Below are 72,089 nucleotides of genomic sequence, written 5' to 3'. Positions count from 1 at the left end.
TTATATAAATTGTAAGTTTATATTATATATATATTATATTGCCAAGCTTTAAATGTAAATTTACTGAACCTGAACCATCAAAACAGTGTTAGCAACAGTATTACAGTAAGACAGTAGAATATATCCAGTCTACTTTGGGTCAGTTGAGGTGTGTGTTTCTTCTCAGGCGTCTGAGAACTGGTCTGACCTCTTTTTTTCACTTCAACCAGCTCCTTTTAAAACGGACTCTCGCCTTTCTATTTATCTTGCTATTTATGTCCAAATGTGGGGAAGGAGAGGGTGTTTTCACTGTATGTGTGTCTGTATGTTTAGTGCATGTGTACATCTCTCAGTCTGCGTGTGCAGGCTGTGTGTGTCTACACATGTACATCTATGTCTCTGGCATGTATTTGCTCCTGTGCCTCTGTTGTTGTCAGCGTATTGCTGTTCGAGTGGGTCGACATCTTCACTTGTTTGTATGTGTATTTGTTTTGTGTAAACCAGTAAAAGGGAAAGGAAACTGGTGGTGGAGGGAAAAGTGAATGAATGGTTGGTGTTATTTATTTGGTTTGGCGGACTGCACCTTTAGCAGAGAAAAATCACCCGCCGTATCTCTAATTCCGTCCTGTCTGCCGCTGCCTGAAACAGAATGATCCTGTGTGTGTGTGTGTGTGTGTGCATATGTGCATATATGTGTATTATCTTTTATGGTATGTACTGTATGTGTGAGAGGTTGTGTGTATGTGTGTGTGTGTGAAGCAGAATTTCATCAGCCACGTGTAAAATCTCCAGTTTGAGAACGGAGCTGCTGAACTGTAAAATGATAAACAAGCAGCTCAGAAATTATAAATGTTTTCATTTGTTACATTCTGCAGCTCACATGTCCCTGTTTGGATTGACAGAAATCTGATCCATCAAAGTAAATTTCGGTAACACTTTACTTGAAGGTATCTACATATCATGACACATGAACCCAACTCTAACCCTATAACCATAACTTGTCATGACAAAAACCGAATGACACTAAAAGAAGCGTTATGTCATAAACGTTTATGACTTGTTTATAATGTTTAGGACACGTTCATGACAGTGTCATGTCACTCTTATGTAGATACCTTCAAGTACAGTGTAACCTTTTTTTTCTCTTTAACTTTAACGTTTTTATTGGCTCAGAGCTCAGCAGAGCTGCATTGAGACAGCTGGTGTCAGAATATCAATCTACATTCAGTTATTTATGACAAAATATCTGTTATTTATATACTATTACCTAACATGCAGAAGGACAAAGACTCACAATTGCTGTTAATTGTAGCAGTGATACAGATTTAGATTGCTAGATTAATAGTTAAACGGATTGCACACTGATTCAAGATATCCTGTAAAACCTGCAGGTGACTGTTGCCAAGAAAAAAACAAAACAATAACACTGTTAGTCAGGTCATGGGAATTAACTACATTATGGTACTATTTCTACAGGTGCAACTTCCCTGTTGGCAAGTCACAGTTAGATGAACAAAAGTAAATCAGTCGTTAAAGTTTTGGTTTTACATGTGATTATTTTGTGTGTGCATGCGAACGACAACAGTTGAACATCATTTAATGGGATTTTGCATACATTGGCCAGAAAGATATTATTATATATATATATATATATATATATATATATATATATATATATATATATATATTAATATATTATTAAGATAAAGGTGCTCTAAGCGATGTGGGGTGACGTGGTTACATGCTGCCACTCCGACATGCTTTAATTCAGACATGCTACTATTCCCTAACCCTAACCCTAATGGAAACAAAAACTGTAGGAGTAGTGGGACGTTTGAAAACAATGGAAGTGCAGAATGGATGGTGGAACCAGGGTGACGTTACTTCTTTTTGACGTTCGAAGTATTGTCAAACAAAACCGAGGCTAGCTCGCCCCTCCCTCCTCCTCATCCCGTCCCCACCCCCAAATCCTTCTTGTCAGTTATTGGCTGGACCGCTGGAACACTGTTTGCTATGTTTCGTGGTGCAGGTTGACCAGTTTGTTTTTGTTGGCGTTTGTGGACCCTGGGCTATCTACAGAGACCGCGTTTTTTACAGTGTGTTCAGGGGACAGGCAGCTCGGGATAGTGAGGAGATGTTTGCTGTATGTGAAAAAAATGTTGTAGCTTAAAAACACGTGACATCGCTTAGAGCACCTTTAATAAGCCTCATATTATATTTCATAAAAATCTAATGATTTCTTTTGACGTTAGCAGAGGCGCTCTTTATTTAGGCGATGTGGGGCGCCTCCACTATAATGAGGAAAACCCTGAGTAGGAAAGTATAGAGCTCGTACTCAGAAAGCCTAAATTGCTTGACGCAACTTCGCCTGGCAGTAAGACTCATGGCAGACTTGGTAAAAATGGATCAACCTGTTTCATGGGCTGCCTCAAGCCGGCCCAAAAAGCCCAAAAAGTCAGTTCTACTGTAAGTCCATATCAGTCCCCTCCCAAAAGAAAGCCAAATCTGGCAGCCATATAAGGGCCAGGGCTTTCTCAATACAGCTGCACTGTATAGCTCTGAAGTTGAAACAGCTCAGTAGTATGAACCACGAGAAAATATGCTATACTGTGGACATGTGTTCTACCTCTTTCAGACAGCACACACACCGATCTGATGCCGGTCTGCCAGACCAGTGCACCAGACCCATTCATATGAAACAGCTGTAACTCTAATTAGATTTTATTTACAAGTTCAATTCATTTAAAATCATTCAATTAATTTAAAGTTAAATGCTCCCCTCCCTTGTGTTTTCCCTCACGAGTGTGCTCTCTCTTTTTTCTGCGAGTTGGTTAATAATGTTTAAACGTCAGCATCATTGAATTCATTTCCAGCCTCTGACCCGCGTCCAAACCTGGTCGAGAGGAGGGTCGTGACCTATTCAGACAGACCGTCTACATCACTTAAAGCGGGTATAACTGTGTTCAAAAACAGGATCAGCAACCATAATACGAACGGGACGGTGCAAAACAAACCAGAGGAGCTGAAATGAAGTAGTAAAGTTAGTTCGGTTTTTCGTCATCAACCCAAACACATGGATGCTTAAATGTATTCAGAGGCACTCATAATGTGTTTGATTTTCCCTGAAAAAAAAAAAATTGGCTAGTAGAAAATCTGATTCTGATGATCTGAATCTGATGATCTGATTGGCTGGTAACTTTAAAAATCTACTAGCCATGTTGGCTGGTGATTGCAAAAGTTAATTTGAAGCCCTGTCTATATATATACATATATATATATATATATATCTCCACCTGCCATGTTATCATTTCAAATTCTCCTCCTGTCATTTTAACAACCTACTGCTATGACTTAGTGTTCATTTAATCTGTCCTTTCACCTTGTCATAAGCCATGTATTTTTTTTTAAATGGATGGCAAGTTTTAATTAACTGTCTTTGCAAGCAAACAAGCCCTGAGGCGTTTTATTTGGCTTCTGTTAGCCTCATTCAACTTCAAACAAAGCCCAGATGGAGGAGAAGGAAGGCAGGTGCTTGTCAGGTGATAAAATGGTTCGTTTCAAAAGGTAATGTACATCTTTTTTGTTGTCTTCCCATGTCAAGGGCAGAGGATGATGATGATATACTTCACCTTTCAGTGCCTCCAACAAAGTGTGTGAATGTGTTAATGGATAAAGACGGACTTTAATGGTCCTTTAAAATAGTGTATGCTATTCATTTGGATGTCTAAAATAATTTCTGAACATATTTTGCTTTCTCATAGGTGTTCAGGTAGGGGTTGCCTTTGACACTTGACACAAAACAAAACCCCAGAAAACAACAACTTGGTATTATTGTTTAAGGGCATTTATGTAGCAGCTTTCGACTTTGGTCATTTCAGTTAACCAAACTTAATGTTTCTGGGCGTTTTCATCCTCTTGAGTGTTGATTTCTAAGAATATTCAGTATCATTTCTAGATGATACCAGAGGGGAAAAACACTTGGATGGAAAGTTTTTGATCGCAGGGAAGGACTATATATATCCCTTAACCTTCCCTTAACCATCATTAGAGTCTACAATAAACCAGTCGGACCAGATCTATCCCAGTGCGGCTCTGTTTGCTTTGAACCAGCATCTCACTCGCTGCTCTGCACGATTGTTAGACAACTGATTTTATTCAACCTTTGAACAGTCCCTTTTCATCTTTCATGGTTTCATGGCTGGTCTTCAATTGAAGACGTTGTAAATGTGAAGTGGGACCACTGTTTGATGCTTCGAGATATGAGAGTTGTTCTGTTTTTCTTGAAGTTGAAATAGGCAGGACATTTCTCATCAGCTGGTCACACTGACTGATAAAGTGTAAAATACAAAAGTCACTTTCACAATTACGGGGACTGCAGATGGAAACTAGCATTAGCTAACTCTGGTACAAAACATCTTTTCGTAAGATTAATGTATTTTGTACATTGTCCCTGACAAATAAACTAATAAAATAAATTAATTAATTAAAGCCGGGGTAGGCAGTTTTCTTTTAGAGTCATTGGGCACTAATTCCATGAAAACCTTTCAGCATAATGTAGATGAAATGGTCTTAGAGAAAACTTCTGCACCTCCTCTTGGCTCTGTTTTCAGGCTTTAGAAAATCTAGCCTGTTACGGGAGACTTATTCCAATCACCGGTGATTTCAGAGAGCAATCCTATTGGCTGTTGATGCATGCACATCCCTTAAGACGATGAAGGTCTGATTCAATGGTAGAAAATGTTAATATTTCAGCATTGACAACAACTGCCTGCACTGCTAAGCAGCCCAAAAAAAAGGAAGACAGACTTCTTAAAAAGAGTTCAGAAGAGAGACTGACAATAAACGCAATAAAAGATATGTCAATATCGGCAAAGCATTTCAGAGATGGAATGAAAAAGTTGCTAAATGTTGAATGTGTAGGCAAAATCTAACCACACAGGAGTCACAGAATTTGTGAGAAACAGTTTGTGCGGAAAAAACCCATTTATCTTTCTCTTTGTTTAATTCAAAGTGTCTTTCTGAAGTTGTGGTTCTATTAACAAGCATCAGTGCATATATTGTATCATTTCCTGTAAGTATTACAACTACACTGTTCATTTCTTGTAGACTAACTGCAAAAACAGTTTAAAGAGCGGTAGATAATATATACTGCATATAATTAGTATATAGTATGGTATTGGCATCTCAAATAAATCCTCATACCGTGACTGAAACAGCATACTTTTCTTCATCCCTGAAAAGCTCACATTTTCTGCAGAAGCCTGGTTTTAGCGTGGCGACAGCGATACACGCTCAGTGACTGCGTGCCCTGTCCTGAATGAGCCTATAGATACAGGGGCTTCTGGCCAAACTGAGGTTGAGGAGAAATTACGATGAGGCGCAATGCAGCCTTTATGAAAGAAACATTGACTGCACTTGATTGCCTGAGATGATGGAGTTTGGACAGAGAGCAGAGTCACTGCAGCTCAGTGTGCAAGGAAACGACAGGACGGGGAATGGATTTGCAACAGGTCGTGTTAAAGAAATGTGGGAAACTTACATCTCGTTCAGGTACACATACACTCATGCAGGCATGCATGTGAAAATCCACACAAAAGCAAGCACACAACCACTCACGCAGGTAAGGTAAAAGAGAGGGGAATGGGGAGAAAGAGTGATGTGCTGCGAGATTGTGTGTGACTCATGCATGAGTACACATTGTTAGCATGGTGAAAATCCTCACAGGTTCCTGGAAGGAATTAAGAAGGCTGACGTGACACCAGGATGCAAGACTGCTCTACAGGGCTGGTCCCACCCCTCTGCTGATCCATGTCAGTTTGTGTGTGTGTGTGTGTGTGTGTGTGTGTGTGTGTGTGTGTGTTTTCATCCTGTGGCTCTTTAAATCTTTTTATTTTATAGCTCCACCTGAAACAAAGTCTGCACATTTGAACAGTGGTGGAAGAAGTACTCAAAACCTTTATGTACCTCCATTTACAATTTGAAGTCTTGCTTTCAATAGATAAACTTCAAGAATGACTTAACAGTAAATCTTTTTTTGTTTAAACACCGATCAAATAGTCATCCCCTTTAGTCACGTGAAAGAAAAGGCGTAAAAAAGACACTTTTCAGTGATAAACTGGCATACTGAGCACATGGATAAACAGCAGAGAGGTGGATTATGCTGCAGGAAAGGTCTGAGAAGTGTCATTTTTGACTTCTTTTTTTGCTGTGACTCTTGGACGCCATTGGAATCAAAATGAAATGTACCTGTTATAACCAAATGTATTTAGAGGAGAAAAGGATGGCTATCTTTCAGTTGTTAGATTTTGCAGACTGGCTTAGCATTATCGCTGTCGCTTGTTGATGTTAGCATTTAGCTCAATGCACCGCTGAGCACAATTACTACAGCCCCACAGAGCCGCTAGCATGGCTGTAGACCAGGGGTCTTCAACGTTTTTAGGCCAAGGACCCCTTAGCTGGAAAAGAGACAGAGCTGGGACCCCCACTTGTATTGGATGGATATTCATACATCATTTATACATCATATTTTAATGTTAAATATACATGGGGAAGCACAGTGTTTCATGTTAATGTATGTTTTCAGACATTTTAATAAAATAAATAAAAATAACTTTCATTAAATTAGCAAACAATCATTTGGTGGCCCCCCTGGAGTAACTGTGAGGACCCACCAAGGGCCGCGGACTCTACTGGTCTCTCCAGGTCTCTGTATTTCAGCATCACACACACACACACACACACACACACACACACACACACACACACACACACACACACACACACACACACACACACAATTTTATGATTTATCCTAATTGTGTTTATTTATTCTGTAACCCCATTACATTCATTTAGCTTTGTTTTACAAAGTGACTAACTCTGTGATGAGTTTCTGATGATGGCACATTATTTCACTGCATTTATTGCATCCATTAATACTGGGAGCTTTTCACTTCTTTGCTCCTCATAATTATGTTTTTTATTGCGTTTTCCATGTCCCAGGTTGCCCCCACCACTGCACAGAAACCCTACCCTCCCTGTGAGCTTCCTCCATGTTGATTTGATCTTTTTTTGGCCTTTTTACCCGCAGCTCTTTGAATAAAGCTACTCAGCGCGTTTACGGGAAGCGCACAGCTCAACATCACAACCGGCCCCCCTCATGCTTCCAAAACGGAGTCTTTCCAAATTAGTTTTCACAAAACCTGCCAATTTACAGGGACGAGTTTAGCAATCTTTCTCTCTCTATCACCCCCTCTCTCCCCCATCTGTCTCTCTCTCTCTGTCTCTCTCCCTTACTCTTCAGGGCAACCTCCAGTAGCAGTTGTGGCCCAAAAGAAGGCGATTCTAAATTTAAACCTGCAAAAAGGTAGCTTTGTAAAACCCAAAGGTGGCTTTAGAGAGAGAAAGACAGCTAGGGGGAGATGGGGGAGGAAAGTTGCAGAGAGAAATGAAGGGAGAAAAACAGGGTGGAGAGGGACTGTGAGAAGGCACAACAGGCTGAAGAAGACATTATTATTTTTTGATTTTGGTAGAACCTTTATTTCTTGAGATCACCTCACAATTATGCATAAACAGTACAGTACAAATATGATAATTTTAGTTATTTAGTGATAAGACCCTGAATGACCTCTCCTACTTTGTGTATGACTGAGACGTTGACAAAAAGAGAGCTTAAAAGGATAAATAAAATAAATATCAGTAAAGTTTTGGAAGTAAATCCACCCTGAATTTACTCACATTTTTTCACATGAGTTAGGGATTTGAAAAGATTCAGTTTCAATAAGTAGAACATGCTGGAATCAGATTCAATAAAATGCTATCTTAAATCCTATTCAAACTAGATTCATGTCTTTTGGGGGATTATAACATGACCTATTCTGGTCAGTGATTTTAATCCTATATGAGGATGTATGTGGGTTAGGGTTAGTGAAAAAAGGCATTACAGCCACAAGAACCTATCTAACCTACAGTTTTTCTGTGAAGTTGCTGGTCTTACTGTAATTTAAATCCCATCAGGAGCGACGTCTTTGTATTCCAAAGTGGTTCTACCGTATTTATTTTTTAAATCATTTCAGTGTGAAATTACACTTTTGTGTGAAAACAGAGGAAGTGTTTTTGCTTATCTGATACATGCAAACATGCTAACAGCATAACATCTACTTGCACTGTCCCTGGTTTGAATCCAGGTGTGGACCTTTCTTTTCATGGCTCCTCCCTCTCGGTTGTTTGCTCGGTTAAAAGCCCAAAAAAAAGCCACACATCCTTTAAAAACGCCTAATTACCCTGGAGGTGATATGAAACCGTTTCAGCCCCAAGAGCAACAACATACAGAAGTTTGGATAGGAGAGAAATGAACAAATGGCACTCAAGTTAGAGACAGCAACAGAAAAGGAGAGAGAGAGAGAGAGAGAGAGAGGGTCCAAGGAGGGAGAGAAATTCCCTGTGCCGTGGCCTAGGAGCCGCTGGATGGGCGGCGGCGTTCTCTCCGGCCCATGAAAGGTGTGATTGTCCCACAGCTTCCCCGAGCCAGGAAAGTTCCCCCAGCGGCGGTTGGCGGCCCCTCTATCTGCCAGGAACACAGGGCCGCGGAGAGAAACCCAGGGCCCGTTATGTCAGATACCACGCCGGGGCAGAACCAGAGTGGGACGAGGAGGGATTATGGTGTAAAAAAATCCCTGCTTTTTAATGTGTGTTATAAATACTTTAGACATAAACACACATACACATTGAGGGGACGCAGGACACACACACACACACACACACAGACAGCGGGGCCCAAAATGAGGCTGTCGGCTCGGAGCGTCTGAATGAAAAAAAAGGGGCAGCTCTCAATGTGTTTATTTTGACAGGAGGGAGCGAGAGTGGAGGGGGAGGAGGGGAGGAGGGAGGGGATACAGAGGGAGACAGAAATGGAGAGATGAGAGAAAGAAAGACACAGAGAGGAGAAGGTAGAAGTATATCAGGCTCGGACATTCCTTCGCTTCCAAAAACAAAGTTCCAGTGAGGCAAGAGAGACAATTTGTTAAGAAAGCCTCAGCCATGTTTACTAGGCACTTTCTCTTTTTTTTTTTCTTTTGGGGGGATATTTCATTGCAAATATGCTAATATTTTTGACCCGGAGGGATGAGGAACATGTATTCTGAGGCCGATAGTTTACTCTGCGTCTCGCTCAATGACTAAGGTGACTTATGGGTGGGGTGGAGGGGAGACAGGACGATAAAGATGGCTCCAGGCTATGGTAACTATTCAAATACACTGTAGGATGGCCCAAGGGCTAACTGACCCTGCTCGGCTGTCAAAGTATGCACAAGTGCAAATGCTGCATGAGTACACCAGCTACTTATCAATTTAACAGGTTTTTGGATTTTCTAGGCATTTGGCGAGCGGATCATCTTGTCACTTCAGGGCATTGTCTTGATTTAAGATGTTGAGTCAAATGTGGAGCAGTTGTGCGTTCGCTATGGCTGTTTAAATATTCTTCATCACACCGCCTTTATCAGTTCAGATAGAGTGTAATTTGTTAAGATACTGCTCAATGTCTGTGTCAATCAAATTGTGTGCTTATTGGCTCAAAGTTAGAAAATGTGCATGTGTAGCTCACCTGGTAGAGCATGTGCCCATATATAGAGGTTTGCTCCTCGACGATGCTGTGGCCCCGGGTTCGACTCTGACCTGCGGCCCTTTGCTGTATGTCATTCCCCCCCCCTTTCATGTCTTCATCTGTCTTATAAAAATAAAGGCCTAAAATGCCCAAAACATAATCTTAAAAAAAAAAAAAAAATGAACAATGAAAATGTGTGACTGTAAAGAAAGCCTTCTGCATTGTGGAACCAGTGTAACTTTGTGTCTTTTTTTCTTTTGTTTGTTGGGGTCGATGCATAAAACAATTTCTTCAAGAAATCAGAGCTGTGTAAAACAAAATCACTTTCCATTTGCCTAGAAGTGCACTATAATAAATTTCTGACATTTAATGTTGAGTTGTGTTCAAATTCTAATAAGGTTTTCATATATCGATTGCTAATATTTGGCTATAAATTCAAACTTGTTTTATTCACGACTAAATAAGCAACGATCAAATTTAAAGTTGGGAAAAAAACTTCAATAGGCAATATTTAGTAAAAGTTTAACACAATAACTTAGCTAATGTGCTTCATCACTGTGTGGGTTTCATTAGATTGTATGGACAGTGTCAGCAACATTAGCAAACAACCACACAACTGTCACCACATTCTGAATCAATTGATGCTAAATCCTGATTGGTGCGAGAAGGGCGAGATGTCACATTTTTCCACTGTCCACTACAAACCTGTGAGAAGGACACAGACAAAAACACGCAAAAAGAGAAATGTCTCATGTGATCTAACAAACTTAATAGAACTTTCGCAGAAGATAACGTCTTCATTAAGATCGCATCTTTGATACTAACAAGCTGATGACATAATAGGTTTTCAGAGCCCTTATGAAAATGTTACCAGGTCCGGCCTGGTAAGATTGCTGTTAGTCTCGCTTTGCTGGACCTTCCTCCACCACAGCGCCGCGGAGGAGGGTCTGGCTAGTCCACACAGCATTCCGGGATTGGAGAAAAACGTGTGCTGGTTTATCGGCATTTCTTTAAACCAATCACAATTGTCTTGGGCGGCGATAGACACAGAGAAAAGCCACGGTGCTGCTGCAAAAAAAGGAAAGAACTTGTTTTGGTGGAACGTGTACGCTCAAAAGTTGTTTTAGTCGTGCAACAGAAAACTCAGATTGGACAGATAGTCTAGCTAGCTGTCTGGATTTACCCTGCAGAGATCTGAGAAAAGGTTAACCTAATCCTCAGAAATCCAACACAAAGGAAGCTCAAGGTAACTGATATCCGGCCTAAATGAGTGAAATCTGGCGGAATGTCCGTCGGCAATGGAGCAATCCCGGGAGTGGAACGTCGAGGGTTGGACTACTTTTTAGGTAGAAGTGACTCAGCAGCTTTTTCAGACACGAGACCTGTTTAAGTGGTTCAACTTTGACAGATGAAAATTACGTCATGTCACTATGTTTTCCACACAGCACCTGTCAAAATGATGACGATGATTGTTCATAGACGTGCAAAATCGCAAATTAGTGCTCATTCTAAACTACTGATTATTAAGAATAGTAAAAAAGTGAGTGAGGGGGCAGCTTTAGGCACAGCATAGGGATATTTTTATTATTATATTATTATATTTATTGTCAGTGATTCAGCAAGTTTGATAACTTATACCAGTGGTTCCTAACCTTTTTGGTCTAATGTACGCCCACAGCCCTGCCAGATTAACTCACATACCGCTTCATTATATAAAAGTGGATATTGTTTTTTCATACAATTGAACTGTCAATATTAGGGTTGGTTTGGTCAGCAATCATACTACTACTATTAGTCGACTACTACTTGAGTGAAGCTAAATGTTTCAACCATTTACCCATTAACCTTACTTTTAGCACATCATTTGAACGGTTTATTCATTACTTTTAGCCATTTATTTCTACCATTTATTCATTTTCAATATTAGCTACCTGTTTTAACAACGACAACATGTAGTGTTCAGGTGTTACAGTAACAACATGTGTGGATATATTCTTTAAATCACATCATAATTTATATTTTTTTTCTAATTAGTTGAGCTACTCTACAATGTTTCCAAATACCCCCTGGCAACTGTAGTAATATCCCCTGAGGTACAATACTCCTGGTTGAGAATCACTGAAAACAGCAAACTAGTTTCATTTTCATGCTGCACTGACCAAAAAGTGCATTCTTTATATGCAAACTACTGAGGTGAAAACTCAGTTTCTAATGGTTATTGCAGCTGTTAATCTTTGTCAGTGGCCATCGATCAGATATCAAACAATCCTTATAGCTCTGATTCATTTCTACGGTGTCTGCAGCAGCCCAAACTGTGCGGCTGCGTGTTTTTAGCCTGGGCTCTGAAAATAAGTGGAGCTTGTCTACCTGAGCGTGAGAGGCTGTCAGGCTCTTCTCAAGGAGCCCTGTTCAGCCACACACACACACACACACACACACACACACACACACACACACACACACACACACACACACACACAGTCCGGAGCCAGCAGACATAGTAGCGCTCATTCATCCTCTGGCAGCAGCCGTCTCCCCCCTCCCTCCCCCACCACCGGCCTTCAATACTTCCCCCTGCTTTTTTCGTCCTTCCACCCTCCTCCTCCTCCTCTTCATCATCCCCCTACTCAGACCACGTCCATTTTGGGGTTTGGGAAGGTAGAAAAACAGTCTGACGGATGAACAGGCAGGATGGATGCATCCATAACACAACCTGGTCCATTAAAGACTCCAACATGCGCCAAACCATTTAGCCTGTGTGCAACGGCGATCTGTCTGCACAGTCCTGCCTTGTTTTTCTCAGTTTTCAGTGGAAAGGACACACAACAGTACTGAAAGACAAGACGTATTTGTATTGGTGATTCAGGGCATCATCTCTCCGGATCTTGAGGACTGGTTCAACTTTATGTTCTCGAACAAGACACTGAATGCCATCCAGCTCATGCAGTGGTGTTCTGTAGCTGGGACTGACCACTGAGCTCACAAAAGGTGTCTGTGAGCCGAGTACTGGACTCTGTGAGGTGACGGCCGTGGGAGCGATGGTTAAGTTTAGTTGACAAAAGTTGACTGTCATGCATTAACCTTAAGTTTAGACACCAAAACGGCTGCTTAAGATTAGTGATCACAAAAGTTTGTAATTTGGATCACCTGTCCCCTTAAGTAATACTCCCGAAACATGAACTTTCGGGACACAAACTCCACTCCCCCCCTTAAAAAGCCCTGTTATTTAGGACCCGACCCTCCATCTTCACGCTCTTATTCAGTTATGCAGTTAAAGTGGGGCATAGGGTAATAAATACGTGGAATAAAAACCAATTACAGTGCATTACTTTTTCCCAGATGAGCAATATTAAACCAGGTCACGAATGGTTCATGAGAACTGCTAAATTCCAAAACCCCTGTCATTGATATAGACTATAATTGGTCCTAGCCAGGGGGCCTCTGATTGGAGGCAACAGGTCGGACTGATATAATTTGGTTATATCAGTCCGGCCTGAATGCCTTTTAAAAATGTCTTCAAACACAAAGATCATTGCAGTTATTTATTTTTTGACACATATATAAATTGAGTGATTCATTAGTTGTTTTTTTGCGTCTTTTGTTCTTTCACATTTCAACCAAGTTTGCCATTACCTTGGATTTGAGCCCAAAAAATGTCGATCAATAGATAAAATGATATAGTCATTAACCCTCTGAGGACGAAAGATGCATTGGTGCACATTAACGATGTTCGACAACAGTAATCATATATCATATATAGATATAGATATGTGAAAATGCCCTTAGACCTCAGAGGGTTAATTATATTGATTTTGTTAATAACTCCACAGCACTTAAATGTGTTTTCTTAACAAGTTCAAGAACAAAGCTTGTGCATTTCCTGTGTTTCACCTTTATGAGGCAAAACAAATTGGCTGGGACAAAGCCTGTGTGGCAGGTGGATATTAAAATCCACCTGCCACAGTAGCAGGTGGCTAAACAAGTTAACTTCAGGCCCTGCATATGTGCAGCATATTAATCTGAAACACTTTACAGGTCTGTAGTTTCCGCTAATAGAAGTGTCTTGGAAAAGAACTTGATACTAATTATAGGGGAAGTACTGTAGATCAGTATGTGCACCTCCACTTGATTAATCAAATTGTTTGGTATTCGTCAGTACACAACAGATCAGCTGAACAAAAATGTGAAATGTGTCTACGTGCAAGCAATTAAAATCAATATTTAAATAAAATACATGATTCCAATAATACATGATTAATGAATGAATATGTACTTGGGTTTAAATGGAACAAGCTCTTTCAAGGAAATATCTCTGGCAATTGAAAACTTGAAAGCTTATGAATGTATCTAAATCCAAACAAAACAAATGGTTTTCCCTTTAATTTGTACCAAATCACATTGTTCTTTCCAGGAAACGTTCCAGGAATTTATTAAGAAATAACCCGATCCGTAAATAAAGAGTTACCTATATATCTCGTCATGTGAAAACAAAAACTATTTTCTTCTTTCTTGAAAAGTCAGTTTTCATTTCCTGACGGAGCAATCGGTCAGGCTGCAATAGACGAAAAACCATGTGCATACTGTACAGAAGAGGCAAAATAAAAAATGTACAATCATTTTCATACAGCTATTATTGTACTTGAATTCACTACATGAACTGCTTGTCCGACAGTTCCTGTCCTCTCAGCCTGAATCAACAACAGAGGTGTTTCTGTTTATTTTGGCGCATCGTCAGTTTTATGTTGGCAAAGCCGTGCAGTAAATTTCCTCATGACATCAATATGCATTGACTCCAAAGAGCCATAAAGGAGTCAGTTGTCATGCCCCATGCAGGTAAAAGTAAAAACTGTCAATCAAGCGTTGTCTGTTTTTCCCTCAGACAGTCCTGAGAGGAGCGCTCAGCACAAACTTCCTGCACACCTGTGTCCTCCTGTAGAATGGTGCAAAGACCCTGCACACCTGTGTAGATGTACTTTAAAATCAATTCACCACTTTTTGTTTGCGTTGATTTCATGTTTTGAGTGTGCTGCAAACTGGATTAGCACCGATATTAATGTGGATATTAATGTCGTGTTCTCGCACAGGTGCTTTTTCTTTACAACAACAGTCCTATATTTTTTTCAGTAGTTGTTCTGGCATTTTATCTTTTGCTATTTGCTTATTTCTAGTATATTTCTTATATTGTCTGTATTTGTGTGAGTGAGTATGTCCTTGTAATGTGCTGCTGTAAGAGTCATTTCCCCATCTATCTATCCTCTGTTGTTGAACACTGGACATTTTGTGTTTGAAGCACCTTGCTCAAAGGCACATCAACAGCAGTAGTTGAGGGATAGAAGAGAATCATTCACTTTCCAAGCCCACATTTTCTAAAGCTGCTCTGTGGATTCAAACCTGCTTCTCTAACTTCTCGGCTACTTTTGCCTTCACAGCACTGCAGGCCACAGCCCCAGCTGTTACATTGTCCCTACTTGTGTGTGTGTGTGTGTGTGTGTGTGTGTGTGTGTGTGTGTTTGTGTGTCCAGCTGTACACACACACAGCTAATGAACTCTAAGTGCCTGGCTGCAGTTGTCACGGTGGTGCGACTGTCTCAGTGCCTTTATTCAAAGGCCACGGAAAAGCTCGATTGGAGTTTATTCTGGTCTGAGGCAGAGCAGATTCAAAGACGAAGCGTTAGAAAGTGCTAAAAATTAGAAAGTGCATTGTAGCTCTACTTCCATTTTAGACCTGGTTTCAGGTTTTATTAGCAAAGACCAATGCGTAGGCCTACAACGTTCATGGATCATCGCTTTTGCTGGTTGAAATGACAATGTTGTCGGCAGCACATCAGTTGCAGCTTAGTAACTTAACCAAAAGCCAAAGAGAAACTTGGCTATTAAATACATAGTTAATGAGCTCTCTTCAAGCTGACGTCCATACTCGGCCAAATAATGATTGTTAGAGAAAGAAACTCCATTTCACTCCAACTCTCGTCATGTTGCGTTTTCTCTGGTGAAATAATTGATGGAATCTTTCAGTTAAACTCTCATGCATTTCATAATAATAATTTAATTTGATTTAATTTCAATTTATACCAGATATGGTAATGCTCCAGGAACAGATTTAACCCTGATTTTCTTTTTGAACATAAATAAGTTAACATTGTTTTACAGTATTAGCTGAATACTTTGTGAATTGCTGACAGGCATGATTTTGAACTGATGACATACATGATGCATCATCTCTATGTCTGTAGGTTTTAGCTGTGAAACGTGGTTAAATAAAATAAATTACTATCTGCTCCGGATCTGTAATTGATGACAGTACTTTTTACGCATCACTTCCCTCCCAAATCCCAAAATAGTCTATTTAGATTTTTTGTTATTCCCATTCTATCGCAGTTTGTTCATGGGAGGTTTAACATTGAGTTCAACCTCTTGGGAGTGTAAACACCATTTTGGGGTAAATCGTGAAACACTCTGTTTGCTAATTACTGCTGTTTTGTCTTTTGTCAGAAATGTACTTTGTTCACCTGTAATATTTAGTGCTGTTCTGAGCCTGAAAATGAACATCAGCTGCTCTGCTGAAACACAGTCGATAAACGACAGACAGACAAGGGACAGTATATACACACAATAAAGTCTACATAGGTAGGTACTAATGTGTGCAGTCACATGTGCAGGACACACAAATGTGCACACACACACACACACACACACACACACACACACACACACACACACACACACCGAAACACGCACCAGCAGCATCCATTTCTAGCAAGAAACCGGTAATGGGCGGGGTTCCTTTAACATGCACACCTGTGATGACTGATAAGATAACTGCAGTGCATAATGAGTGTGCGTGTGCGTGTGTGTGTGTGTGTGTGTGTGTGTGTGTGCGTGTGTGTGTGTGTGTGTGTGTGTGTGTGTGTGTGTGTGTGTGTGTGTGTGTGTGTGTGTGACAGAGAGCGAGAGAGAGCTAGAGTGTGTGTACTCACTAAGGAAGTATAATGTCTAAGGTGACAGTTCGAACCCCGGCTCCTCCTGCCCGCATGTCGTAGTGTGTTTGAGCAAGAACCTGAACCCTAAGTTGCTCCTGATGGGCAGACCAGCGCGTTGCGTGTCAGCTCCACTACCATTGGTGTATGAATGTGTGGGTGAAAGAGTGAGTGAATGGGTGAAAGAGAGGCAACTTGTAAAGCGCTTTGTCTGGTAAGGTAGAAAACACAGTCCATTTACCATATAAGTGTATGTGTTTTTTTATGTATGTGTGTGTGTGTGTGTGTGTGTGTGTGTTGTATCTGTGGGTTGTTCCTGCCTGTGAACACAAACTGCGCTATCAGCCTCGGGGCCATAGGAGCTTCATCTCTCCTCGACGGTATGATACAAAGATACAAAGTCACTCATAGCAAATACGGTTTTAAATATTAAACAATCAGAGATTGTCTGTGCTGTAAACAAAGATTAATTCTTTGATTCGTAGCAAATATTTGCAGCAAATAATCAGTGTCATGAGGATATTTGCCAAGTCATGGCTGCCCCTATCGCTATTCTGCTGCTTCCTCGCACACAGATCAAGTCTAGGCTAAGTTTTATTTGTATTTGGTTTACTTGAGTAGATAAAATTAAGTGTTTTTCTCTGTAAATACTGTGTGTCAATTTTGGGAATCATCAGGGGTTAAATGTTGCCCTAAAGCCACATCAGAGGAGCACCGGAGCTGCTTATGGACCCATGTCTTCCAAATCGAATCTGTTCATTTATTTATTTATTCATTCATTCATTCATTTGTTAAAGCTTTAGTGCGTAACTTTTTGATATTAATAAACTTCCGTTACATTCAAGACTTTGCCAAATGAGTTGCTACAAAGCTAATTAAGACCATCAGCTCCACACAGCTCTCTCTGGATTTCTCAGTATGGCTACGTTCAGAAGATTGTGGCGTCCGACGACTTTCCCGTACAGAAACTCGAGTGAAGATAATTACCTCTTCTGAAGAGTGCGTCATGTTTTTGTAATCCTCCGTGTCCTCCTTGGCTACTAGCAACTGCGTGGAGGAGGGGGTGTTTGTGGAGGGGCGTTCACGGAAGGCTTGTATCACTTCATTGCTGTGGTACTTTGTACTAATATGCATATGACAATAAACTTGAACTTGAACTTGAACTTGAACTTGTGGACGCGCCAACAGTTTTATTGTTATTACTACGAATTCATCATGGGGGCGACAGAAGCTACGCACTATAGCTTTAAAGACTCTGAATGTTCTGTACATTGTTGTATTGTATTCACTGATTACTTAATTTGCGTATTTTACTAACTTGGAGCAGGCTTTAAAAGGAGGAAGTTGTTTCTTATAGCTTGTGGAGTTCCATGGGAGTTCACATTGCTGCAGTTTGGGCAGTTTTAGCTCTGAAGGAACAAGAGACAATATAAACACTTTTTGCTTTATTGTTTTAAAATGTTACTTTCATCCTTAATAATCATCATGGCATTTTGTTTTTTTTGCATTTTGCTTTTATTTGATATTTTGACAGTGTAGAGCTACACATAAATGCTGGGAGAGAATGTGATATGACAACAATGGTCCTGGTCTGGAATTGAATCCAAGATGCTGCAGTTATTGACTTGCGCATAAGGCTGCACCAGTAATTCAGCCCTTTTTTAAACTGTACATTTTAAATACTTTTTCACCACATCAAAAACCAAGGCAACATTTGCAGTAACTACATTGTTATACTATGGTTAATATCAAAATGGAAGAGTAAAACCATCCCATTAAAAACACTGTTAAACATCCGTCATGCATACGTCATGGACTGGTTTTCAAAGTAACGCAATGCACTTTAAAGGATGCACATTTTCCAGATGCAAAGCAGTCAGAAATGGTGGCTGTAAATGTAAAGAATGGTCACTGTAAATAGAGCTTAAAGAATTGCTGATACATCTCAGCCCTGAGTCTGAGACAACCGAACCTGAGCTTACTGAAAGAATTCAAATCCGATTGGACCTCACTGTACGCTGTCAGTGGTTTCGGAAAAAAAACTGTCAAATGCAGCAATATGCAAAGCACTACAGTCAGCAAAGATTTTGCATAATTCAAGCGAGTAAGAGAGCAAAAGAATGGATATTGATTATCCATATGTGCCACATGTTGCCATAAAAACAATCACTTTGAATGGTTGCCATGGTCTGTCTGACTGACTTTATCTCTCTAATTGTTTCTATTTATCTTTCCACTGAACCCTTATTTCTTATTATATATATATATATATATATATATATATATATATATATAAAAAAAAGCTGTTGAAGTTGTTCGAGACCTCAGACTTGCCCTCCTGATGCTTGTTTCTTCTTCCCTTCATCTGAATCCGTTTTTATAAACCAGGAAAAATGGCAAGCTCCTAAATGTGACAGGAAAAGCTGGAAGGGCCCTGTACGGAAGAAATGCAATTTTCACCCAACTTTGTGCTTCATGTGCTCTAGCGGGGATGAAGAAACAAGCAGGAAAACTGAACAAATAAATTGAAATCTAACTCGAGGGAGAAATTTGACTCCGACTAAATACCAAATTGGTTTCAAGCTGAGAATCAAAGCCCTGGTTCTCACCCAAACCTTCATTGCAAAGTCCGGTTTGGATACGGGAGCAGAGCCAGATTCAACACAGCCGTCAGACGCAGCGCTCCATCAGATCCTGTCATTTGGCAAAGGATGGACACCCTGTCTTCATACATCTTTGAGACGGAGGCAAACACAGCCCCTGACATGCTCTTTGTGTCTTTATGTGTGTGTGCAGACATTTGTGTGTATGTCTCAGTGTCTGTGATTTACACGGCAGCGGACAGTAGTGGCTGTCAATTCAAGTAGTGTTGTCTTAAAGTCTAGCCAGTAGCTTTCTCTCTCTCTCTCTCTCTCTCTCTCTCTATCTCTCTGTCACACACACACACACACACACACACACAGACTTTCACAGTGTGTTTGACCCGACACATGCTCTCCAGATGTTGCCGAACATTCCTGAAGGTCTCATCACACTTGTGGACATTTTATGTCTCCTCACACCGTCCTGACACTGTCACAGTCCAGTTCTTGGTTTGTTCAAATTGAAAGCAGCTATGAAGAAACAGGACATCCCCTCTGCTTCTGGACTAAAACGCAGGCCAATAACCTTTAGTTTCTTCGTCTAAAAGCAATGAAATTGTGTCTGGATGCTGCCAACTGTCACAAATGCCCCTATGTGACAGTGATTCAGCAGGTAACGCACAAGGTAAAAACAAATTACTGTTTTGAACAGACATCAGACAAATGTTACAGTCTGACTGGATGGCCTTCTGATAAGATGCAATACTGACCCTTAAAGATGCACTTTGTAGAAAAATAGTGAACTTGGAGGACGTTTGGTGATTTATGGACACTATTAAAGACAATGAATGTAATGTATCTTTAAACGGATTGCTCTGTGTGATATTGGGTGGTGATGGCGCAGTGGATATGGGTTGCATTTCCACTGTGATACATCAACCAATGTTTCCCTGAGCAAGACACTTAACCCATAGTGGCTCCAGAGGCGTGCAGCCTCTGACATATGTAGCAATTGTAAGTCGCTTTGGATAAAAGCGTCAGTTAAATTACATGTAATGTGATATTGCATCTGATGGTTGGACTCGTGGTTAATATAATTATTAGGTGCGCTCCAAAACAAACTGTATTAGCTTAGCTCAGCCTAAGACTGAACTCACTAGAAACTCTTCTTTCTGTCATGCCACTTCTTCCTCTCTCCTACTCATGTATGGGATAAGTCTCAATTGTTTGCTCAAGGTGAAACATTTTCAACTTGTGCGGACGCCCAGGGCGAAGTTGCATCTAATGCGTAGAGACTTTGCATGCAATTGCCTCTTAAATTCACCTCATGTTCTGTCCTAACACACAGGTAGAGATTAAGACAGCATGTCCACTACCTGCTGCTGTTTGATCATCAGATGGCAGATAGCCACCTCATATGCATTCCATTTGAGTGTGTTTCCCCGGCCTTGGCGCCATGTAACCATTTAATTTGGCATGGCCAAATGACACCAAGCCATTGATACCAGACACCTGGTCAACACTGAGAAAGGAAACAGCTGAAACTGTATGTTTCATGGAACTCTTGCTGTTAATGGAATTAAAGAAAAATGCAAGAAGACATTTTGTAAGTGCTCACCCAACCTTTTTTTTTACTAATCCTTTGATTAAAAATAACAACCACTGGTCCCCAACATGTCCACCAAAACCATTCATTATCATAGAGTCATTAGTGCAGCACAGTACAGGTGTGTAAGTCACTGCAGACAAAGACCCCGATGAAGACAAAGTGAGTCGAAACGCGTTGGTCGTTTTAAAATGCATTGCGATTGCCTTGGGTTGCTTTTAAATTGAGACCAGTTTCCACCCGTGCAATGAGCCCTTCACAGGATGAAATAAAACCAGTACACCCAGAATATCCAAACACCGAACACCTGCAAGTTAGTACAATACAACAAAAGTGTGTACTTTTACTGATGTTACACGCAGTCTGTCGGTACCAAGGGGTTTCCAGCAGTATTAGCATCGCCCGGGGGGGAAATAACACAGTGATTTACAGTAAGTTTGCATGTTGGTAGGCTATCGGAAGTGTAAGGGAAGTGAAGGTGACTTTCTGGCTCAAAGTTTATTTAAGTGATACAAACAAGCCGCGCAAGGGGGTTTCCCCTGAGATGCTGCTCGTCGTGCTCAGCACCCGATACCATAAAATCCAACCTGAGACTCTCACACGGGAAGGAGAGAGCAGTACAAAGTCCTGAGGATATTGTTCTTCACACCCACCCCTCCACAGCATATCCAAACATCCTGAAACTATAGGAGGAGAAACAGGAGTCTAGCCTGTAACACAGCCAGCATTTTCACCTCTGATATGACAGATTCCTATTACCGTTGGATCCACCGGAGGCTCGTTATAAGCGGACACCACCCCAAACAGTGTAATACAGTACATGACTTTTATTTTGAAATGTTTTCGTGTATCATGTTACAAAGCAGACTTGACAAACCCAGCAGGTGCTCTTTGTGTAATCATAACAGTGACAATGCTACTCACGGAAATTAAGATAAGATAAGTTGAAACTTTTATGACACTTGAAGGGGAACTGGGTCAGTGCAAACAGACACAGGATGCAGCAAAGGAAAGGAATCATGAAAAATATAACAGAGAGAGGACTAAGCAGAGCAGGAAAAACAAAGAAAGAAATACATCAAGAAATTTAGCAAACGGAGATATCATAAAAACATCGCTTAATTATTCAAACTAGATTGGGAATTTCTGGATCGAAGAAAAAAGCCAGTCAGGGATTGGAACCAGCAGCAACCTTTTTAGAAACTTTAAGAAACCTGCTCCCCTGACCTTTAACCTGCTGTCTTTTTTTTCTGCCATGCATCTGTGTCCCTGAGTCGATGGTCCAGTTTTGATCGATAATATCCTCCCTGTCTGTTCCTCCCTCCCTCCCTCTCTCCCCACACACACACACACACACACACACACACACACACACACACACACACACACACACACACACATCAGGTTAAATGTAATCAGCCGCCTCCTCTGTGTTCGTCTCTCAGGCCGGCGTTTTTTTATCTGGGGCCTCTTTGCAACACTCACGGCCGACAGAGCAAAGTCCAACAGCTTATCTGTGCCTCTGCTGGCCAGTGGCTCTCCATCTGTCTGTCTGAATACTTACTGACTGTCTCATGGACCGACTGTCTCTCTGTCTTCTTTATTAGCTGCAGCTCTGCTCGTCTGAATAACTCTCTCTGTCCTTTAGATTTATCCACGGCTTTTTGTCCATGTGACTGTCCGTCTGTCTCCATGTTTAGATTGATTTTTGTTTATTTCAAACATGCAACGAATACGTAAAACAAAACTAAACAAAAAAAAAAAGAATACAGAATAACACGAGCAACATATAACAAACTCAATATACAAATTCTCATAAACATCATAAATGAACAGCAGCAGCTTTACCCGCAAAATGTCATTCTGTCTTACTGAACTTCTGAACGTCTGACTGCCTCTTTACAGCTTTTTGTCCACCTGTCTGTCTCGTAACTTGTTTACCAGCTAAAGCTATTAAACATCTGACTGATTAATGCATGTCCTACTGACTTTCTATCTGACTGTCTCACTCACTGAATTACAACATTTTCAAAATTATTTTTTTGAATAAATGACTTTTTGAACATTTTTTTTAATGTTCTTATGATTTCATTCTAAGACCTTTTGATCTAACCCCATTGTTTGTTCAAAATGCAAATTTGCTGTTTGATCAGGCTCAGGACCTCGGCCGACTGTCTTATTGCCATAACTGACCTGTCTGTCTGTCTGTCTGTCTGTCTGTCTGTCTGTCTAACATCTAACACATTTAATTTTCAGAAAAGGGAGTATAGCCTGAGGCCTGAACTGTATGTGCTCTCTCTCTCTCTCTCTCTCTCTCTCTCTCTCTCCCTTCATTCCCGCCCTCTCCTCAGGCAATAACAAGTGTAAACAGTACATCCACCTAACAGGATCCAGGATGCACAGCCTCATTTGCATGAACATCTTGGAAACACGCACCACCCTTTACTCTCCTCTCCTTTCCTCTCAATTTCTTTCTTTCTTTCTTTCTTTCTTTCTTTCAGTGCATGCTTGTGCCAGTCAGTTTTTCCAATCATACACCTGCTAAATGGAAGAATCCTCTACACTGCTGCAGTGAAACACATGAATGTCACTTTGTCAGTTAGTTAACTCTCTTGTTATTTTTCAGTCTAAGTGCATACTCAGTTTCTGTAATATTTGTTTGCTAAAACACAGTTTGGCCCACAGAGCATGCAGCATTTCAAAGTATCACAGAATGGCTATAATTAGACATAAACTACAGCAGCAGCAGAAAATACATCTTATTTTGTTGCATCAAACTCTTTCATTTAAGCACAGACGCTCTTTGTGCAGGTGTGCATGCTCGCGGGCTCCACGCTGGCTTTGCTGTCACTCAGCAGTACAGCCTGAGGGCAGCTGTCATCAAGTGCTCAACACCTCAGGAAACAAATATCCATTATACTGAAAAGGACAACAGTGTCACCTTCACATGGATCTAAGGGCCACATTGACGCTCCTTTGGACCTCCAAAGCCTGCCACTAATTATGCAAAACATGACACAATCTGATTCAGTCTTTGGAGATCTTAGCTATGGAAAGCCTTTCCCACAAAAACTGATTTCATTCACTTTCACAAGCTATGTGTCCTGTCATTGGAAAAGTGCTTTGTTTCAACTCGTTGCAAAATTAGACCTAATTTTGAGTGTTTACAAAAGCTAAATCCCCTTAAGGACTTCTTCTATGTAAATCATTCAGGAGAGTTACGTGAGTAATTGACATGTTCAGTGAATTACTGGTCACTTTGGCTTCCTATTTAGTTTAACCATTCGGTAACACTTTAAGTGAAGGTATCTACATAAGAGTGACATGACACTGTCATGAACACATGAACCCGAACCCTAACCCTATCTTGTTATGACAAAAACTGAATGACACTAAAAAAAGCGTTATGTCATAAATGTTAATGACTTGTTTATAATGCTTATGACATGTTCATGACAGTGTCATGCCACTCTTATGTAGATACCTTCAAGTAAAGTGTAACCAACCATTCATTACAGCTTACAGAACCAGTGCCAGTACTACAGCCCAGTATCCACAAGAATGACATCCATTTTGAATGACACCTCGCAATTTACATCCAACGCCAATGTTCAGACAATGTCGCAGACCCTCAGTTAACGTTTTCGTTCCCTAATCAAGTCATCTCGCTGAATGAGGCGTACCAACCCAGCAGTGGTTGGTACGCCAAAGGCACTAACGCGACAGACTAGCTTAACTGCCAACTGTCTGCCGTCACACACTGTTGTTCTCATTAACCATTCGTACATATAGCTACGAAAAGTAATGCACTGTATTTCGTTTGCATTCCACAGATGTATTTATGTATGCACCACATTGACTGCCGCTGTCAATATTGGGTTGGGGTTGGGGTGGCTGGATGGGTCCTAAAACATAGGGTTTCGAAGCAGGGGAGCGGAATTCTTGTCCTGAAAGACGTTAAGGGGAAAACACAAGACTTTCACCAAGGAAACAGGTGTTCGTGTCCCAGGAGTACTACTTAAGGGCACCGGTGTTTTAACCCAAACCACAATCTTTTTTGCAATCGTTGTTTTGGTGCCTAAATTTAACGATTATGGTTATTACAGAGAACGATAGTGATGCTGATGTAGAAAAGCAGCATCCTTACGCTGTGTTTTCTCAAAACAAGTGCATTTTCCCTTCCCATGCTGGCTAAGACCTTGTTACACCTGCTAAAACATGTTGATTTTAGGATTTAAGAACTTACATTTTTGAAATAACCCATTCCTGCACAGAACGCAAATCCCAGAAACTTTAAACGGAATCGTATTTTCAGCTGAGGCTACTATGGCCATTTATGAAATCCAGACTGTTATCAGCAGCTGGTATTTATTTTCTAAGAGTCTTGCATGTGGAACTGGGTCAGCTGAGGGTTACAGATTACAACCAAAAGGTTACAAATGTAAGGGTGAAACTTAAGTTTTTTCCCCCTTTGTTGCTGAAATTGTTCCAATCTAACTGCTGCATTTTTGCTCCTTCAAAACCTCAAGCCCCAGTATGTTATTTGTGGATAGACTCTAATCTGTTTCCCTTCATGAGAAGCCTGAACTGAATGTGACCACTATCAGCGCGGTCACCTGATTACTGCGAGAGGACGTATCAGAGTGACATTTTAGAGTCAGCCAGGTTAGTCATACCTGTAGCTGCATGGTGTGTGTGTATGTGTGTGTGTGTGTGTGTGTGTGTGTGTCATTGTAGCTTTGGAGACATTATCAGGCGGGTGCTTGCCTATCTTATCAAGCCAACTGCTCTGAAGGAACTATTGTGTGTGACGAACTCCCTTAGATTTCCCACTCAGACCATAGACCAGTGACCATTTCTTTAAGGTGTGTGTGTTGTTCTCATTTAGAGACTCACATATTGATGATGTTTCATAAAAAGGGTGAAAGCTAATATCAGAAATAATGCTTTGATATTCTGCAGCAACCGGTACCATTATGTGTTCTTTAGCATCGTGACTCACTGCTCTGATCGAAACTGAAGTTAAACAGTGTTGTATTCATGTGTGTTTGTGTGTGTGTGTGTGTTGTGTGTGTGTGTGTGTGTGTGTGTGTGTGTGTGTGTGTGTGTGTGTGTGTGTCAATCTATATTTTTCAAGTCTCTGGGCTCACAGATTCTGGGCTTGACGTGACAGAGAAGAAAAGGCAGCAAGAAATACGTGACAACTCTGACAACACAGAGCTGGGTTATGCAAGCCAGCGGAGAGACAGACAGGCAGACAGGTAGACAGGCAGCCAGGCAGCCAGGTAGACAGGCAGACAGGTAGACGGGAGGCCTGGCGACAGGGCAGGGAAGCATGAGGCCAGGGAAGGGCGGCTGCAGGAACCAAGATCAATAAATTAACTGTTTAATTCTCCTGCAGATGTAAAGAGAAGGAACCATCACAACGTCACATTATACATTAGTATGTGAGCTGCGCAGAACTTTGCTCATCAAGTCATAATTTGCTACATTTTCATTTGCATCAAAGCTCCCCCTTATTCTCTTGATATCATTCTGTAGTGATTCTGCAGGTTTCCATGCTTTAAGCTGCAGTTTAGAAAACTGTGTTTATCCCAAGTTTGCTTGGTCAGGATCTGATTGGTCAGAGGGAGCCGCCGAGGCCAAGCAGACACCGTAAAGATTCAAAAGCAAAATATTCTGCTTCTACTTTCTCCCCTGTTTTTGTTTTGATGATTTGCTGATAGTTTGTCTAGTGCCGGGTCAGAGGCAGGTCAGTGGTTTTTGGAGTGGGGTCCGGCCGTGTCTGGCTGTGTGTGTGCCGCCCGGGGCCGACGGCCTGTGCAGAGGTCTGCTTTGAGGCTCTCAGTGTGATGCAGCCATGTTTAGTCTACCAGTCCTACATGTCACACACCACAGTCATTTGGTCAGGAGCTGTTTCAACAAGACGCTGCTATTCCTGCAGACACCGCCTCGCCAGACAGGTGAAAAAAAAAAAAATTGTGATTGATTGATTGACCCGGGCGAGTCATGGAGGTCCTGTCAGCAACGCTATGTGATCTAGAAACCAACTTTTTTTTTTTTTTTTTTTTTTTTTTTTGACTTTGAAAATGTTGTGCAGAGGTGAAGAATAATTTGCTGCAAAATGTCTTGAAAATGAAGAAACATTGCATTCAGGGAGATTTTTTTTTTTTCTATTTCAAATATAATAAAAGCCAGTTGGATGACATTATGTAGATGTTTAATATTCTCAAAGCTTAATTTTTTACATGGGAAATCCAGAAAGAGGAAGTCTCTTTTTATGATTTTGTGGAATGTTAAGAAGTTACTCGGAACAAAGTGATTAGAAAAGAATACAGTGTTGAACACTGAACGTACGGTGAAGCAGCTTTCAGTGTTTAGGTTACTTTTGACCGCTTTGTGTCCTCGCTGACAGCAAACACGTCCTGCATTATTATTTATGGAAAAGAAAAACAAAAGCGCCATTTCTCCCCACATTTTTTGCCTTTTTAATAAGAAAAAAAATGAAACATGAATCATTCAAATCACATTTAAACCAACAGAAACGACAAAAAAACAATATATTATATCAGCACACTTTCAAAGTTTGAAAAGCAACATAGCTTAAATAAAAGACATTTCTCTTTGAAACTAAAACATGCTCCGCAGAGGACATCGTGACCTGGAACTTCTACGTCCTCCGCTGTTTATCAGAATAATCCTTCAATAGATCGTCTGTACATTGATCTCTCGTCAGATCAGTAGTCATTTGAAGAAATGGCACTTTTTGGACAGAAGGTTATTTGACACCCTTTGACATTGTTACACTGATTACATTGAGCTGATGCATTGACATTGTAAGGGGGCGTTCCTAAGTATTGTTGTAACACACACAAACACACACACACACACTATCAGCCCACCTGGCCAGTGGGAGCTCCATAGTGCAAAGTACTGTATGTAAATCCTCCCATAGTGCATCTCTCCTCCCCTCCTCTGTTTTAGTAACTGACTGAACTCCCCCAATGAACGGCACCAGCTATCTGTTATTCAAAATGTTACAGTCTGTCAAAAAAGCATTTGGCTTTAATGTTCTCGCATAGGTAACGAAAACATAAACACAACATTCTTTTATTTTATTTATTTTTTTATTTTTACCACAGTTACTTTGCCTAGTAGTTCCTTTTGGTTGCAAAAGATTCTTTTAGCTTCTGTTTCCTCTCCAGCGAGTAGAAAATGGCTTTTTTTCTTCTTCATATGTTTAACCAAAATAACAAAAGAAAGTACACACTCCACGGTGTGATCTGACAGAAATGATGGACGTAGTGTGAAATGCTGTAACACAAAAAAAATGAAAACTGTCTCCCACCGCAGTAACATCTGCCTGAAGCAGTAACCTGAAACTCGCCCATTGTCTCTCCGTTTTTTGGATTAACCCCCCCTCCCATTTGGGTTGTAACTGGTCATCAGAGCGCTATACAAGATATATTAAAATTTATTCCCTTCATAAATAAATGCAAATATCCACCCCCACCCCCACCCGCCCCCTCACATTACCTCTATATACATTTTGTACAAAGCCTATTTCACCACGTGCAGTGCTCGTGCGACAGGCGAAGACAGGATCTGACATCATCAGTTAAGACTTCTTATCATCCAGCTACACTTTTCTGTCCTCCATGTAACCAACCACTCTCCATGTTTGTCAGAGTTGGTAAAAGAAAAAGGAAAAAAAAACTGTTCTTTGGTCCCTCAAACACGGCAGCCATTTTAGATGTGAGTCTCTACCAAGGCCACTGGATGTGAGCCAGAGAGGGACAGGGAAAGAAAGAGGAAGAGAGCTGGGGTGTCCATTTTAGAAAAGGCTGAGAGAAAGAGAAGTCTCCATCTTGGCTCACCTCTAGAGACAGGTGTGTGTGTGTGTATGTGTGTGTCTGTATGTGTGTGAGTGTGTGTGTGTGTGTGAGTGTGGAGGGGGGGGGGGGGTGGATGAGTGTCCATATTAGGAGGCGTTGAGCACCGAGCGGCTGTACAGAGTTTGGTAGTAAGCGCCTGAGTCCATGGTGGCCGGCCCGGGGCTGTCGTAGATCTGCTTGGCTCCCATAGGAGAGCCACTGGTGTAGCTGTTGTACGCCATCACCTGGTCCTGGTAGGACTTGAGGTCCATCTTCTGCTCGTTGGACATGAGGTTGGTGATGGAGAAGGGGTGGTTGAAGTTGTAGTGGGGGTCCAGGGACTTGAGCGGGTCGCTCTGTAGGTCCATGTGCTGCTGCATGGCGCCGGGCAGGAGGTGGGAGCTACCCACCAGAGACTGGGAGTGGAGGAGCGGGTTGGAGGAGGTGGCGGCCGAGAGGGACAGGGAGGACGAGGCGGAGGAGGAGGAGGACGGCAGGGAGATGGGCGGGCTGTGGAGGTGTGAGGAGGAGAGCGACGGGCAGTCTAGTGGCACCAGGGAGTTCCGGGGATGCGGCTGGTCGTCCGAAGAGCCCGGGTGGGAGTTGTCTGAGTGGGCGGAGTCGGCTCCCTCAGAGCCTCCTGTGGGGCTGTGATCCTCCACCAGGTGATCTCCGCCATGGCCTCCCTTCCCCGAGCCCCCCTCCTGGCTCTTGCCCGCTTTCTTCGCCAGCTTTTCCTCGATCTTGAAGCGCTTCTGGCGCCTCAGGTAGCAGCCGTTCTCGAACATGTTGCCCGACTGCGGGTGCAGGGTCCAGTAGGAGCCTTTGCCCGGCTTGTCCGGCGAGCGAGCCACCTTCACGAAGCAGTCGTTGAAGGAGAGCGAGTGGCGGATGGAGTTCTGCCAGCGCTGCTGGTTCTCACGGTAGTAGGGGAACAGGTCCATGATCCACTGGTAGATCTCGTTCAGGGTGAGCATCTTGCTGCCGCTCTGCTGGATGGCCATGGTGATGAGGGAGATGTAGGAGTACGGCGGCTTGGCGTGGGTCAGGGAGCGTCGGTAGGGCTTCGGGGGAATGTCCTTGTGCCCGGCCCGGTTAAGGGTCGCGGTGGAGGGGTACCCCAATTGGCTCATGGATTGGCCCATGTTCTGGTAGTGTGACAAGGAGCCCAGGGAGCCTGGAGCAACGGGGCCCAGCTGGGTTAGAGGGCCCGTGCCGAGGGACGAGGTCACCGGGGAGAGGGACATGTGGCTGGGCCCGGAGCCCATGGAGGCCAGCGGGGAACTGCTGAGGCTGGTGCTCGGGTACGCCATGTTCATGCCTGCAGGCGAGGCGGTGGCCGGGTTCAGGTTGATGTAGCTGTTGATGGAGCCCATGGAGCCCATGGAGCCCAGACCAGAGTTCATGGTGCTGGGAGAGGAATACATCTGGAGGGGAAAAAAGAGACACGACAAAACACCTGGTTATTCACAAGAAAGCACAGTTGCCACACATGCAACAACAGTGAAATAATAAAATATAATGAACTAATCGTGACGTTTGATTCCCAACATTTCGGAAACAAACAAACAAACGGCTCTCTGGCGTTTAACTGGTATTAGTTTAAAAGCGTGCACTGAAGTGACTGTTTAAATGTAAAAGTAAAGCAGTTTGACTCTCCATTTAAAAAGTGACTGCTTATCAATGCACAATGAAGCTCTCAGTGCGCGGGGAGAGGACATGGATTTCACACGGCGATGTTAACCTGAAAATGCGTAAAAAGCGCGTCACGGTGCCTCTCGGTTCAGACGGCCTCCTCCGCTCCTTCCGTGGAAAAAAAAACAAGTAAACCAAAATGTTCAGCTCAACTGGAGGAATGTGATTATTTTCTGTTCTCATTCGTATGTGTATGTCAAGGATGAATTATTCCGTGTTGTAATTTATTGTTGTGTTGTTGTGAAATCTCAAAAAAGCATCGACGTGAAATAAAAGTGCTTGATAAAATTCCACTGGGGGACAGAAGGGATACGGGCCCGCAGACTTGTCGCTGGTTAACTATTATCAGTCTCTTTCTTCTCGGTAATTCCATCAGGTCGAGGAGAGGTGAGAATTGAAGCGGCTGATAGAATTAACTCTAATTGAATTAGTGAGAAAGAAAGAAAAAAAAGTCGCGTTACATTTGCACCTGAATTGTCGCAACAGTTGAGCGGCTACGGGGACACAAAGGAAGAAAGCGTATCGATGATAGCATATTTATATTAGGTATTAATAATTCAAATAAAAACTGAAGTAGGCTAAACATGTAGTGGCTTTTTTCTTTTTCGATAATGCACTAATGTTTCTGTTGGCATTTTCACAGATGAAGAATATCTGAATTTAGTCATTTTTCTCCTGATAATAATTCTTATGACCAGGTCAAAAATGCTGTGCGCCTTCATACTCAATGTTACTCTATCATACTTAACATATTGTATTTTTATGGCACTCCTATAGTAGGTCAAAGAAGCTTAAGATTTGAATGTAAAGTCTTTATAATATTCTTTTATAATTCATGATAGTATTACAGCTTTTTTTTTTTTTCTCGTTCGGAGTCCTTCTGAAAACAAATAAATAAAATTGTCTATTCTCTCCTCCACTGCCAAGAACAACCTTAGACTTGACGACGCTGTTAACAACACGAGTAGCCTAAATAAAAAACAGTGTGATTGATTCTTTGTCATTTCTGTTATTTTTGTGTGTGAACGTGTCTTTACCTCACTGGCCTCGCTGTAGAAAGTATTCCACTCTGGTAGATCATGCGCTTCCATCTTCACAGAACTCAACATCCCCAACACAAGTCTTTGGAGGAGAAAGACTTATATATGACCTATTTGAAAATATAAAAAAAATATATATAAAATCCTTCGCAAAGTTGGAAGTTTTTAGGGGAAAAAAAATTTCCCAAAAAAGAACGTTGTCTCCTTTTTGGCAAAAAAAGAGGAGAAAATATCTAGAGTAAAAAAAAAAAAAGTGAGGAAAAAAAAGAAAAAGCAAAGAGTGATGTGACGCTCTGCTCCTGGGAATTGTAAAGTCAATATTTCTTATTTGTCAGTCATCCATTGTTTCATAACCGTATTATTGTTATCGCTCAGCAGATGTTGACTTCTTCTGGCCCGTTTTTTTTTTTTCTTCCCCAGTCCACCGGGGGCCTCGGGACGCAGCGTGTTGCAGGCGGAGTTGTAGCGCAAATACAGTAGAGAAACTTGGACGTCCTCCTCTTATAAGGTGCCGTCGGGTTCCGCCCCGCTCCTGACATTTGAATATCGTGTTAGGATCCAGGAAGGGCCCCGCAAAAAGGCCGATGTGGCCCCCTGGCGTGCTGTATATTGGCCGGCGGCTGCACCGGGGCCACCCGGACGAAAGCCTGTCCCATAATCCTTCAGTGTCAGAGCTGAGTGGATATATATATATATATATATATATATATAAAGGCTATAGCAGTGAAGTTCATAAGGGTGCGATGTTAAAATGCTCAAAAGTTAACTAGATGAAAGAATGCAACATGTCGCTTCTTCTCCACTCAAAATGTTTCCTAATAATTATTCTTTTTTTTCTTCTACAACGTGTCAATTCTCTGCAGTTTTGGAAATACAATGTAAATGCGTTTTTAAAAAAAAAAACACTAAATCAACAAGATATTTAAATTGATTTTTACAAAAAAAGTTATTTGTCGATATTGAACCGCGTTTCTTGGGATGGGGAGGTTTTGTGACGTGTGTGTGTGTGTGTGTGTGTGTGTGTGTGTGTGTGTGTGTGTGTGTGTGTGTGTGTGTGTGTGTGTGTGTGTGTGTGTGTGTGTGTGTGTGTGTGTGTGTGTGTGTGTGTGTGTGTGTGTGTGTGGCAAAGGGCGTGGAAGTCGTTAATTCCCTCGGCTATCACTTCTCTCCTTCGGCTATGAACCCAATAAAACATTCTTTGAGGGCTTAGTGACTGCCAAATTTATTTCAGATTTTGAGTTTTGATAGTCAAATATTTCCCTGATTGTCATGACTATCAGGGAAATATTTGACTATCAAATGAAGAATATCAGAACATCAGAGATCCTTATCAGTAACATTACAACACCAAGCCCCTCAAATTAAACCACACTGATAAACCTGCCCGGACTAATTAAAACGGCCTTATGCCTCATATACAGTATGTCACTGCAACACCATGGGTACAGTAAACTCAGTATGAAAACTTAAACGTACCAACAGACACTTGAAGTCACTGAAAGTTCCTTGGGTGCCTATGTGCGTAAATCTGTGCGTAAATTCGCCTCGGTATAGGCCTCAAATGTGAGAGACCTTCTCCCCTGAGGCGTTCGCAACCCTTCGCCACAGAGAAATACAATAAATAATGTAATCCTGGTGTAATGCATAGGGCCCAACTCCTGTGTTGTGGAATACACATCGGCCTCGTTGCAGACGGAGGCCTGTGAATGTCAATGCCTCTGCCTAATGGCCAGTCAATGGAGATGTAATTGATGCGCAGGCGGGAGGTCGACGGGATTAAGACTGAGAAGCGATCCCGAGGAAATAAGAAAAAAACAGGAAGGTAGGCTACATGTGCGCGCAGATGCACCAAAATATGCAGATATGTTAAAAAAAAAAAAAAGATTTGTCGGGTTACATTTTATATTTCTCAAGTTTGGCGTCCACCTGATGGCTATGTTGCCTTCAGGGTTTAGGTTAAACTGACCCTTGATGATTATATTCATGTGATAACCAATCACAGGCGATTTAAAAAAAAAAAATACAAATACCACCAAAATATCACCAAGTCATCATGTTTCCCACCGTAATATATATATATATATATATATATATATATATATATATATATATATATATATATATATATATATATATATCAGCTGCAGCTCTGTGTGATAGTCTAGATATTGCCAATCACAGCCTTCAAGACTTTGCAAGACTTTGCAAAACGCTGTCAAATTGATTAACACGTGGAATGAGCTAACACCTCGGTGTCTGTAATGATGCAATTAAGCCTGAAAGAGACTGGACTTTTTTTTAAAAGGAACAATACAACCAAATATAAAGTCTAGTTTGAGGGAGGGACTCGCATCCAATTATCCATCGCATGGGAATAAACAGGGGCTCCTCCAATACATTTTATTCCGGTGCATAGCTGAACTTCTTAATCCATGTCTGACTGCAGAACTGCCTAGCAACAAGAAACCAAAGAGTATCAAAGAAAATAAAATAAAAAAAGGTCAAATAAAAAAATACTGTCCAATCAGAGATCATTTCATTAGGTTGGATTTAGGTGGCGATTCATGTGTTGGATATTTCTGTTCCACTCGCTTTTGTCGCCTTCAGGTGCCAGTGGGGAATCTGATATCCTGAATTTCCAACACAGCATCACATTCATGTTGCTCTGGAAAAACCACCAAATTGTTACTGTTTTTGGATGCTCTGCTGAGTGCCATACACTTATTTCCAATAACTATTGGTGGTTTTAATGCCTGTCATCTCTTAGTGCGATAAACATACAATTCTTCATCTTTGAACCTGGTTTATTAAATTGTTTCACACACCTGCTGAAGGATGAGCATTGCATTTCGGCCATGACGCATCAAGCTTCAACCCTGCCTCTTAATAAGCATATTTAATTGGTGTAATGCGTCTTTAAGGTCCCATTTTTTTCCCCAACACACATTTAGCCATATCCTCTCTCTGCCGCTTTTCATTCAAATGGGCCTCCTATCGTCCATTAACACCTCTGTAATTGGTTTAACAATAGCTGACACTAATGGAGGAAACGACAGATCGGCCCCCCACCACCCTCTCTCTTCTTCTTCACACAAAGTGCGCTAATAGTTTATCACTTTACCAAAGATTCTCTGTAACTCTTGAGACGGTGCCAAGCGGCGTCTGTCCTTTCATTCAAACTGGGGTTAGAGGCTAAGAGCGCCATCTTGTGGCCGTTAGAAAACAGAAAAAGACTGGCAGGAAAGAGTTTCTGTGAAACGTTTGTTTGATTTTTTTTTATGTCTGGAAAATTAGTTTTTCTTCTGTTACTGAATTAAACTGAACAGAGTTCAACACTATTATCAAAAGAAGTCCTTTTTTATTTTTTTACAGACACTGCATCCTCTTACAGTACATTTTTATAATTTCTGTACTGTATTTATGTATTGTATTGTATATACTGTATTGTATTTATGCTCTATTTTTTATGGGCATTAAGGCGGGTATGAGCACTGTAATTTCCATTTTAATGGATGAAATAAACTTGACCTGACTTGACTTGATGAAGTAAACTTCAAAACTTCAAAATAGAAACCAGGAATTTCATTTCTTGCAGGTTGAATTTTTACCCGGATGCCAAAATTACATAAAGGAGCTGCCTTAAGACTTAAAGGTCACCTCAGACATGAACTATTTTGTCTTCTTATCATTGGGATTTTCAAAAAGAGCATTGGCTACTAAGAAGATTACACAAGATCAGTGTCTAAAAAAGATTATGTTGAATAATGACCAATTACCCAATAGATTCATGTACATGATAAATACAATAAAACTATTACTGTTAGAAATAAAATGTTCATGCATCAGTCCTATGACTTACATATTCGTGAAGGTACTTGGCTTTGATAAGCATTGTCAGCTGTGAGACCTAAGGTGCACCCCATGGCCCTTAAATTGCACCCTCGACTCATCCACTTGCCTCCCTTCCTTGCGTCTTAGTCCCTCCCACCGAGGAGGCTCTGGAGAGACGCGAAGAGAGAGGCAACAAGCAGAATGTGTTTTTAGAGGGATGAGACGTCGTTTCCTCTGAAGCGTCACATGAATTCATCAGCTGTTTGGGCGGAGATAGCAACTCCTTCAGCTGCACGGCTTCCAGGAAGGCTGCTCTCTGTATGCTCGGTCCTCGGGGCCGAAATAAGAGCTTTGAGACGGCCTTCCCCGAGTCGGGACAGAACAACATCCAGAGGTTTTTCCGAGACGGAGTGACTTTTAGGCTACTCCGATGCCAATTCGCCTGTGACCTAATGCCTTTTCGTTTGAGTCTGAGATCTGAGGAGGTTCTAAAATGAACACCGTATATCCGGTTCAGCAGAGGACCGAGGAGTCGAGGAGCTATCAAATAAGGGCCATGAGATGCAGCTCTAGACAGGTTCAGAATCCCCGTGATTAAGAGTAACAGCTACAAGCACTCCTTCATCCCCACAGCCATTTCACTTGTGAACTCAGGCCCGGGGGGAGGAGGCAGTAACTCCCAACTCACTTGGCAAGTGTGCGGTTTTAGTTAGCGATATGTGGATCGTTGTGTTGATGATGATGCTGATGATTAGGATAATGATGATGTCTATGCCGCTGATGTGGACAATTTGTGTTATGATGGAAAGAGATGCTGAACATGTATTCAACATGCCTTTAGATGTTATTGTGCTGTGCTTTGTACACTTGGAAATGGGAGACACCTGAGCTCAAGAGTCTGTGTGTATATGCATGACATACAGTCACATTTATATGTAAATAATGTCTGAATCAGCCCCTATTTGTGTAAGTGATGTGTAATTGTAGAATGTGAACCTCATTCAATTCTAGCTCTGGTCCTGTTGGAACCGCTGCAGTCTCTGTAGCCGTGATGCCAACCAATGTGCTGTTATTCCTGGTAAAAAAGCAAGATTACAAAATCATTCCTCTACTTATGTTTGAAGAATTGTCTTGGCTTTTTACTCATAAAAAAACTATTTAACATGATATGTCAGTGGTAAAACACAAGAAACAAAAAAAGCAAGTGCAAGTTTTCATCCCATTTATTCCTGGTTTCTATTTTGTACATGAAGCTGCAATAAAACCAACAGATCCCAAGATGACACATACATGAAAAGAAGAGAGATGCGAGGAGAGACAATATCAAGACAATAAATGGCTGGCCGACTTTACAAAGGTTTCGGGTGAAAGCAAAATCCGTCTGATGGCAATTGAAGGGAAACAGATTCAGGTTAATCATTGACTAGACAATTCAAAAAAAGCCATTGCACTCCAACTTCCCCTGAGGTTCCCAGACACACAAACAGACGGTAAACATTTAAAAAAAGGCACTTAACAAGGCCTTGCATGATGTATCAGTGCATATTAAACTTAAAATTCCACTTCTTCAAAGACATTTCTCTACAACAGACCTGATCCGTGGGATATTCTCTCAATATAGAAAGCCTGTATAAGTATTTGCTGCATACCATAGGCGTTTACTATATATAAAATCCCATAAGTACAGTAGACCACACAGGCCTGTAAACTGTAACGGCTGGATGAAGAAAGCCGGTGAAGAAGACCTGGCCAAGAATATATATATATATAATCCCCATTAAACATTAACATCCAGAAAACATAAATTTGGGCATAAAATTACCTTTGGTTTGTCTGTGCTTCTGTACTGACGAGTACATGCTGCACATAAAGAGAGAATCCACCAAAAAACTAATTTAATGTGTGATTATTAAAATGTTGGACTGTTCAATTTAGGAACATGACATCCCTGCACATTCTTTTGTAACTGGCAATTAAAGTCTGGATTAGAAGTCCAGAGATGTGTGGACTGGTCATTCATATTCGCTCCACTATGGGTGTGCAAAAAAAACAAAAACAAAAAAAAAACGATTCACATTTGTATCGTGATTCAAGCTCTACCGATTCAAAATCGATTCATAGAATTCCAAAAATCAGTTCATATTTTTTGTTTTTTTCGTTTTGTAATGGCGTGTATACTATTGTCCTGAAATGAGTTTAGCTCGCCATTCCCATAGATGGCGCTGCGTCGAATTCCCACTGACGCCTGGGCACTCTCGTCATAATCAAAAGAAGAACCAACGCACTCCTTCAATGCTCTAAACTCCCACCGAACTCTGAGCGAAAAGCTCTTCTTATTGAACAGTTTTATTTTATACTTGAATTAAATGTATTTGAAAGCTGGCAAAAGCTTGGCACTTTGCAGTTTTTAGGTGCAAACATTTTTATTTTTGTATGAAGACATATAAAGTAATATCAAACTACATTTAATTTGTTGCATTTCTTTTCTTTTAAATTGTATGTCTACTGCACTCCCACGGGAAAAATAACTACATTAACATACTGTGAATCGGTTTTTTTTTTTTTTTAAATCAAGAACGGTTTTTTTAATCAAATCTTGAGCCTAAAAATCGATATTGAATCGAATCGTGACATTTTCTGAATCGTGGGCCCCTACGCTCTACTGACATGAATGGAACAATGGATGTGAATGGAAAGCAAATTCAACAGACTGTGAGTTTGTTTGTTTAAATTAAGATAAGCTTAATTTCATCATCTGCAAACTGAAAAAAAGAATTTTTTTTAAATACAGTTTCCACTCCATAAAAGTGTCAGGTGATAAGAAGTCTCCTTTTAGGAGAAACAAATTCCTAAACGATATTAAACCTTTTTAGGATTACAGAAGAACGTTTCTGCTTTTAGGTGGATTCTCCCTTCAAAAAAACTAAAGGTTTAAGAAATGATACATACAGCATCGTTTTTAATTACATATTCCAAACTGTTGCATATGCTATGACTAAGGATTGCACATACTATTATAGATCTATACAGTATATAACATTTAACATTCGAGTATAAAATATAGTCCTAGGCCTATCGATAGATATATCTTTTCATGTACATTCGGGGTAAAGCGTAGGCTGGGCTGGATCTTGTATGAAAGCAACATTTAAATACAGCTGAACAAAGAGTCTCTGCGGCTGGTCTATGCTTTGACACAACAACTGGTTGTTTGTAGACACTCTGTTCTCGGAGTCAAAGTCAACTTTACTTTGAGCAGACGAAAAAAAACAAATGCACAGACACACAGAGAAATGTCACTACTGGCATTCTGTTCACAACTCATGTCGGTTTGCATGTTTAGTTGTTTTAGAGAGTTTTTTTTTTTTTTTTTTTTTTTTTTTAAACAATCTGATTGTGCATCAGGACAGATACAGTCAAAACAATACAAATAATTTGAAATTTAAGGTACACTTTGTCACGATAACTGTCAGTGTCGTGTCAGTTGATAAAGTTAATCGTAGTTGTAGAAGCACAAAGATTTTATTAGACCAAGCACTGGCAGAGAAAATGGCATGGCGAGTTCCAACTTGTTTCAACTCCAACCAGCTTGTGTTTTTCTGCCAACAGTCTGATATCTGACCTCCTGCTGCAAGCTGCCGGCCAAAGTTTGTTCATCAAACGGGAAAGATACAGAACAACCGTGGCCACTGTTTTTAGCATTTCAACATTTGTGTTGGATTTGTCAAAACAAGCTTTCTGTGCTTTCCCGTGCAAACACAGTATTGAGTGTATTGTTGAAGTAAACACTGGAGCGTGGCTACTTTCTGTGAGTTTGAGAAGGATCATTTGAAACTATAAACATCCCTATATTAGTTCTGCTAACAAGCTACCATTAGCAAATAAAACCAAATAAATAAAATATGAATACACTGGTGGCCAGATAAGAGAAATAGAGACATTTCAGTAGTCCTGTTGGCACTGGTTGTTCCATAAGGTGCATATTCAAGTGTGACAGTTGTTTATGTGATTACGAAATCTTTCAAAAAAATTACAATGGTGGTGTAGGTTTTTGTTTGTAGAAAAGTGAGAAAAGACTGGTGTAGTCTACGTGTGGCTTCAGCCCGTTTGTGTCCAGCTGCTAACAGTAGCTAGCTGGCAGTGCTAATGTGGGCATGATCAGGGCTGCGTTTCATTAGTGTTTTTATTTTATTTTTTATTTTATTTTTTTTAAACATGCCCTCCTTCACTTCCCCTCAGCCCTTGGTAGGACGTCATAGCATATGTCGCACGGTGACCACTTAGAGAGCAGAGGGAAAGTGGGTGGGGCAGGTTGACCGCCAGTTGTAGGCTTAGCGCTACTGTTTCAAGTGTGTTTTATTATCCATCTTATTTTCTATTAATTATGGCTTTATATCCCCGTTTTATGTTCATTCTACGTCTGCTTATGTCATGCAATTTCCTTTTTGTACAGCAGGCCTATTTCTTGTATGAAAGACGCAATACAAATATTTATAAAAAGTATTATTACTGCTTTTTACACATAAATACCTGCAGATTCATTTCAATGAGGCTTGGTAATCAGCTGCATGAGTTTCAGATTTAGAAATGTGTGATCTGTATCATTAACCATATTAATGCTTACATCTTGCAAAAACAGAGTTTCTTCCATGCATTTACAGATAATGTTGGAATTATAAAATCACACATACAACTATCTTGTAAATAAAACATATAAAGTAAATTGACAGTTATATTACATGTTTCAGTAAAATATCTAGCTAACAATGAGGAAACTAAAAAGTTGAAATGTATTTATTAATCTTCTCCTTCTTTGGTGGTCAGCAACAGGAGTTTTAACGGTTGTACGTTACTGCCACCTAACCATCGATCTATTTTCTTGCCCCAGATGCATAACTGCAATGCCTTGTGGGTGAGGTCCACCTCTGGAGTGACCATCGCTATTACTCGCTCCCTCAGCCCTCTGAGGGTCAATCTCACCAAGTTCACTTCCGTTTTTTAGACGATTGGAGCGACACGTAAGATGGCGGCGGATTCCCCCCGAGGGCAAGTGCTTAGGGGAAGTCAACGAGAGCATGTTGAACCACTATTGAAACGCAGCCCAGTTGTTTCTACTGGCACAACTACTACTAACACTACAAAAAGTAGCCACTGTTCAGCTGTTGATTGGCCCTGAATATCTGATTCCAACAGTACATCAAAAGGCAATTTTAGGTCTGATAATGTTGATAGAATTGAGTGGTGTTAGTAGTTGGAGTCAAGACCTGTGCAATGGAGGTTTTCCGAACTGTGTTGCTTCTCTTCTGGATCTCTCAAAGCTCCATTGCAGACGTCTCTTTCGGTATACGATTCAACTCTGGAGTGACAAAAACCAAAAACAAATTAAATTTTTATGAAATTACACATATCCCACCATATCAAAGCTGTGTGGTTTAGATTGGCAAATCTAGTGGGACATAAACACGTGTTACAACACATGTACAATACCCTGACTGCCTCCTATTAAAGAGATGTTGTCATACGCCATATTTGCAGACTGAAAGGTCATTTTGTATCACTCCTGCCTCTCTTAATCTCATCCATGTAGCTAACATCAATCCATTTTTATAATTCCAATATGCCAAACAGCGTATATGATATCAATTTGGGTGAATCGATAATTTAGGACAATATTATTGATAAAATAATAATAGAATCGAATCTAATAGAAAAGCACTTTCAATTAAAAAGAAAACAATTCATGTATTCAACAGATACGTATTCACAAACATCCAGATTAAGAACCTGAAGCTGTTGTCAGAGAGGACAGGCAAACGCATTTCTTGAAGATGGGAGTAAACTAAGGCGCTTCCTTGTATAATGGTCCCACAATGCAAAATGCTGTCAGACTTCAGACTATGGGTTGTCTGTATGTCTGTGGACCTGCCTGTTGCTGTACTGGGTCCTTGTCTGGTTTTCATGGAAGCCATCATCACGTCTCTCTCTCTTTCTTGACGGTAACGTCTCCGCTGGCGGCTCCCGCTCCGCTGGCAGCTCCGCTCCCGGACGCCGCCGCAGCTCCAGGCCCGTTCCCGGCTCCAGATGCAGCAGCTGATGCAGCTCCTGCTCCGGCAGTGCCGAGTATGGTGGATACTTCTCCCTGCATGAAGGCCCAAGGGGGACTGTTGGGAGAGTTGTCCAGTGGACAGCGCTCTCCGCTGGGGCAGTACACCTCCCCATCGCCCCGCCGGCTCTGGATGTACACTCTGGTGCAGGGGAAGCAGAACCTAAATTTGGTGGAGATAGAGAAGACGTTATTACAATTACTAGTGAGACATAACTATTAGGGATACCAACAACTAATGATTTTTTTTAGTAATAACATTTTTTTGTTCAAGTAACAAATTATGTTTCTTAGTCTAAAAAATGTATGCAAAAAAAAAAAAAAAAACAGAAACTAAAATGCAGTCTTGAATTGCTTACTTGGTGTGACTAAAAGCCACAAACAAAGCATTTTATTCATGGCAACATAAATCAACACATTTCAGGCTATTCACTATGCACTGCTACCTTAAAAAGAATACAAATAGCAAACAAAACAAACCTATGCCCAGGCACTGATGGACACTGAACAAAGTGTGTGTCTTCCAGCCTCTCATGACACAAGGTGCAGGATAGAGTGTTTCCAGTTGAATGAGTGTTGCTGGCAGATGCTGATCCCAGCTCAGAGGCACCGCTGTGGGGTAACGCTGCAGCTGTGGTGGCAGCCTCTGCTGAGGTGCTGGATCCCAGGGGCTCCCCTCCGGACCTCGCAGTTAGGGGCCGTGGCTGCCTGGCTGGCGACGAGGCAGGCTTGGGGCTGGTCTGGTTCACACCTCCAGCCAGGGTCGAGGTAGAAGAAGGGATGCCTGTACTCTTACTGCCGCTGCTGCCAGCCACAGCAGTGTGGATCTGTGTCTGCATCTTGGGCTGATTCTGTGACGAACTGAGCTCTCGCTCCAGCTCCGGAGTGATAAAAGGAGCTATCCCCATCCCTATCCCCAGCTGTCTGCGGCTCATCTCGGCCAGCACCGGGGCAGGGAAGATCATGGGGCTGCTCATGGGGGCTGTCCTGGCGGTTAGACCCGCCGGCATGCCCGTAAGTAACCCATGGGGAATCCCTGCAATACTCGGAGTCACTAGATTAGGAGGGATGGCAGCGCCTAGCATGGGTCTTCGGCTGCCGCTGGGGCTCTGACGGTTCAATTCTTGAGGCTGCTGGCCGTCGCGGTGCAGCCCGTTGGGCGGCACACGAATAGCAGACACGGTACTTTCTCCTCTTCCTCCCCTGTCGTAGCGGTCCATGTGCTGCCTGCCTCCGTCCGCATCTCCTCTGCCAGATGTGCCGTGTTTATTGGGCGAGGGACCAGGTGACCTGACGTTACCGTCCTGCATCCCGTGAGTTCGTTTCAGCTGTCGGGCATTCGTTATAAGGAACTCAATCTGATTAGCTCCCTCGTAGTTTACGCAGCCACGGCAAACCACTTCGCTGAAGTCCCACACCACAGTCCACGGCATCTTTGGCAGGTCGCACAGGTAGCACCACTGGCGCCTGGAGGAGGAGGGGGACGACATGGCTGGCCAGCTAGCTAGCTAGCTAACCTGAGCGGGCTCAACGACAGACGTTAGCTAGCTAGGTTAACCTATTTAGCTTAGACAGGTGCACGCCCTCTCTTTACTAACGACTTTTCACTTTAACGTACTTCAAACCCCTTCAGAACAATGTTACACATTCTTCGGATACAAAAGTAGATCAAAACTTTGGGTTGTTTTCGCTATTTAACAAAAAATGTTTTTGTTTTGTTTACCCACTTCGGCCTGCTCTTGACTGCTGACTGCTGTCAACTGCTTCCCCGACGGACGCTGCAACGTTACGTAACCTAGCGAGGTGTATTATGGGTGTTAGAGTTTTCTTGCCTGGTTATATCAAGGTAAACCAACTTGGTGTCTGGTTTTAGGACTACAACGAAACTGGAACGGAAGTGAAGTAATTAAAGTTCAGAGTTCATTTTGCGTCAACACATGTGCGTCCGCCGTAGCCATGCGTTTTGAGATAGAAAACTTATATGTTAGCACTTTGTAGTTCTTTGTAAACATAAAAATGCCTAGACACGTATCATCTTCATCAAGTGAAGATGAAGACGACAATAATACTACAGAATCCCCTGTTAAGCAAAAAGAAACCGGTAAGTTCACACACACACACACACACACACACACACACACATGGGTTAAAAATAAAACTGGTGGTAATGGTCAGTTCGGTTACACCAGCTTTATGATGGCAGTTACAATCAGAAATATAATGCAAGCAAGTAAATACACTGTATGACAGTAGGCAGTGACTGACTGAGCTCCAGATTGTTAGGGTTAACGCCTATATTTTTACATTTTTACTTACTAAAAAGGAAAAAACGTCTTAGTAAAAACGTGTAACAGTCTCGAAATGATGCTCTGTACTTATCTAGCTAAGCATTTGCCATGTAGCTGTGTTTCTACTGGCAACATAGAACATATTTCATAGAGGCAGTACACACAAGTAAGGTGATACTAAAAGTTAATCCAGTGAAAAGTCAGCACACACTGCTTTTATTCAGGTATTCTTTCTCAGGGCTCTATTGTGTATTTCTTATGCTTGGTGTTATTTTATTCATGAAATGATGATGGCGTGCGGTTCTTTTCTTTTTTTTTTTTTTTTTTTTAGAATTTATTTTTATAAATTTCTGTGAGTCATCATAATTTGGTACCAGGAATTACATCAAATAATGGCGAAACTTCAAAGAAAATCAAAAGTTTATTGCTGGTCCTCATTCAATACAGAACACACACACACACACACACACACACACACACACACACACACACACACGGCAACAACAACAACAAATAAGTAAAATAATAAATGGCGTGCGGTTCTTGTCTGTCTCCACAGATAAGAAGACCACCAGGTTCCAGTGTCCTGCTGACTTTGTGTCTTTCTGCCATAAGCCCTGCAGCACAACTCTCACCGAGAGTCTGACGGACCATAATGAGTTATGGCTCATTAAAGCTCCCGCCAGCTTTAACCCAGAATGGTGGGTACAATCTTTCCCCTTTCGTCTGTTTCCTTGTATGCGTCTCTCAGGCACAGTCAGACTTAGAAGAAGGCATTTAGAATCCTTAGTATCCTAAACTTTGCATACATTTTGATCTACTAAACACTTCGGAAAAAGTCATAGCAAAGATTCACAATAGGAAAATATTGAAAAAAGTAATCACACTTTAGCTACTGTGGATCACTGCTTTTGTTCTCCCATTTTTTCGGCCGTTAGACAGTCTGGCGAGGTCAGTCACTCGTGTCTGTTCGGTGTGTTCCGTGCCGTCGTCCTTCATTTTGGCCGATTTGACGTGTATAATCGGTGGGGCGGGCACTGCCGGCAGTCAGACTCAAACGACCCATCTGATTGGTAGAGTGCTAACCCGGAAACGGGGAGCGGGATGAGCGTGACTAGAGTCTCTCAAAATCTGACGTAAATCTTTGTCGATCTGAAATGAAGACAGATTCAGCAACTGCACGGCCTATTTCTCGCTTAAAGTGTTTTCAGAAACATGTTTCGGTGAACTATTTTAGTACAATATGAAATGGTATTCTGAACGAGCCGCCATGACAGTCTTTCTTTGAATTTCCGGAGAAACCATTCGGTCCAACTCGGGGAGACTGATCAGCCCAACGTTTGGCCGTCGGCTCTGTGTGTCCGGGTCTTTACATGTAGTAAGTGGCAGTGGGGCAGTTTGTTTCTTTTGGGGCCAGCAGGTGGAGCTGGAGAGAAGCTCCATGCTGAAGCTTCAGAGTCCCCCCCCTCCCCCACCCACCCCAACTTCAATAGTAGTCTTGGTAAATTATGTAGTTTGGTGTAAACTTGTTAAGTTGATGAACTTTTTTCCGGCATGCTTTGTGTGTATGATGCCTAACCTGGCCTCTCCTCCCTCCCTCCAGTTTCAGTGGCATTAAGTTGCCCCTCTCAGGTCTCCAGACCGTGAAGGCTCCTGCCGCTGCAGGCGCAGCCAACACTGGGGGGGGCCAGCAGATCTACAGCATCCTGGCGTCCACCCACGGTACCTCAGACCTGCGCCTGCTCACCAGCGACAAGCAGTCGTCCGATGCCGTGGTTTTTGGCCCCACGTTTTCAGGCCTGCTAAATGTGTGTGAGAGCTATGGAGACAGCAGGGCAAACCGGGCCCCTCAGGTCATCCCCGCCACTCCAGCACCCTCCATACCCCCTGGGCTGAGACAGCGGTTCCATCCGTTCGGCAGTAAGACCCCCACGCTGACCTGCGTGGCCGAGAGCGAGGCGGATGGAGCCGCCTTTGGGCCCTCGTCTGCAACCCTCCGCCCCCTGGTAGTCAAACGATTCGTAGAAGAAACATGGCAGGAGGATGAGGAGGAGGAGGAGGAAGGGAGGAAAAAGAAGAAGAAGAAAAAGAAAGAAAAGCGAATAAAGGCAGAGCATGTGGAGGAGGCGGAGGGGGTGGTGAGAGTGAAAGAGGAACCTGTCGCTGAACCTGAAGTTCAGGATGAAGTAATGATGGAGCTACCCTTCCAGGAGGGCGACGTTTTGGAAGAGAGGAGGAAAAAGAAGAAGAAAAAGAAGGACAAGGAGCGAGAGGACAGGGAGCGAGAGGAGGTGGAGGAGGGCTTGGAGCCCAGTGTGAGGGTGAAGGAGGAAAATGTAACCGTGAAATGTGAACCAATAGACACTTTGTATGGGGATGTTGTGGAGGGCTTGGGAAAGAAGAAGAAAAAGAAGAAGAAAAGCAAAACTGATGACGACTAGTCTGTCGTCACTTTGTTGTAGGGATGCACCGAATTTTTGGGGTTCGTCCGAATACCAAATCCACTGGTTAAGATTCTGCTGAATCCAAAACCGAATACCGAATCCTACTCCCATCTTCAGTCCATTAACACAGTAAACACATTAATGAAGTAAACCACTGGTTAACACGGACTGTCCTTCCTTTGCCATACCTGAAGTTGCTGTCTATAGATTCTTTTCATGCCCATTCGTATTCTTTCGGATCTTTCATACCAAATGTTTTAACAGCGGAGATGTTGTGTATTGTTTAGGGTCCTCGCCACCACGAGACAAATCGGCATTGCAAATTGAACACGTAGCTGGACTTGAATGGCCTCCTTTTGACTGAAAGTACTGCTGAACAAAACACTTTTTCTGCTCATGAGTTCCATTTTCACTTTCTCACAGCCTGCGGCATTGAACGCTCCACCTACGTAAACACCTTCCCGTAATCAACGGCGGCGCCATTACGTCGACCAGCATAGCGCGTGTTGCGCAAGGTTCGGTGGAAAACAAATTCTACGGTTCTGCAGAAACCGAACCCCGTCAAAAAGCCCAATACTCGGCCGAATCCTGGATTTGGTGCATCCTTGCTTTGTTTATTTTTGACCTCATGAACCCATCTGGGAGCCATTTTACTACTAATTTACTCCGTCATATTGATAAATTGCCTAATGCAAGGCTTGCTTTGGCAGGACATTGCATTCCGAAAAAAAAGAGCACATCCTGAATCAGTTGAACAGTGACTCAAATTATAAAATGGATTAATCCCAGCGTCTTTAAGGTCAATGTTCCTCTGATTTTAAACTCAGAAAGTGGCAGTTTTACACACAAAGAATGTGTGCAGCCACATCCATGAGTAATATGAGTGTACATAAGGGGAACTTTTGTGTTTTCTGCCAGTGTCTGTCAAGTTGTGGTAGATTTAATGGGATTATGCTCACATTGTGTTGCTGCGTTTGTGCACATGTTTACACATACACACACAGGCTGGTTTGGCAGCAGGATCAGAAAACCAGAGGTGATATAAAGACAGAATGACGGTTCACTGTCTGTCACGTCATATTTTTAGTTTTTTTTTAATTTTTGTTTTTTAAGGATCTTTGTCACATGTATTGGAGAACACATGTTCCAAAAATATACTCCAAAAGTGATTAAAGGAAATGAAAAAAAGTTGTGCAACATTTTCCTCTCATGCCTTCACAGAGCAGTGATTTTATCTAGAAGGAATGGAACTTGAACTTGTGTTGTAACTCAGACTGCAGCTTTTAAATTGTGCAACAATAGGAAAGTGCCCAATTAGAAGATCTATGTTTTTTTTTTTTTATTGATCTGAAGTTTTTGGTGGATGTCAGGTCATTGGGGAAGGCAAATGTTTGCATTAAGGTTTACAAACTTAGCTTCTGAATGAACAGCGAGGACTAGTATATTTGGCCATACGCTATGTTGAGAAATAAAGTTGTTGATAGGTTCAGATTATTGTATCCGAACCATAGATTGGAACAAAATTGTCCGTGACCGCTTCTAGTATGAAAGTATTTTGTGTTTTGGCCTCCCATTTAATAGGTCCAGCGCAGAGCTTCATGATGATCTTTATTTCAGTGGCTTTTCAACTTTGCCATGACTATGCTATAATAACTATGCAGGGAACTTAATGACTATGATCTGTTGGCATGCTGAAAGTCCTATTTAAATAATACTGCATGTCTGCACAAAATATTGGCATCAAAAACCTATATTGGTTGATCCCAAGTCTATAAATCTCTGCATGTCCATCGCCAGCAGAAATTCCCTACGGCTAACGGCAACAGAGAAGTAAGCCGTGCTGACAGGGAGATGGCGCCACACTCCAGCCTGTTTCCTGTGTGCAGCAGCCTGCAGCCTCAGAACAACCTCTGAGCTTATTATTAACATGCTACTATTTATTTTCCCAAATTTAACACAGATCTTCTGTTGCTCTCCAGGCACACACAGAGAAAGGATTTATAATACTTTTTTTTTTGTTTCCATTTTCCAACAGAAGCAAATCAGCAGATCTCAGTGACATTCAGGCTCTGCATCCTCCCCTCCCCTCCTCTCCTCCCTCCCTTCCTTCACTGCTCCCCTCTCCATGCTCTGCACCGGAGTATGGTCCTGTTTCTTAATGAGCTCGGGCACCTCTGGCGCTATTACACTCTCACCATCTGTAGTAACCCTCTGCACATGCTGCAAGGATTTATTGATCCAACCCCATGTGTGCGTTCACATTTTTCACAAGTTTTATCCTTTCTAGAGGTCAACCGGACCCAAAATGAACAAAACCGTGTTAGAGTTTAAAAAAAGAGAGTAACCTTAACATAACAGAACACAACAGAATTTTTAAAATACTTTTCTGCTCACCGAATTGGACTTATCTTACCATTGTGGCGTCTAGGTTTTCGGTTTAGCAGGCAGCCATTAAAGCAGACAGCCACAGATGCTGGATCGTGCGTTTCCCAGCGAGTCACATCTAATGCCAGATTTCTGTGTATCCTCACAGGTATGTTGAATGTGATTGTGACCGGCTGTGCTTCGGAGCCAGAGTCTGCAGGCCTGAGTGCATATGCCTGTGTATGTGTGTGTGTGTGTGGCTGTACTTGATGTTTAAGTCAGTGAAATGAAGAATAATTTTTACTCTGTTGGCTGAATCTCCTGAATCTGCTTCCTTTCAACAGACAAAAATATTTATTTTTTTATATATTCTTTTTGAAAATGGTATCTGTGCCAGTCACTTCATGTTAAACCAGTAAGAACAAACAAAACAAGTGTCACAACTACTAAACAGAATGCCTCTCTCCTCGTGATTTCCCATTGGTTTACACGTTTTGAATGATCCAATTCTGTGTTTTGTCAAAATGTTAAAAATCTAGGGCTGCTCCCTCTTAGTCGATTAGTCGACTAATCGGTCGTTTTGGTCTTAGTCAACTTAGATTTCTTTAGTCGATTAGTCATGTTTTATGTTTTATTTTCTTTTTCATGCTGAATGACTTATTTCCATTAAACGTAAGAGCAATTCTCTGGTAAGCACAAGAATTAAAGTGGTGCTTTTGCATGACTGCGGAGAAACTCAGATTAACAGATCTGTCGATTAAATCAACTAATTGATTTGTCGATACAATTGAATGAGTGTTAGTCGACTAAAAATTTCTTCAATCGAGCACAGCCCTAAAAAAATCCTAGGCAAAAGGGTGGAGCTGGGATGCAATGAGTAAGACACCCGTGTGACACCTGTCAAGCTAATACTCAACCCGAAATATGTCTCACATAGTACCTTCCTAATGGGACATTCGTTCTCATAATTGCCAGCAGGAGTTTTGAAATTCTACATGGTTCTGTTTTGCAAACCTGTACCAAACCTTTACCCCGCAAAGATCTGTAGGTCACTCACATTTAGAGTTTAGATTAAATCTGAAATACACAGGAGGATGGAGTCACAGAATTGTAACTCCCTCAATATATCTGCTCTCATGGCCATTACTGCCCTTCTTCTTCTTGGTGTCTCTCCGTGTTGTGCACAGAAGCTCTGACTGGGTCTTCATTTACTCTTCCTTCACTACATTTGCTTCCAAGGAATGGAAAAAAAAAAAAAGTTTTTTTTTTAGAGAAGCAGGTTGGTGACAAACAATTTCAAATGCACACACCTTCTGGGAAAATGATGATGGGGAGAGTAGGAGGGGTGATTAATGCTGCGTTCTATTGACCTCGGAAGTCAGAGCTCAGAACTAGGAATAGCGTTGCACCCGAGTTGACCGTGTTCCAGACACGTGTTGGGGTTGGGGGAACTGTAGCCAGGTTAGCCATCAGCAATATCAGTTGATAGCAAGGCATTATGTGGTATTTTTCATAGCAACTTCTCCACTGATAGATAGAATAGATAGAAGATGGACAGTATTGCCCTTTGATGATTTAATGAGACACAAATAAAACAGAAGTGCAGAAGAATGAACAGCATATTTTCACAGCTTTCGCTACAGTTGATACTCGGAGCAGCCATGTTGGATCGTGAGGTTGGGGTTGGAGTGCTTCCACTGGCTTTCCAATTTGGAAATCCGACTCCAGGTGACATCTGACTGGGAACTCGGATATTCCGACTTCCCAGTCCAACTGCAACGCAGCATGGTCCCTGCTTCTTTTTTAGATTATTTTATTTATTTTTGGGGGCTTTTCCCTTTAATGACAATGCATAGACCAGAAAGGGGGAGAGAGATGGGGGATGACACACAGCAAAGGGCAGCGGGCCGGATTCCAACCCGCACCGTTGCAGGACTCACCTAACATGGGGCGAAGGCTCTTACTGTGAGCTAGAGGCCACCCCTGGTCCCTGCTTCTTTAAATGTCTGCTGAATTGCCATTGAGCAGGGCACTTTACCTAAACCTGTCCAGAAGAATGCAGCTGTACAGTGCTGCCTGCAGGTGTGAATATAATCACCTGTTTGTATGAAATAAGAACAAATCTAAAATTTCCACACCTAAATTTAAAGGGTGATCGTGACCGTAGCTTTAGCCCCTCTGTGCCTGCCTTGCCAGTCGGAAAAATGCAATGAATTAGACCCTGAGTGTAAACCCTGAATCTAATCATATCAACCCGATTATGTAAGGTGAATCACCTTGGTCCCTCCCTTCCAGCACTTCACGCTGTGACCATGCTCTGTCCTTCAGTGAAGCGTGTTAACAAACAGGTCAACTTTCCACTGTAGCGAGGAAGCAGACATCACCGTGGATGGCAACCGACACTTTTCTCACCTAGCTGTGCCATATTATGAGTTGCTTCCTTGCGAAGATGTAACGTCCTCAAAATAACATGCACATGCTATAAATATATAATTCAAAAACCCCAATGAAAAAGCTAAGCAGAGATGGAGTGACCCTGCCCGGAGGAAGCCCGGGGCCCCCGTCTGGAGCCAGGCCCAGACGGTGGGCTCGTCGGCGAAGCGCCTGGTGGCGGGTTTGCCACGGAGCCCGCCGGGCACAGCCCGAACAAGCTACGTGGCAACTCCCTCTCCATCCCATGGGCCCACCACCTGTGGGAGGAACCGTTGGGGTCGGGTGCGATGCCACATGGGTGGCAGTGAAGGTCAGGGGCCTCGACGGACCAGACCCGGGCAGCAGACGCTGGCTCTGGGGACGTGGAACGTCACCTCTCTGTGGGGAAGGAGCCGGAACTGGTGCGGGAGGTGGAGCGCTACCGGTTAGATCTGGTGGGGCTTACCTCTCACGCACAGTCTTGGTTCTGGAACCATACTCCTGGATAGGGGTTGGACTCTTTTCTTCTCCGAGTTGCCCAGGGTGTGAGGCGCCGGGCGGGTGTGGGGATACTCACAAGTCCCGGCTGAGCGCCGCTGTGTTGGAGTTTACCCCAGTGGACGAGAGGGTCGCCTCCCACGCCTGCGGGTTGTGGGGGAAAACTCTGACTGTTGTTTGTGCATATGCACCAAACAGGAGTTCGGAGTATTCGGCCTTCTTGAGACCTTGACTGGAGTCCTGCATGGGGCTCCAGTGGGGGACTCCATTGTTCTGCTGGGGGACTTCAACGCACACGTGGGCAATGATGGAGACACCTGGAGAGGCGTGATTGGGAGGAACGGCCTCCCTGATCTAAACCAGAGTGGTTGTTTGTTGTTGGACTTCTGTGCTAGTCATGGATTGTCTATAACGAACACCATGTTCGAACATAGGGATGCTCATAAGTGTACCTGGTACCAGAGCACCCTAGGCCGAGGTCAATGATCGATTTCATAATCGTTTCATCTGATCTGAGGCCGTATGTTTTGGACACTCGGGTGAAGAGAGGGGCAGAGCTGTCAACCGATCACCATCTGGTGGTGAGTTGGGTCAGAGGGTGGGGAAGACTCTGGACAGACCTGGTAAGCCCAAACGTGTAGTGCGGGTAAATTGGGAACGTCTGGAGGAGGCCCCTGTCCAACAGACTTTCAACTCACACCTCCGGCGGAGCTTTTCGTGCATCCCTGTGGAGGCTGGGGGCATTGAACCCGAGTGGACAATGTTCAAAGTTTCCATTGCTGAAGCTGCAGCGAGGAGCTGTGGTCTTAGGGTCTTAGGTGCCTCAAGGGGCGGTAACCCACGAACACCGTGGTGGACAACGGTGGTCAGGGAAGCCGTCCGACTGAAGAAGGAGTCTTTCCGGGATATGTTATCCCGGAGGACTCCGGAGGCAGTTGCAGGGTACCGAAGGGCCGAAGGGCTGCAGCCTCTGCCGTGAAAGAGGCAAAGCAGTGGGTGTGGGAGAAGTTTGGAGAAGACATGGAGAAGGACTTTCGGTCGGCACCAAAGTGCTTCTGGAAAACTGTTCGCCACCTCAGGAGGGGGGAAGGGGAACCATCCAAGCTGTGTACAGTAAGGATGGGACACTGTTGACCTCAACTGAGGAGGTAATAGGGCGGTGGAAGGAGCACTTTGCAGAACTCCTGAATCCGACTAATACGCCCTCTATGTTAGAGGCAGAGCTGGAGGATAATGGGGGATTGTCGTCGATTTCCCAGGCGGAAGTCACTGATGTAGTCAAACAACTACACAGTGGCAAAGCCCGGGGATTGATGAGATCCGTCCAGAAATGCTCAAGGCTCTGGGTGTGGAGGGGCTGTCCTGGTTGACACGCCTTTTCAACATTGCGTGGAAGTCTGGGACGGTGCCAAAGGAGTGGCAGACTGGGGTGGTGGTTCCCCTTTTTAAAAGGGGACCAGAGGGTGTGTGCCAATTATAGGGGTATCACACTTCTCAGCCTCCCTGGTAAAGTCTACTCCAAGGTGCTGGAAAGGAGGGTTCGCCAATAGTCGAACCTCGGGTTGAGGAGGAACAATGCGGATTCCGTCCTGGTCGTGGAACAACGGACCAGCTCTTCACTCTCGCAAGGATCCTGGAGGGAGCCTGGGAGTATGCCCAACCGGTCTACATGTGTTTTGTGGATTTGGAGAAGGCGTATGACCGGGTCCCCGGGAGATACTGTGGGAGGTGCTGCGGGAGTATGGGGTGAGGGGGTCTCTTCTCAGGGCCATCCAATCTCTGTACAACCAAAGCGAGAGCTGTGTCCGGGTTCTCGGTAGTAAGTCGGACTCTTTTCAGGTGAGGGTTGGCCTCCGCCAGGGCTGCGCTTTGTCACCAATCCTGTTTGTAGTATTTATGGACAGGATATCGAGGCGTGGTCGGGGTGGGGAGGGGTTGCAGTTTGGTGGGCTGGGGATCTCATCGCTGCTCTTTGCAGATGATGTGGTCCTGATGGCATCATCGGCCTGCGACCTTCAGCACTCACTGGATCGGTTCGCAACCGAGTGTGAAGCGGTTGGGATGAGGATCAGCACCTCTAAATCTGAGGCCATGGTTCTCAGCAGGAAACCGATGGAATGCCTTCTCCAGGTAGGGAATGAGTCCTTACCCCAAGTGAAGGAGTTCAAGTATCTTGGGGTTGTGTTCGCGAGTGAGGGACAATGGAGCGGGAGATTGGTCGGAGAATCGGCGCAGCGGGTGCGGTATTGCATTCAATCTATCGCACCGTTGTGGACGAAAAGAGAGCTTAGCCAGAAGGCAAAGCTCTCGATCTACCGGTCAGTTTTCGTTCCTACCCTCACCTATGGTCATGAAGGCTGGGTCATGACCGAAAGAACGAGATCCAGGGTACAAGCGGCTGAAATGGGTTTCCTCAGGAGGGTGGCTGGCGTCTCCCTTAGAGATAGGGTGAGAAGCTCAGTCATCCGTGAGGAGCTCGGAGAGCCGCTGCTCCTTTGCGTCGAAAGGAGCCAGTTGAGGTGGTTCGGGCATCTGGTAAGGATGCCCCCTGGGCGCCTCCCTAGGGAGGTGTTCCAGGCACGTCCAGCTGGGAGGAGGCCTCGGGGAAGACCCAGGACTAGGTGGAGGGATTATATCTCCAACCTGGCCTGGGAACGCCTCGGGATCCCCAGTCGGAGCTGGTTAATGTTGCTCGGGAAAGGGAAGTTTGGGGTCCCCTGCTGGAGCTGCTCCCCCCGCGACCCGACACCGGATAAGCGGACGAAGATGGATGGATGGATGGATGGATGCTATAAATAAGTATGCACATATAGGATGAAATGTTAATTAGGAGACAAAGTGATTGTTTCCCTTTTTGACTTGGCCTTATTTGCCTCACCCAGAGTTCAATCGGAGTGTCCTCTGAAATGTGGATGAAGGATCAGCCAATGAGGAGGAGTTAACCTCCAGTAGGAGTTATTGCTGTTTGCCTTTTCTTGGTAGTATACCTGCATAGAAAACAAGCAGCAGAATTGCAGGCAATAAAGCAATAAAGGGAAATTCTAATTCTAAGTTGGCTAAGCTAGCTTCAACAGCTTGTGTTTGCAACCTACCCACCCCCCGTTTTTCCACTATAGTATAGCATAAGTCAATTTTACCTATTTTGGTGTGACTGCAGCATAAATGCAAGAGGATGGAAGATTGAATTAAAAATACAATGCTTAATGAGGAATGGGACAGAACTTTGAGACACCTCAAATAGACATTTGTAAGTAGCGCAAGGCTGACATTTAAACATGTAGTTTAATTAAAATGGAGTCTTTCTTCAATCTATATTTATAAGTGAAATAATGGTATTGGATCAGTTCAAATGATAGCATGGGCAAAACGTACATGCAAACACAAAGTAACAGTGTGGAGGCAGAGTGGATAGGAAGAGTGATAAAAGGGTGGAATAAGTCAGAACCCACCAAATATCCGATGTTGTTCATCTGCTTTTTTTCTTCTGAAATGGTCTACATTTTTCTTTTGAGATCAAGAGTTTTTTATTTAGTTAGTTCAGTTGTTTTTTTTATGTGTGGTGATAAAACCTGGTATCACTCTAAGTGAATTTGGAAATGCTCCATTCTAGCCCCACTGGAGCCGATAATGGCATCATTAATCTGGATGCATGCTTTGTGGAGGAGCAGTGGAGGACACAAAACAATAACGTAGTACTACAGGTGCAGTGGCGTGAACTTCTCTCAGGGGAGGCTCATGGTGGATCCATTGCTCTGATCACCGTACAACTGTGAAAATACTTACATAATACATCTTAACTGAGCAGCCTCAAGCAGCAACAGCCTTTAAAAAAAAATAAAAAATAGAAACGTTAATGTTCATATTTCTTAAATTTGTTAATGAGACAGTATAGAGAAATAAAATAGTAGCAGGTACGGTACAGAGGCTCTGGTTGTGAGGGTCGTGGTGGGATTTAACTCCAGACCTGATTAGCCATATTGTATCTTAGCAACCCTGAGTGAGTGTCAGTCCCATTGAATGCACCGCTGACCAATATAGCAGCTGAGGAGGTCAAGAAGTCAAAGCTCGGTGCAGGCAGTGAGGCAGATCCATGTTTAAGGAGCTCAGAGTGAAATTTGACAGAAGGAGCTGGAAGGGTGCTGCAGCTGGACTGAGAGGTAGCTGGGAGCGTGATGTGGACCAGCCAAGGCTTAATGGAGAACTTGGCCTCAGTATGCTGTGCTTTTGATTTAAAAAATGGGAATCAGTCCCTATTTTAAATGAGAACCTCAATAGTTCATAACAAATGTCATTATAAAACATTATCTGTAGTTTTTGCTGTGGAATTTTATTTTATAATTACTGTGAAGAACTGTCCACATTCAGCAGCTATTTTGTGTTTTTTTTCCCTCTCTTTTCTCTCCCCATGGTATATTACATGATGAATATTCAGAGCTTTCATCAACTAAAGACACAACAACAACTTTTAAATGCGTAGGAACATAACATTTGGGTGGAAAACATTTTCAGGGGAAATCTTTTAAAACTCATAGATAAGATTTAAGAAACTTGCTTATGTTTTGAAGTCCACAAACTGTGGGACTTTCTGATCTTGACAGTCAGGAACAAAATTTTACCAAACTGCATCACCTCTGTCAGTTATCCAATATATATTATCAGAGGCCATGTACAGAGGCTCAAGTGGAAGTTCACAGTGGGTCAAAAGTGGGCTACGGGCAGTTAGGCGTCTTGAGTTCCTGTCCCGTAACCTTCATCTACAGACAGTAATCTTACACCTGCCTGTGTCTCCGCTGTAATGTAGACTATCCAAAGGTAATAGAATGATGCAATATAGCGCTCTGTGTAATACTGTGTGTGTTAGCTTTTTGCTGTCTGGTTTGTGCAGGTTCAGTGTGTGTGTGTGTGTGTGTGTGTGTGTGGCGGTGCTGTCTGCCGAGGAGAAGGATGAATAATAAATGCAGTCTGAAGTTTGGATCCAACGTGTTCAGACTACTGAGCAGAGCAGAGGCCTTTCCACGGCCCGAGCCAAGCCAATGCCAATGATAAGATTTGTGGGGAGGGAGATGGGGGTGGGGGGTGTGCTGCGTGGGGGAGGGTTTGTGTGTGTGTGTGTGTGTGTGTGTGTGTGGAGGGGGGAAAGGTGTTGTAGGGGTAATGAATTGGAGAACCAATTCTCGCCTGCCCTCCCCTCCCTCTGCAGTGATCTCTCTCTCTTTCTCTCTCTCTTGCTTTCTTTTTCAACTAGCGCGCCTCGCTCCAGCCAGCCTGCGGCAATGTGAGCGTTGCCATGGCAACGTGGACCTGCCAAGGACCACGGCGATGGAGAGAGACAGAGAGAGAGAGGGAGAGCGAGAGAGCGAGAGAGAGGAGGGGTGCAGCTCATCAATGTCTTAGAGTCCCCCCCCCCCTCCCAAACACACACACACACACACACACACACACACACACACTTCAGGCATGCTGTTGAAAGAACAAACATCACAAAGGGCTCGAGTCTAAAATGTGCCGCAGAGAAGCTGAAACTCTGCTAGCTGAAACTCTGTTGTAGCTCCTTGGTTTCCTGCTCAGCACATTTCTATATTTTACTTTACTTCTCTTTATTAACAAACATCTCAACTGCTTCTGTTTTTTTTTCAAGGGCCAAATAAACAAACATAAATAAATCCCCTCCAGTTCCTCGTACTCTCTTTCTACTGAGCCAGAGGGGCCAGATTAGAGAGTTTTTTTTACCTCTTATCTATCTATCTATCTATCTATCTATCTATCTATCTATCTATCTATCTATCTATCTATCTATCTATCTGTCTATCTCTCTATATATCTATCTATCTATCTATCTCATTTCTTATCTTGATTCCTTTACATGAAAGAGAACACAGAGACTAGTATAAACTGCTTTTTACTGTACGTGTGTGTGTGTGTGTGTGTGTGTGTGTGTGCTCTGGCTCATTTCCAGCTCCAGCTCTCTAATAAACCCGTCTGCTGAAACTGAAAGTGTGACATAGATCAATAACTGGATATATGAATCTCCTCTGCACAAACTGACATGAAAATGGTTATTATTTTCCTTTATTTTCTCTGTGACAATGGAGTACAAGTGCTGTTGTTTGTGTGGTGTCACTGGGCAAGTGTGTGTGTGTGTGTGTGTGTGTGTGTGTGTGTGTGTATGTGACATTGCAGTGTAGATATGAAAGGCTGCGGCAGCTGTCGACAGACAACGACAATCCTTACCGCACCAGCAACTTGATTGCATACTAATGTTTTGGTATGACGCATCTCTCTCTTTTCTTCCTCCCCCATAATCAACCTTCCTCCATGTTTTCCAATTCCTCCCTCTTCTCATATCCCCCTCTTTCCCTCCCCCTTCAATTTTCATGTCTCTCTCTTTCTTTCTTCTTACCCTCCCTCCCACCATGCTCTTCACATTGTGTGGCAGTGATATGGCACTGAGCTGCTGCTGGTACAACCCACCCACCACCTCTGCAATGACAAACAAATTCAACCACATGGGACAAAAAGAAAGAAAGAGAAGCTCTTATACAGGTGGCAAACAGCAGTATTTGTGAATTTTACTGGCAGATCTGAAAAATATGAAAAGCTAGGGCTGCAGCTACAATACCTTTTTCAATATTTATTATTTTCATTGATTGATTGATTACTCAATTTATAGTGATTAATCAATTAATTTATGAATCTATAATGTATCAGAAACTAGTGAAAAATACCCAACAGACACTACAAACTACATAACAAAACAATTTGTTGAATACGGCTAAACCAAATTGTCAGTGTCTTCCAAAATGAAAATGGCAGTTCATAAGAGCTAGGATTTTTTTTATCTGCCATCGGTTATAATAAAGGCCTGGTTTCTTTGTTGTTTTTTTTTGGAATCTTTTAGCTCATTGTTTTGGCTTGCTGGACCACAAATTAACTCTTTTGGTTCATTCTGATAGTGTGTGGTAGCAGCAGGCAGGTGTTTTCAGTGAAAAAAGCTCTTTAAACTGTATGATGACGCGCATTAAATCACAGACAATTACCTAGCTTGATAACGTAGCCGTGCATTTACCTTGCCTTGCACGGCAGCTGGATCCTTGCGATATCAGGCGAGAATCGAGTGATCACATATCACACAAAAATCCATCTAGTCAGGCTTTAAGTAATGCGAATCAGTCAGCATTCGATGAGGAGCTATCAGCAGCTACAGGCGTGGTTTAGGTGAGGGTGTGACCGTAGCGACTGTTCGTTCAAAACAACAATGGTGGACGTGATAGACAGATGGTTCATCCAATCACCTGCCAGGTATCTGCCAGGTATTTTTTGTGCCTGCCTTTTTCCAAACAGTTTCCAATGACAGCTTCTCAGATGTACTGTGTAACAAACCATCTGGCGCGTCAGGTAAGCATTTAGCAGTTAAAGGGCCAGATTTTACCCACAAGAGCTGGTGGAGACCAAATGAGAGTTAAAAGTAGAGCAAGTATTGGACTCCAAATGAATTATAATGTTATTCTGTATGAGTTAATAGACAATTGTTTGCTAACACATATTAGCCATATCAACATATAATATGTTAGTGTTGTGTTTACGGCTTGTTTCTGCTGCCCCCAAGTGGAAAAAAAATACTTATTGCAGGTTTAAAGATCCCAATGTTGATCAGAGACGAGACGCGAGCAACGGTGTCAAGTATCACAGTCAGACGCTCAACCTTATAGATGGGAAATTAAAAAAAAAGTTATTTTAATTTAAAAAAAACACACTTTGTTTTGATATAAACCAAAAAAATATGAAACAGAAAATCATCACATTGGAGAAGCTGGAACAGGTGAATATCTGGCAGCTTTACTTGCGAATTGACTTGTTGAATTGTTACTTTTCTGTCAATCTACTGACCAATTAATCCACTAATTTGATATATGTACTATATATAGCACAAGGGATGTGTACAGCTGCATGCAGGTGAAAGCTCTCGTACTCACACCTGTTAAATCCCCTGCGTGAAAGAAAGAGGGGAGAAGACAGGTGAGAGATGGATTGTTAAGCGTTGCGGCAAGTGAGACGTTTGTTACTCAATATAAGGAAGTTGGAGATAATATTTTGGTGCTCAGTGGATGTTGAACGTTTGCTTTCCTGAGACAGAGATTAGCTGTTATGGATTTGGGGATTTGGGGCTCCGTTGTTCTTTCTTTCTGTCTTTTTGCTGCAGTAAAATCTTTAAACGAACAAGTCGAAAAATGGAAAACATGATCTTTTCAGCGAATTATTTGGCCACACAAACACCTCTGCTTTTCACAGTCAGGAATCCTAAAGTTGTCTTCTTTCCCTTCTTATTGTTTCTTAATGGGAGCAGTTTTCTTTGCCTGAATCATTTCAGATTGCTGACAGACAGCAAGTCAAATGTTAGAACAGCGAACGCTGTGCGAGACAGTGTGATAGGCTGCACAGAGAATCTGTTGCTAGGCTCACTGTGAACAGACCAGTCAAGTCTGACATATGTTTTCAAAGCAGCCCTCTTAGCAGCTTGCAGCAGTTGCCATGGAAACCCCAATGCCATTTCCCCCCATTGTTTGGATCGCTCGATATCCCGAAAGCTTTTTCAGAGTCCTGGTTTATTGAAGCCTGGAAGACCGACAATAAAAGCTGGTTTTGTGCACTTTGTTGGTGTGTGCATATATTCAACATTTATGTGTGTACATTTTTGCAAGAACGCATATGTACTTTTGTGTGTTTGTGTGTGCGCGCACGCACATGTGTGTAGTGTATGTGTTTGTGTTTGTGTGTGTGTGTGTAGGTGCAAGATATTTGTGTACAGTAGTATCTTGAGTTTGTGGCAAAATGTGTGCACATACTGAAGGATATAGCCCTATTTGTGTGTGTGTGTGTGTTTGTGCAAGTTCAGTTTCTGTCAGAGGCGGCGACAAAGGAAGACATCCTTCTCTTGACCTTCACTGTCGATGAAGACATGGACTGAGTCTGTGCCGCTCTCTGTTACCACAGCTGGGAGGTTAGGGAGGGATTTATGAAACAAAAACAAGAGATGAAACAAAAAAAAAGAAGAAACTGATTTTTTTTTGCTAGTTTTTATTAGGTTAGGCAAATCTATCCTTTTTTTTAAGTAGACAAAGTACTTTTATTTTAATCCTCAAATCTTCTGAACACCTGGTACCATAAAAGCCCACTTTCCCTTGTGATTTGACACATTTTAATTTTAAACACACGCAATTTTGCCTTGTCTTGAACTGCTGAGGTTTTACTGTTATAAGCGGCTCTGCACTTAAATTTGAGTGTGGTTAATACTGCATATGAAATCAATTAAGCAATACTTATGAGCTTAATTTATTATAGGGTACATTACAGTTACAATAAAGTTCTCCCATGCAATGCTATTATGTGAGCAGCATTTCTACACACTGACACGTCAAGTTGAGCCTTTTTTGGTAATGCTTTATTTCATAGGCTCTTCACTACAACTCATTTTCTAATCATTCCTTTATTTCGTTTCCTGTATTTTGGTACTTAATATAAGGAAAAGTCTAGCCCGCTCATTATTCACTGAATATTGAAATCTTCGTTTTCCTTGGATGTTGAACTGTGTGCTGCACATAGACAAAATTAAACGGAAAGTCTCTGCTTGTTCAGCTTACCTGCTCTGCTCTTACTAAAAGAATGGTTACATTTGAAATCCATGTACATATGAATGTTTAGCAATCACTATAATTTCATACTAAATTACATATTTCTTGGAAACGTCCATGTGAACTTTCAGAAAATTACAGAAGTGCAAAATACATAATTCATGAACATTTTTATTTATATACAAAAAAAAGTACCATTTGAAGAATTGAATAAAAATACAAATCTTCACATTTTAATTTCAGAATAAATCTCCCTCAGTCAAGGGCAGCAGTTATTTTGTTTATTTGTACTGACATTTTTAACATTGATAAGAATAGTCGTAGCTAATCTTTAATCAACACATTTTTTTTCTGCCACCAAATGACCCTGTTGTAAAATCCCTGCTTCTACATATAGGCCCATTATGTTTTTTGGCCGACTGGTGGACATAGGACGGGTCATCAGCATCTAGTTCACCTGGGTCTTCAAGCTAGCTTAGGTTGGAATGATAATTAGAACCCAAATGCAGACAGAAGCCTACTCAGAGCCAGGAGTGTAAATGTTAAAGGTATAGTGCGTAGTTCCTGCCGGCCCCATGAGGAATTCAAAGTAATAACAACAAAACTGTTGGCACGTCCACATTATACAAGCCTTCCGTGACCGCACACCTATGTATTGGCGCCTGCTCTACAAGATGAGCTACCCAGGTGCCCGTACATGTGTTTTTAACGGTTATTGACTGTCCTGCTATAAATGCTTTCTGTTTTTGTTTTGTAATGAGCACACTGCACCAAATTCCTAGCAACGTAGTTGCACGGCAATAAGCTATTGATCTTGAATCTTAAATCTTGTCACATTCCCTGATTCTTCTGTGACAACTGTTAGCTCTTCTAACACTCCAGCTTCAGTAGCTTAACATAAGTATTTGTAGTAATCATCCATGCATCTTTCGCTGCTTATAGTCCATGGGCCAGACCAGATATCGCTACCATCTGAGTGGGCAAAACTTTACCAATACTAAATTGTTTATAGGGCCAATGTAAGTAAATTAATATATGATAGACTTTTCACAGGAGCAGCTTTTCATATTTTTTGGACATTTTGTTATTTTCCCCTATTAGCGCCTTTGTATCATTTCCAAAAAACCACACAAACTGCCAGTATCATTAACGCTTTTACGTTCTTAGCGCATTCGCTTTCATGGCTGTTCAGAACAAAGCTCTGTAGCTATCATATTTGTTATACTGAATTGAAGTCAACCTCTTTACGCATCTTTACATGTAGAGCTGAAGAGGTGATTTCCACATCCAGACCAGGATTATTCTCATTATCAGGTCTTATCCTGACAGTATCCTTTTTTAACAGCTAACTGGAAAGTACATGCCATGTTTCCATTTCGGCACTGTCCTCTCTTATCTCCTGATGACTCGCAGGGCCGCCTTCCCAGAGTGCCTTGTGTGTGCGCGCCCTCATTTAGACTTAGGTTAGAGTTCAGGCTGCTGGATCAGAGATAAATTGGCCGTCGGAGGAGGGCTGCCGCACGTCCTGAAGTCCTGCTGGGCAGCCATCTGCCTGCGGGTTGAGGCAGACGAGCCCTTCTGCCCAGAGTTCTCCAGGCTGCGGGTTTGGCTGAGTAGGACTGTCAATTGGAAACAGTTATGGCAAGCAACGTGGATTAATAACACTTCCTCTCCCTAAGACGTGCTTTAGCAATTTGCTTCGGTTGAGAGAAACTTTAACTTGCACGTACAGCAATTTTAGCTGCAGTGTTGAGTGTGATCCCAGGCAAGTGTAGAATCCAAAAGATGCATCCAGAAAACTTATCCTTGATGAAGGACTAAAAACATAATTCCTGTCTGTCAATGTCACCTCTGTTGTGGAAACCAGATGTGAGCCCACTGCCTTAGGATCCTGTTATGGTTAAAAATTCATGATGAAGTCCCTCACCAGTCCATTACAAGTAAACTGCATCACTTGTTCACTTCGATCAAGGCTGCACCGATCAATATTTTATGTTAACAATGGATGAGATGAGATCAGGTGTAAGGTAAGGTGTCGATTGTTGTGACAAACCCACTGAGATTTATCACCTGACTATTTGAAAACTTGAAACTTGACTCCTTTAGCTTGTTTTGTTTTTGATTTTTTTCTGGTCAGCCAACTTTGCTCTCATCAACCCTGTTTCCAGCTGCAGGCGGCAGCTGTTTTCAGCTAACAAGGTCTGAGAAACCAACTGCACACCACCTGCGCAGCTCCAAACAGCAGACAAAGACACACCTGTTCCATTCACAGATTGCCCGAGTTGCAGCAGCCTTGCTCAGAAGATCTCAGACCTGCATGCGTGGAAGAATTGTAATCCTCCACCAAACCAATGAAGAAAAGAGAAACTGATGATGCTGCAGTTACTTTTATTTTGTTGATGATATGGTCCCTGGCTGCAGTTGGTTGCCAAACCTAAGAACCTGGCCTGTTCTACACCGCTGACATCTCAGGTGGAAAATGTGATTGTAGCCGGGTTAGCTCAGTTGGTGGAGCAGGCGCACACATATAGAGGTTTACTCCTCGGCGCAGCGGCTGTGGGTTCGGCTCCGACCTGCGGCCCTTTGCTGCCTGTCATTCCCCCGCCCTCTCCCCTTTCATGTCTTCATCTGTCCTGTGGAAACAAAGGCCTAAAAATGCCCCCCAAAAATAATCTTTAAAAAAGAAAATGGGATTGCTCCGCAACCGCCCAAAGAGGGCTACACTTGGGATTGTAGATGAGTGAGAAGGAATCCCTCTAGCACTCCAGTATCTGGAATTGCCATTGAGCGAAATCCATCAGACCTCCAGGATCACGTTGTTGCAGCTGCTCTGGAACAGTGTCATCACTTGGAGAGACAATCACCTCGTGCTGGCCCAGCTAGCTGGATCCGCCAATCATCTGCTTCTTCCTCTCCCAGCATTAAGTCCTCAGTTCTCACTGTGGGCTCTTCCGAGGTTCGTCACATCTCTCTGCCAAACTCACAAACCATCTGCAGTGCTGGTGCACGAGTACTGGACAGAACTTCCTGTCTCCCAGTGCTCTTCTGTCGTCTTCTGCTCTGCATCACTTGTTACTTTACATGTTGGGTCGAATGTCCTTGCTGCTTAGAAATCAAGAAAATGAAAATGTCATCATGACATTGATTTAAATTTCCCAGGACTCTGCTAGGCGCTGCATCATTTCTGATCCGGTGCCTGCCCTATGTTACGGTGACATGATATTCCATCGGATCAGACAACTGTATACTTGGCAGAAAGGATACTGCTGCTCCTTGGGCCTTCCCTTTGTAGATAACTTCTTTGCGTTGGCATGTCCGGATCGGTTTAGCAGGGACGGACCTCAGCAGGTCAGAATCCCACCTGTTTTCTCTTAATATGCAACTAGTGTTGCATTCCTATTTTTCATTTTTTCCCTACATTCCCTGACCTCCATCTATCTTAACACATTTATTTAAAAAATTCATGTGCTGTTCGCAGTAATCCAAAAAGGGACTGTGCTCTAAATGTTATGTAACTCACAGAAATGGGTCAGCATAACAATAATGGTGTCACTCCCTTTCTCACAGTAAATGTTATCTTCCCTTCCCTTTTATTTCAAAACACTTTCAACGTAGTTACATAATTGTTTAACAGTCAGATAATATGAAACAATTCAATAAATATGGTGGTAGAATAAAATGGATTTAATGTTATTTACCGGCAGAATCTGTCGCCAGAGGAGAGGCAGTGCACTTTGTTCCTCTCTCCCCCTCTCTGTGTAATAATGACAGTGTATTCCAGCTTTATGTGTCGGCGGAACCTCTCCTGTTTTCAGAAGGTCTGTTGCTCCATAAGCTGACTTATGTAAAGGGCGATAAGCCAACGCTGAGTATGTTGCATAAACAGTCCCTTTGTATTCCAACTGTCCATCCAGAAAACTCCAATGCTCCTCCAGGCTTCCATTTTCATAGAACAAAGTACATTCACTCGACCCCTGACCTCAACAGCAAGTGGCTCCATCCGAACTGACAGGATTTAATTTCTCTCGAGCACTGCCCAGCCAGCTGTCCATGTTCCAGGACTCTGCAAGGGCATTTTACACAGGCAGAGGCCAAAAAGCCTTGAGATTAAAGAAGTGGGCTGTAACTAGACAATGGACAACGTGGTTAAGACCCTGCTGAGTTCACACAAACGTGTACAACCAAAAAACACTTTGGGTTGGCTTTAGTTGTTGCAGTTGATCATTTGTTTTTAATGACTACTGCATGGTCACAGTGCATGGTCACAGTGGGCGTCCCAATGCAGAGGGGTCAAGCGAAATAAAAAATGTTGAACCTGGCTCTACTGCAGCAACTACAGCAACTCAATGCAACGTCATCGACAAATAACTGTCGGCCAATTGAATGCACATTTCAGCTATATGTGAATGACGTAATTACTGTTTACTTCACAATCATTAAGTAAAAACTTTAGCAAATGTTTTAGTATTATGTGCTTTGTTTTGCCAGGCCAAGAAAGAGTCTGGCACATAACCTCCTATAAAACCAGGTGTCGTTCACATGATTCAGGTCTTGTACATATAAAACAAACGAGTTATAACGTGTCAATGTCACAGTCTGTCTCTCCTCTCCAGCCCATATTACCTATTCCCCAGGCCCCTTCATTGCCATTTATCCACCAGGGGCATGTTCAATCTCAAAAAGGTGTGCACTGTTTTGCTACGGTTTCCGTGTTGAACGACATGTTTCCTCGGAACGGTGTAAAACTGTGTCCCAAAAACGGCTTTGGGATACGTTTTTGTTTTGTTTGGTGGGTGCAGAGGTGGGCCGTCAGGGCCAGCGAGGCCTTCACTGCTGGCAAACAGATTGTCAGAATCAGAAAAATTATATTTTTATAATTACAGTATATATCCTCCTGAGACCCAGCCCATTGACTTATGTCCACTGTAGTGGACATTTGAGTTTCATTCCTCTCCTTGGAATCGTTTGTGCAAGTCTCTTAATTCCTGCTGTACTGTACAGAGGACATCCTGGGCTTTTCAGTGATGTGTTATTTTATTGGCTGGGAGGCCGGGAACCGCCTCTTTCTTTCAATCCAAAATGGACAGCATAGGAACAAGCACATTTTATGGAAAGATAAGAGATGAGTCAAATATTATTATTTATTTTATGATAATCATATATTTTCTTGTTCATTAAGGTGTTAGGAATCATATATTGAGTTCTGATAGAAACTACATTATATATCTTTTGAAAAATTGGCATTTTATGAATGTCAATTATAGTGGACATCAGGACTATCTTCATGTAAATAATGACTCCACATCTACCAAATTTGTCTTTTTTCATACTCAAATGATCCTGTTGTCCACTACAGTGGACATTCTTTAAATAAATAAAAATAAAAAAATTTAAATTGTAAGATGTTTTTTTAACCTTAAACAGGTATGGAATCACAAAAATATCTGATTAGGAAAAACAAAATTTTCCTCGGTTCTATACATATATAATTTCTAAAATACATATATATTTATAATTGTATAATTATTTTACAAAGTCCGTTCCCACATATATATATAACCGTCTATAACCGTAATTTCATTGCTACTCTCTCCTTCGGTTGTGCGGCTTCCAGTGCATTTCATAAATTAGAGCTTTTATCCAATCAGATTTCCCCTCTGTGCAGTCTCTGGGTGAAAAATCTACTTGGAGACCTTTAGAATTTTTTGTCAATCAAATTCCGAGATTGCCCTGTTGGGCGTATTCTTTGACAGGCCAGAGCCTTCAAGCTGGCCCAGCCGGCATTTTTTGGACCAGTAAGTATAACCCCCCCCCAGCAGCTTGGCTGGAATTTGTGGAGAATACTGTTCATCGCTGATTGTGTTATTTGTGTTTTTGATTGCTTTGTGGTGGTCACATGAGTTAATGTTGTGGGTTTGTTTGGTAATTATATTAATTTGGACTATATGGGATGTAGCATCCTACCATACTGCGTAAAAGTGATGGCTTCAGTCACCATGTATTCATGTCTCTGCAGTAGTGTATTGAAACTCTCTAGGTGTTGAGCCTTGTGTTAAATCCCTTTATTCCACACGGAATCGCGGATCATGTCCTTGTGTCATTATGAGGTTATTCAAAGGTGGTTTAATTGCTGTAGGATAGTACTGAAGGCACAGGTGTAAAATACACAGCCCGCCTCTGGGTGGGTGTGTCGTTTATTGGCTGTGTCACAGGTGATCCTCCAATCAGCAGAGAAGTATCTGTAAACTTGTGGTAATAAAAAGACAGAGCACTATGGGTGCCTGGGTGGCTCAAGTGGTGGAGCGTGCGCCCATATGCATCTACTCACCTGTTTCCACTTCCCTCATCAGCCCGCAGTTTATACCCCTCCCTTTTCCATACACTCATGCTGCGTTCCAGGCAACCCGTAACCCATGTTTTCACAACTTTCTGCCTGTGAAAGTGCCCTGGAACGGCAGTCAAACCCGTAACTTACTACCCGTGAACTCGTACCAGATCGTTGTACTCCCAGTTACAGTTTTTGACATCACACACACATAACAACAATAATGGCGAACCCCTGTTGATGCTGTACAGAATCCGGTGATTAACGGTGAGAAATAGAAATAAATAAACATAAATAGGCAACGTAAAGTTATTCCGCACATTGTAATCAAAACAATACACATACGATTGTGTACTACTATTATGTTTATTAAATGAAGCCCAAACTAGAAACTAGAAATCGCTAGTATCAGCTAGCGCTAGCTAACGTTAACATTAGGTAGCCACTAGCTAACGCTAGCTAGAAGGGTTTGTCATGACTTTGCCTGCAACGCTACCAAGTTGTGAGTCGTGACTTGAAATTGTAATTTACAGGCTAAAAATTGTGTTTGGAACGCAGCATCTTTGCCAGTTTGTCACAGTTGCCATGTGCCTCATGCCTTTGCCTCTTTTATTAAGTTGTCATGCTAAGCTAAGCTAACCAGCTTTGGCCTCATATTAAGCGCAATGTTACAGACATGAGTGGTATTTCCCAAAGTGTCTGATGCAGAGTATCCCACTCAGATGATAGTCTAAAGATTTTTTTTAGAAAACACAGGATTTTTCTTTTCTCCCTTTATTCATTTTTAGTCCAGGATGTGTTTTTCCAATTGAAGGAGCAGTTGTTCAGCCTCTGTTTGGTCATCCACTGGTTGCCGATTCGCTCTTTAGTTATAGACTATTTAAGTTGTAAGCTAGTATAATATACCTTGCCTACTATTCCAGATGTTTCTGCAGATAATTTTTTAATTTCTCAATCCAGAGAGCGATTCATTTTTCCCAATGAAATTTACTTTTGCATTTGGGATTGAAAACCTTAAATTGTATGTCTGGCCCAGAGGAATAAAGAAAGCTTCATTTCATCCTCTTTATTTCCAAGCACTTGATCCAGCCTGATCAGATTATCATTCAGTTATTAAATGACCCGGGACCTTAATAACTTAAAAGCAGAGCAGAGGTATGCAGAGATTCAACGTCACTTCAAGGTCACCAAATCACCAAATCCGTCTTGAATCCCACTCAGTCCTGACGTTTTGTCTCTTTCTTCTGTCCTCTTCCATTGTCCATTGTTACAATGACAGAAGGAGGGAGAGAGAGAAACATGTATAAGAGAAGACGGAAGAAAAATGGAATGGAATGGAAGAAAAAGAAGAAAGGGAGGAATAAGATTCAAACAGTAAAAGGAGCAAGCAAAATAAATAAAATACCAATGGAAATAAAAATGAACAAGACTTGAAAACACAAATTTGCAAACACGAGATAAAAGCCAGTTTAAACAAGTGAGTCTTCAGCTGCTTTTTAAAAGCATCACGACAACGCTGCGGTACCAACCTTCCTTCTTGGCACATACAGGGGCTCTTGACTAGGATCTTTATGTTAACCAAATTTCAATTCTGACATAAGTGTGTCTGATTAATGTCAGCACTCCCCTATGTCTTGCTTTGAAAAGGAAATGTCTTTTACATTTTAGGGGGAAAACTGCAAGATGAATTTTGACAGAATATCAACATTGACAAGATCTCTGGGTAAAACTGCATGTGGGATCACCTGTATTGTATGCAGAAGAACTAGTAAGTACTATGAAACTAGTCTATATCGACAACGTTTCATTTCCGGGATTGTTCAGGTGTCCCTCATTTCCGGCCAACAGTCACCTTGCGCTTTCTTTGTGTTGTAATTTTAAACTCCGGTGGATTTCTGAGGACTATGATTAACTGCTCCTCAGATCTCTGCAGGGTAAATCCAGACAGCTAGCTAGACTATCTGTCCAATCTGAGTTTTCTGTCGCACGACTAAAACAACCTTTGAACGTACACACGTTCCACCAAAACAAGTTCCTTCCAGAGGCTATTTTGCAGAGGCACCGTGGATCTGCTCAGCGTTTAGCACCGCCCAAGATGATTGTGATTGGTTTAAAGAAATGCCAATAAACCAGAGTATGTTTTTCTCCCATCTCAGAATACTGTGTGGACTAGCCAGACCCTTCTTTGCAGCGCTGTGGAGGAAGGTCTGGCAATGTGAGACTAAGAAATAGAATCTTATTTTCACTTTTTTTACTTCACCGCCTTTATTGCTCCTCAGTTTACCTTTAAGCAGACAAACTTGTCACCTTGTTTTTAAAGGTTATTTTTTAAAGGCTTCAGATTTGCATGAGACAAACCAATAGCAGAAAATACCACCAAAAAACATTCTGAGATTCATGCAATGATGAATGATGAAATAACACGCCAAAAACACGCACTGGGATCCATCAGTGCTAGATGTTTTTCCATCAGTTGGCAGATGTTGAAACAAATGTTCACACACAAAACAGAAAGTAACCGTGAGAGAGAGAAGTGACTCGTGTGGGTTTTGTTGTTCCACTGTGACTGTGATGTGTAGCAGCCTGAGGCAGTCAGGACGATCTGCTGTGGTTTTTTTTTTTGTTCTCTGGCTGACTTCCATACATCACGGAAAGTCTAATGTCTCCCGACAGGGCTGGCGTGATGTTTTGGGGGTCTCAGAGACAGGTGGATAGTCCGCCCCGCTGGGCAGAGCCGAACATGTCGAGAGGCTGCTGCACTGTAAGCAAGAGATTCTTCTGGCTACCACAGAGGAAGCCTTTGGTCATAAAAATATCTAAAATAGGAAAATAAATCCCATAGTCTTATCATAAGGGGAATGACTTCTCCTGTAGTGGCAAAATCACATCTTGTATTAAATCCACTTCTGTCAGCAGTACGGTTAGTCTTGACTCGTTCTTTATTTCCAATTCTTTAGTTAAGTTTGCAGTCACGTACCCACAGATTAGACATCACCGCGTTGCGTTTTGTGAATTTGTTAGCAAATTTTCCTGTACAGCCATTTTCATTCAAACATTTTTCCGAGCTTCTCTCAGACAGAAATCCACATTGAAAACGTCCAACCTGCTGTTCCAACTTTCTGACTTTTGTGACATTACTTATTTGTTAGCAAATAGACAAAACAAAAGCAAATTAAGAAAACATCTTCATTAATTTGACAACACATTTGCAGCATTTAGCAAACGCGCTGCAAATGCACACAACACAACAAAATACACAAACGATGCAAAAAGAAAAGCACACAACAAACGCAACAATAAAAACCCGCTGCATACAGATTACGCAACGGAAGTTCTCCAGGCCTCTAGGGGGAGTGCTAAGTGGAACAGCTTGATTTTCGACCCCAGAGAGAGAGAGAGAGAGAGAGAGAGAGAGAGAGAGAGAGACGTGCACGTTCAATCTCAGAACGGTGTGCACCGTTGTGAAATTGTGTGCAACTGCTTTGAGATCATAGACTGTAAATATTAAGTCTATGTTTGAGATATGTTTTCTCGCATTTGGTGGATGTGTCTCTAGTTTATTGGCTCAGGTCAATTTTTGTATGTGCAGTATGTCATTTTTATGTGATAATATCTTTCAAATTATTCTCAACTTACAACTTACATTTTTGTTTCTAGAACAATGAAACAATCCTGATAATGCTTTTAGCTCTCTATTCTCTGTTGGATCTCATCCCTCTCATCCACATTTTTCTATATTACACACAGTGACTTTAATTTCATAATAGAAGATCTATTATGAAAGAGCAAATACAAATTGTGAAATGTATCATTCAAGTTTAGTGTTGTAGGCCCAATTCCTAAACACATATAGCCAAAATGTTCAACAACACGTCTTGCAATTTTAAGAAATGCTTAAAACAATGTATGTATCTGCAACAAAACATTTAGTTTTTATCTTCTGACAACAATCAAGAAAACAGAATGGAAAACATAACCTGGTGTATATACATCATATGCTGTACTGATTTTACTGTGGATTTTCCCCACTTGGCTTCAATGTTCTTCCCACCACATAGCCTACATGGAGCAAATGTATTTTACTATATCATATATTTGAGTATGGAGACAGTGACTTACAGTAACAGTGGGAGTTAAGAGCCATCAGATATTATCAGATGTCAACTATTTATGGCTTTTCTAACATAAGTAATGACCAAAGCACCATTTTGGACCTCTGAAGAACCATTTTCTTTTCCCCAGATGTGAAAGATCAGCTGGTTCCTCATAAACTGTGGGAAGGCTAATGTGTCCTTTTGGGTTTGTGTGATCTGCGGGGCAAGGAGGTGAAGCGGGGTCTCTACGGTAAAAAAACTTAAATTATAAACTGCATTTCTATTCGAGCTAGAATAAGACTGTGCTTCATGTATATACTTTATTAAATCAGGAAATCCAACACGTTCTCACTCTCAAGTCGTCACATGTGGACGCCCTTGGCGTCACGTTTCAACGCAATGGGCGCCCCTCGGCGTAATAGTCCATCGTAGTGCACAAGTGAGACCTGGGTGCAAAGTGAAATATCAAGCAATAGTACAATCAAATTAAAGAAAATATTTAAATATCAAGAAAAGTTGACAGCAGTAGGCAGGCATAAATGGAAAAAAAAACCTGCATAAAGTTATTCTATACAAACAAAAATCAAATCCAAATTAAAGATTAAAAAACACATAGAAAAGTATGAAGTGCATTCTAAAATGACATTGATGCCAATACAAAGACGTACACTATGACTATGTAAAACAATAAGTCACAATTAAAATGAACGAGGTGTCTAATAACATTTTTGAATCGACCCACTGGTG

General features: G+C 42.2%; 3 protein-coding genes across 4 annotated transcripts; 1 reads left to right on the top strand and 2 right to left on the bottom strand.

The window, feature by feature from the left end:
* Nucleotides 1–28,277: 28,277 nt before the first annotated feature.
* foxa3 (forkhead box A3) lies at nt 28,278–35,344 on the bottom strand. 2 transcript variants are annotated; one of them, XM_028573707.1, is made up of 3 exons: nt 35,214–35,344; nt 31,352–31,464; nt 28,278–30,046 (listed from the first exon to the last, which is right to left on the bottom strand). In XM_028573707.1, exons 2-3 carry the CDS (start codon nt 31,421–31,423, stop codon nt 28,727–28,729), a joined length of 1,392 nt encoding a protein of 463 aa, XP_028429508.1. In that variant the 5' UTR covers nt 31,424–31,464; nt 35,214–35,344; the 3' UTR covers nt 28,278–28,726. The 2 variants fall into 2 exon arrangements, with proteins under 2 accessions (XP_028429508.1, XP_028429510.1); XM_028573709.1 differs by lacking the exons at nt 31,352–31,464; nt 35,214–35,344 and adding an exon at nt 30,776–30,818.
* Nucleotides 35,345–36,392: 1,048 nt separating this feature from the next.
* On the bottom strand, nt 36,393–43,138 carry irf2bp1 (interferon regulatory factor 2 binding protein 1). Its single transcript, XM_028573533.1, has 3 exons — nt 41,769–43,138; nt 41,112–41,451; nt 36,393–40,541 (listed from the first exon to the last, which is right to left on the bottom strand). Exons 1-2 carry the CDS (start codon nt 42,776–42,778, stop codon nt 41,157–41,159), a joined length of 1,305 nt encoding a protein of 434 aa, XP_028429334.1. The 5' UTR covers nt 42,779–43,138; the 3' UTR covers nt 36,393–40,541; nt 41,112–41,156.
* Nucleotides 43,115–46,150, top strand: polr1g (RNA polymerase I subunit G). Its single transcript, XM_028573534.1, has 3 exons — nt 43,115–43,389; nt 44,136–44,277; nt 45,180–46,150. Exons 1-3 carry the CDS (start codon nt 43,305–43,307, stop codon nt 46,015–46,017), a joined length of 1,065 nt encoding a protein of 354 aa, XP_028429335.1. The 5' UTR covers nt 43,115–43,304; the 3' UTR covers nt 46,018–46,150.
* Nucleotides 46,151–72,089: the final 25,939 nt, after the last annotated feature.

Source organism: Perca flavescens, chromosome 3 (assembly GCF_004354835.1).
Source record: "Perca flavescens isolate YP-PL-M2 chromosome 3, PFLA_1.0, whole genome shotgun sequence".
In the NCBI taxonomy this organism is placed as follows: Eukaryota; Metazoa; Chordata; class Actinopteri; order Perciformes; family Percidae; genus Perca; species Perca flavescens.
Note: the sequence above shows the minus strand (reverse complement) of the source record. Positions and strands in the feature narration are given on the sequence as shown.

Excerpts from the sequence above, each read along its gene's own strand:
- irf2bp1 (XM_028573533.1), bottom strand. The coding sequence starts at position 42,778 with ATGTCGTCCCCCTCCTCCTCCAGGCGCCAGTGGTGCTACCTGTGCGAC. Across the intron at positions 41,452-41,768 it reads CCATCAGTGCCTGGGCATAG|GTTCTGCTTCCCCTGCACCA; the intron begins GTTTGTTTTGTT and ends CACCAAATTTAG.
- foxa3 (XM_028573707.1), bottom strand. The coding sequence starts at position 31,423 with ATGTTGAGTTCTGTGAAGATGGAAGCGCATGATCTACCAGAGTGGAAT. Across the intron at positions 30,047-31,351 it reads TCTACAGCGAGGCCAGTGAG|ATGTATTCCTCTCCCAGCAC; the intron begins GTAAAGACACGT and ends TTTCCCCTCCAG.
- polr1g (XM_028573534.1), top strand. The coding sequence starts at position 43,305 with ATGCCTAGACACGTATCATCTTCATCAAGTGAAGATGAAGACGACAAT. Across the intron at positions 43,390-44,135 it reads TGTTAAGCAAAAAGAAACCG|ATAAGAAGACCACCAGGTTC; the intron begins GTAAGTTCACAC and ends CTGTCTCCACAG. Across the intron at positions 44,278-45,179 it reads GCCAGCTTTAACCCAGAATG|TTTCAGTGGCATTAAGTTGC; the intron begins GTGGGTACAATC and ends CCCTCCCTCCAG.